The sequence below is a fragment of the Maniola jurtina genome, chromosome 7 (genome assembly GCF_905333055.1).
Source record: "Maniola jurtina chromosome 7, ilManJurt1.1, whole genome shotgun sequence".
In the NCBI taxonomy this organism is placed as follows: Eukaryota; Metazoa; Arthropoda; class Insecta; order Lepidoptera; family Nymphalidae; genus Maniola; species Maniola jurtina.
The window spans coordinates 10135416-10207504 of record NC_060035.1 but is presented as its reverse complement, the minus strand read 5'-3'; the positions used below and the strand labels follow the sequence as shown (position 1 = coordinate 10207504).

The 72089-nt window shown below is 35.6% G+C and overlaps 2 protein-coding genes across 2 annotated transcripts; one reads left to right on the top strand and one right to left on the bottom strand.

Annotated features, from left to right (window-relative positions):
• Positions 1-32923: 32923 nt before the first annotated feature.
• LOC123866783 lies at positions 32924-46433 on the bottom strand. The gene is made up of 6 exons (XM_045908473.1): positions 46235-46433; positions 39367-39572; positions 38542-38677; positions 37147-37280; positions 34712-34916; positions 32924-33327 (listed from the first exon to the last, which is right to left on the bottom strand). The coding sequence occupies exons 1-6, from the start codon at positions 46272-46274 to the stop codon at positions 33233-33235; spliced, it is 816 nt and encodes a 271-aa protein (XP_045764429.1). The 5' UTR covers positions 46275-46433; the 3' UTR covers positions 32924-33232.
• A 16708-nt stretch (positions 46434-63141) lies between these two features.
• On the top strand, positions 63142-63921 carry LOC123866758. Its single transcript, XM_045908436.1, has one exon. The coding sequence runs from the start codon at positions 63142-63144 to the stop codon at positions 63919-63921; it is 780 nt and encodes a 259-aa protein (XP_045764392.1).
• Positions 63922-72089: the final 8168 nt, after the last annotated feature.

Genomic DNA, 72089 nt, shown 5'->3' with positions numbered 1-72089 from the left:
TGTTATTCCTTCACGCAAAATCTACTGGACGGATTGGGCTGAAATTTAGAATGGAGATAGATTATACCCTGGATTAGCACATAGGCTACTTTTTATCCCGGAAAATCAAAGATTTCCCACGGGAATTTTAAAAAACCTACATCCACGCGAACGAAGTCGCGGGTATCAGCTAGTGCTAAATAAAGCAAAACCCAAGGAAATAAATTAATAAAATAAAGTCTTAAAGCAAAGCTGAGGTCAGTTCTGCTTTGGGAATTTATCATAAGGTCAGATCCTGATGGTGGTGATCGTACATTCGTACACGTACAGTAAGATTTTGCCTGGAGGTCGTGAAAGACGCAGTTTATGTAGTGTTAGGTGGTGTAAGATATAACACATACCTATTGTCTCTTTCAGGTGCCATGGAGGCACAGTTGCAGGCCCTTTATTATCTCTATGTTTCAATCTTGTATTCATAATATTAATTTAAGTTCATAAATGTATCTACATTTTCGACTTATTTATAATTTAATAATGTTCATTAATTAAGAAGTGGAATATGGGTATAAGAGAAAGAAGCATCCTTATGTAGAGTAATCAACGGCTAATGACTTCACCACGTGTGTGGATTTATATGAAAGATGCGAGCTGCCTCTGTTGAAATTTTAATGGCTACGGGGAATGAATAAATTAAAAGTAGGAGTTCTCATACGTCGCACGTTTCGTATATTTGTATGTTCTAATATTATTAGAAAGACCGTATAGAATAGATTCACAACGTATTTTATTAAGAATAAACATTACAATCATACGTTCCTATATTATACAAACCAGAGTGATTATAATACAGTAAAAAAAAGTAAATTAAAATCGGTTCATTCGTTTAGGCGCTACGAGGTCACAGACAGATAACCAGATACACACGTCAAACTTATAACACCCCTCTTTTTGGGTCGGGGGTTAAAGAGAGAAAACGTTTTGCTTCTGTCTGGTGTCCCACGACTCCTAATTCATTTGTTTTAAAGTTTAAATCTGTCTGAGTAATTACGTGTTTTCATTTCTATTTAACAGTTAATAATGTCCCATTTCACACAATGCCATTTAGAATAGAATATAATAGATTTTTATTCAAATAAACTTTTACAAGTGCTTTTGAATCGTCAAATAATTTACCACTGGTTCGGAATGCCGTTCCTATCGAGAAGAACCAGCAAGAAACTCGGTGGGTGCTCTTTTCAATTGTAAAATGTATAAACTGTTCCCGGGTATTGGGCAAGAGCAAATAAATTGTGCATTACACAAGTGTAAATTAAAAATTTATAACACCCCCGACGATCCAAAGTATTTGAGTTTTCCAAAACATCATTTTCAAATAAATAATTATGTATTTAGGCAACGTCCATCTTGACAGCTTGACATTTGTCTATTGACATAATATTATGAACCTAACGGTTATCTAACCTTCTTTTCTACAAGAAAACTAGAAAAGAGCTGATAACTCTTAAACGGCTGAACCAATTTTTTTAGATTATAGCTAAGAACACTCTCGATCAAGCCACCTTTCAAACAAAAAAAACTAAATTAAAATCGGTTCATTCGTTTAGGCGCTACGATGCCACAGACAGATACACAGATACACAGATACACAGATACACAGATACACAGATACACAGACACACAGATACACAGATACACACGTCAAACTTATAACACCCCTCTTTTTGGGTCGGGGGTTAAAAAATGATGATGCGTGGAGGAACTGCTGAAGCCACGCTTCTGACGTGCTGCTATTGATAGTAAAAATTGGTCCAACGCACTCGGCGAATTTACTCGGCAAACGTGAACACATGGCATATCATATATATATATTTGCGGTCAGCGCTGGCCAGCTTGTCAACTTTTGCGGGTTTTTGTCACTGACTTCTTCTAATACGTTGGACCTGCGATTGCCGACCTATTTTGAAGCAACTGGATTTTTACCACTTTGTTGCTGATAGCAGCGGTGAGCACCTGTGAGCGTACTTGGAATTTAATTATTAGTGATGAGTACATTCAGCTGTCAATACACGAAGACCAGAGACAAAGTGTCTAATTTAATTCCCGGTACGCTCATTGAAGCTCCTTGAATTTGCACTAAAAATGACTCTCACTTTGTATAGCACACTCTTCCAGTGTACTTGTATATGCCATTTCAGTGGTTTGATCAAATATCAAAGAATCTTGGCAAAATTCGCTAACAGCGTTTACACATTATCTGGCACTACAGATCGTGTTAGGCCAATGTCGTATTTAAGATACGACGAAGTACGATTTTTCTCGTTTGTTTGTTGATATCATGTGGGAGATACAAGCACGAACTTTGAAGTAGGTTCTCTATGACAGACATAATGGCACTTACGCCGCTTGCGCCCAAGTGGTGCTCACGTCTGCCTCACTTTATACTCAGCCACGTATAATGCAGGCTTAAATAAACAAAATATGTTAAATTGTTTATTTATACTTAATACTTGTACAGCATTTATTTAAAAGACAGTCCAAACCCAATAAATAGTCGTCTGATTGCTTAAAATTATTAGAGTGAATTTAAATAACAGCGAAGTAAAGGCCCGTCGGTCGGTAGGTAAGTTTAACTTTCTAGATTTTCAGACTCAAGCAAAGAGGACAATGTACGAGTAAACAAGTCACTACAAACATCTTAGCGGGTTTATTGCATCTTTGTTTATGTTTTGTTTGCCTCAGTAACGATAAGGGTCGGCTCCTGGAAATATACGAGTTTTTCGTTATTACTCAGTAAGTACTGAGCATACTTGGATTGGAGGCGAAACTATATTATAATAAGTACAAACAAAAAATATAATTCATACAAAGTGGACACTGACGGTTAGTCTATGTACCTACTAAGATAAGCTGGGTAAGCACTTACCTATATATTAATCAATCAATTAATTTCATTTCAACAAAATTGTACATAGGTACAATTTGAACTCCTTAAAAATATTCTCTTTAAAAGTTTTGAATTTATAAGCGAATACACTGAAAAATGCGGAGTGTGAATTATATCAATTAAAGAATGTACGAATGCGGTGTCCACGTTCATATGCATTTTTCTTTTCTGGATTTATTGCTATTAAATGAATACAAGATTTGAATTTAAATTGTCTAACTGTATATTTAAAACTCAGATAAGCTCTACTATTAGTTATAGGGCTATCTGTTTTTACTGAATTTACTCAGAACTTTAAGTTCAGTTAGAAAATAGTCTTGTACGTTACAAAAGGTTTTGCATGTTGCAAATATTATCATCTCAACTAAAGAAACTAAGCGCCATGAAAAACTCAGTAAAAACCCCTAAATTTTGGTGAACCCTACTTCAATCGCTACAAACATTTTTCTTTTTACTTATTCATAAGTAAAATGGACTGGAGCTACTCGAAAAATACGTGACGGTTTTATCGTAAATATTTTATTCGGCTTACGCTGAAAGTAGTAAATAGGTAGATAGTGACAGGTGATGCAGGTTTTCTTTTCGCAAGCGATTGAGGTGTTTGAACCCAAAGCTCAGTAGCGTTTAGTCACTTACTTTGTGCAATCAATATCATTAATAAATATAATTACTCAGCACATCCTTGGTCTTCTTTATTTAGCATCATGATTGAGGAGTTGACAATTAACGATTTATTGTATTAGGAACTAAATCCGTATGTGAATCGGGTTATGATTCCATCGTAAGACTTGAAACTTTAGGTTTTTCTAAATTATTAAAGGTAAGTAAATAAATAAAACTGTTTCACATCTCGTTATCAAGCATATAAATTTTTTAAACAACGAAGATAAGCAAATAGATGAGGATTTCCATTGCACTATACCTAGAACATTTATAGACGATTGACCGCCACTGTCTTTGCTTCTCTCTATTTCCTACCTCGTGGGAGTTTTGAAAAATCTGGTCACATATCTGACCTAGAAACATTACAAGGGAAACCTCTGTGCAAAATTTCGATTTCTAAGGTCAAGGAGGTTTGGACGTTGATGAGTTAATCAGGGACTTTTTATTTAACTAGATTTACAGTCTACAGAAAACAGTACAGTGCGTACTTGAATGCGTTTGGTACTTCCCAAAAAGCCAGCCCATATCTGAACGTCTTTAGAAATGTATGAAATATTATAAGCGTATTAATTAGACGAGATCACAAAGCAGTCGCATACTAAGCACCATTTTAGAGGGTGGCTCAGATCCTAATGATCATGTGATCCCTATTCGCAGGAGATTTGCGGGCACGGCGAAATTACCCGACTTAATGGATGCTTGTTTTTGGGACAAAAGTTTTTAGGTGAAACGTTGGTTTCTCCTAACATAAAATTCGTATTGCAATAGCTAACCTTTCCTGGAGAGTAAGGGAGAAAAAGGATGAAAGACATTATTTTCATAATTTAACTGGTCTAATTCAGTTTTGGAAACAAAAACTTGAAACAGATCATTATCAACGCTCTACAAAAAACGAATTTGTAAAAAAAGATGGAACCTAAAAACAGTCATGTGACTGATCTTTTTTTTATTTGCAAAGACGTGTTGCTAAATTCAAATCCTATTAAATCAAAATAAGATTAGACTATAAAACCACTGAACCGAAAGCTAATCTGATTCCTAGTTACCATGGTACCAAAATAACACTTTTAATTTTAATAAATAATTAAAAATGTGTTATCTTATCTTTTCCATTCATGAATTCATCATTCTTTCTTTGAAGCTAAGATATAGGTAGATATTATAATGACCTCTGATTAGATAATATGATTGAATAAAATCTTCAACATAGTTAATATCTAAGGTATATAACATAGATAATATATTTTCGACTACAACTACATCGACTACAACTACATTCTCTTAAGTTATTGAAGTAAAGATAAGTAGTAAGCATAATCTTAGCACCTAACTACTGTTTCCACAGTGACATGTTGAAAATGAATATAAATTACACATAAAATAAAGCAAGCAATTTCATAATGTCACAACATCTAATGACATCTCTGACGCCCACAATCTCCACATGTGTAGATTTATACGAACGTTGAAACGTTTCCCGTTGAAATTTTAATGAGAACAGGAAAGGAAGAAAATATTTCAGTGAGGGTTTTACTCCTTGAATACATTATAAGTCCTTGGAATAATGTCACAATATGCAATTACATCTAATTGATATAAATTAAAAATTAATAATTATAAATAGAATTACTACTAGTTATAGTCGTCAAAAAGACCACCACAGGTTGCCCCTGGACCAAAAGTGCCCATCAAGCTGGCAGCATTGCCCCGCTGAATGGCGATGGCCAACCTTTGGACGAGGTAGGCCCCAGAGCGTGGATCGCAGCCTCTTTCTCTTTCTCTTAGTCCTTGGATGTGAATGTAAATAATGCAAGTAATCTTATGTGACTTGACGCAATCAACAACTAATGAGGTCACCACATTTTAATTGACTAGGTATAGGTACGTACCTGCTAACGGGAGATCCTTTCTTTGCTTAAACTTAAGAAGGTACTAGAAATTAAAAATACTTACAAATTGCTTTTCTACTAGTCTTCCTATAGCAGTACGTTCAGGAGTTTAGTTGCTTTATTTCTCTTTCAGCTTTTACTATGATGCAAGAAGATTTTACTGTGTAAAGTTGATTTCAAACTACGGAATATAATATAATACCTATATAAATATCGCTCACCCTACTTTTAAATGTCACTGTTCACACTTAGATGTAATATTATATTACATCTAAGTCATATTATATTATATTTCCGTAGTTTGAAGGCAACTTGATGCAAAAGACGCCAACTTCTTTTACTAACATTTATTATTAATTAACATTAATTTCATCACTGCAGTGATGAGTCAAAAACTTTCACTGGCTGTGGTAAAAACTGTCGCAAATAGAGAGATGAGAGAGTTAGAGCATGCAATATACCATTAATTAATTATTTCAACTTAGATGGCGTATAAGATGATACATCAGCATCAGTAAAGCTTTTTGTCATTTCATTAATATTTATGGTGCATTTTTACAGGGATTGAAATTAGAAATATGTTTATTTAAGTAATATATGTTAGGTTTAAACTATTGTAAGTGATATTCATTATTCATTATAAATATAAATGTATGATGGCTTAACTCACGTGTTTGTTGGAGTATGCCCGACTAGTTTCGAATCCGTCCGGGGCTTACTTCGATAAACACGTGAGTTAAGTCTTAACATAATATATATTTGCGGTCTGATTCGCACTTGACCGGGTTTTGTATTATATATAACAAGGCTTAATCCTCGGTCTATCAAATTCAATGCTAGTTATCATCAAACAATCTATTAGAATAACAATTCAACTTGATTCGTCCCATCACTAGTCACAGCCAAAATAACTGATAATTCCGTAGTGAACAAATGCTTAAATAATTTGTTAGCGAGCTGGTTTTGTCATGTCACACAAAACCAAGGTGTCATTGAAACGGACAGTTTGCCAACTAATGCTGTTGTTATCAGCTTTAACCAACACTTGTTTGGATTATTAATTTATTACTTTGATGAATTAATGAATTATAAAGCCAGTATAATTAGACAAGATTTTTTGTATAACACATACACAGATTTTTAATTTACCATGATACATGATTTCTACAAATAGCAATAATAGTGGGCTGTCAATGCCCACGTTTCATTTTCCGGAATGAAACAGTACCTAGCCTATAATAAGTGTATAACTCTCCAGGTCTTTACCTAAATCATTGCTCTGTTGCGGCGGTTGCGGCTTGATTGAAGAACAAACGAATGATAAATACTTTCACATTTCTAATAATATTTTGTGCGATAAGCATTGCTGAAATGAATTAGATTTACCTATTTATAAAAAACACACCTCCTAAAGCATTTTTTTACCACTGCCTGGCTTTTTAATTAAGCTAGGGAAGGTAGATACCTATAGAAAATGTATACCTACAACCAGAATTCTTGCAATGTTTTATAATATTATGTGATTTTGCTTCAAACAAATTGATATTTTCGCTAATTAATTATTATTATTTCTCATTTCTGCATGTAGGTAATTGAAAGGAAAGACAGATTCGTCGCTTGGTTTTGACTGAGCCTTGAGCCGTACCATAGTGTGAAAATAAAATATTATTCACCATTATTGTTAAAGAGCGATTCGTGTGAAAATAAGTGTCCTTCATGTCGTATCTCCTAAGGATTGTGATAAATGGGTAGTGGTCACGCAGAAGTGTTGCACGCGATGCCTCCACTAATTCTTTAGGCCACCTTCCGATAATTTGCTTTTCAGATTACGGACATAAAAATTCCGACCGAGCCTCTTCATTACCGACTAGTTAATTTAATGTAGTCGTTGTTTGCATTTTAACAAGAGATTCAGATATTGTTACGTGTTTTGTTTGCATTTGTTTTTAGTTAAAACATCTTTTGAATAAAAACATTTTGGGCTAATCTGTATTTCACGGTATAAATTTATTGTTATATTATGGGATGAAATAAGGTTTGCTAACTCACACTGAATCACTGGTGGTTCTTACAGTATCTTCTCTTCTGTTTTAGTATAATCATAAATATTTGTTTCTGAATAAACTAGGATAAATTTAACCGATTTCAATGTAAATATAACATATTATGTACCTGTTAAGTACCTATTACTAATGGTAGAAGTACCTACACACCGTTGAAAAAGTGTTTGCAAAATGGCAACGAGTGATTATGTACTCGTGTGATAAACTATACCAATCCAACGACCTATTCAAAAATCTTTAAATTGGGACTAACATAAAATCTTTAAATAAAATAGAATAAGTGAAATTGTTTCATCCAAGTAACAAGCGGACATCGATGTAACATAAATACGATTCCATATAATATACTGACGCACCGATCAAATTGAAAAAATAATTTATACATGTAGTTGGTTAAAAAAATAACCAGCTGCTTGTAAAAGTAGGTATGCCTCTGTTTTTGTATGATTAATAACAATACGAAGAGACTATTGAATATTGCTCTACTAGTACTATTTATACTCCAGTACTAACAATATAATTAGTACTTAATTGGCAATCAGTTGTGCATGTACTAATATATGCCACTTAGCTGGGTCAGTGTGAGCTGCTTTGTCTCTTAATTAACTCGATACTAACTCCATTGTAGGTTTGAAATAGTAAACTAATTTTATTATATCTTTAAATAGGAACAATGGTCTTCAATAAAGGAGAAAAGGGAAATATTGAAACTTGTATTACCGATTACACATCTTCTGGTACACAAAAACTTGACATCAAGCTGATGTGGCTGTGGGCAGGTTATGTCAGTCGCAGAACTGATGGCTGATGAGGCAGACGTATTCTGGAGTTAACCGCATTATGATCTCCAGATTTTCTGAGCTTGAGAAGCTGTAGGGAAGTAGTTGGATAAAAAATAGATGTTCCGACGCGCCCTTGGAATGCCTATGCCCATCTACAGTGGACTCTAAAAGACTGGTGTTTATGAAATTATGATGTTGATGACGATACAAAACTAAAGTGCTTTCGTTAAAGAAACTGTTGTACTTATTTATTTTTATTTCTTATTTAAAAATTGTCCTGTTCTAAATTTCTCGGATACGGCATACAGAAATGGGCAAAAGCTACTTTAAAATCTCATTCACATTAGCTTATGACCATGTAGCGCGCCAACCCGTGGAACCAAGCCAAAACGCCGCCGACCTAATGTTAAAAATTAAGGGAAAATTATGTAATAGCATACCGATAGAGAAGTGTTACTAGAAAATTCTGTATGGAAAAAAAAAATTTTTAGCCATACGTGTGGTTTACATTTATTTCTTAGTAAATTAGTGCTTGTAACAAGACAAAAGTCCGCCAAGGTTGCAATGCTTATTAAGCTGCTTGAAAATGTACTGAACAGTTTTTATTCAAGTTTTTATCAATAGGAAAGAAAATCCTTTAAACTAAATTCTAATATATTATATTATATTATATTATGATGTAGGCCAACCTATTATGATCATTATTTTTTTTTAACTATAATTAATTATACAAAAGTTTTTATTAAATAAACTTGCACGAATGCTTTCGAATTATCAGATGAATCTACCCCTAGTTCGAAATGGCCTTCCTAGCACGAAGAACCAACAAAAACTCAGCATGTCGAGACTTCAAAACCGATTCGGAAGGCAGATTCTACTGGGAAGAGCTTCCCTTTATATTATAATGATAAACTAGAGGATGCCTGACTGATTTACTTCGGTTCCTTTCATACAAATCGGTTAAGTGGATGTGTCTTTAGGAATCCGGCGGGAACTCTTTGATTTTCCGGGATAAAAGTAGTCCATAGGGTACTTTTTATCCCGGAAAATCACGTCCCCGGAAAATAAACTAACCCAGTACCAAATTTCGTCAGAATCGGTTACACTGTTGGGCCGTGAAAAGGTAGCAGACAGCAGACAGACAGACAAACTTTCCCATTTAAATATTATTAGTATTGCTGGAAAGGTTCACGACCTTACTCAGAAATTTTCCAGAAAGAGATTGAAGCTTACCACCTCTCACTTCTGTACTAGGGCTCCCAGATAAATTCATGATTGAAAATGTAGCTCTGAAGAGAAATTATGCGCCGCTCGTTAACCCGCCGAGGAATAGAGTAATGAGATTATTCTACGTATCTCAAATGCACGAGCTTCAGTACGATCGGGTTCAAGCCTGAAGGTGTAATTCGGAATGAAATAATATAAAAGTACAAGCTTATTTCTTACCTACTTAGGGGTTGAATTTTCAAAAAACCTGCCTTAGCAGCTGATGTCTATACGTCGTAGCTACCTGGATGTCAAATTTTAAACCGATCTATCCAGTTTCTTGATTTGTGCGTTGATAGATTAGTCAAGCAGTCACCTTTTCCTTTTACATAATACTAGGGCAAGCCCGCGACTTCGTCTGCGCGGACTACACAAATTTTGAATCCCTATTTTACAGCCTTTTAGGGGTTTAATTTTCAAAAATCCTTTTGAGCGGATGTCTACATCATAATAGATAGCTATCTATATGCCAAATTTCAGCCCGATCCGTCCAGCAGTGATAGATCAGTCAGTCAGTTTTCCTTTTATATATTTGGATCTAAATGATATTATACCCGCAATATAATTTCAGTGAAATTTGTCTAAGAAATATCACAAAGGATGCGTAAGTCTGAAATGTTGCTGACAAAGAGAAGATTTCAGCGATTTGTATAAGATGGCCAGGATAAAAATTTGCTTTGTGTTCGTTAGAAAGTTTCGTCTTTCACCTCAACAATTTTCCTGATGAAAAACTTGATATCAACTTGAAACGTAATACTAATCAGAATGTCTAGAACTTGCAAGAAACTTCGAAGAAAAGTGATATTTTATTGTCATTGATATTAAAATGTCGTCAAATAAGTAATAAGTGTTAGCTGCGATTTTGTCCGCGTAGATTTATGTTTCTTAAAAATCCCGTGAGAATTCTTTGATTTTCTGGGACAAAAAGTAGGTAGACTATGTCATCCCTAGAATTATGTTATTTCTACCAACGTGAAAAGCCAGCAGGCACATAAACAGACAAAGAGAAAGACAGAAAAACAGAAAAGATAGAAAAACACTTTCGTATCTATAATATTAGTATGGATTGGGTAAAGCTGAAGCCTGTGACCTTGTGTAGATTTAGGTTTTTGAAACCTTTTTAAATATTACGTAGTGCGTGTGGTAATAGTGCATAGTAATAATACCTATATAATTAGTATAATTAGTAATAGTAGAGAATATCAACTTAAAAACTGTCAAGTGCGAGTTGGACTCGCACACAAAGGGTTCCGTACCATCATAATATAAGAAATAACACTTTATATCATATTTTTTAAATTTTCATGGCAGCCATTTTGTTTATTATTTGCAATAGTGAACCTATTACGGTTTATCAGATACACCCTACTGACAGACAGACGGCCTGATAGCGGAGGCTTAGTAATATGGTCCCGTTGGCACCTTTCGGGTACGGAACTCTAAAAGTGGTCGCTTTGAAGAAATAGATCTAATTTCATACTAATAATAGTGAGCTTCATTTTGTGGACAAAATATCACAAAGGATTCGTAAGCAACTGCAAGATTGCTGACAAAAGAACTAAATAGAAGATTTCCAGCGATATGTACGAGATGGTCAGGATAGAAATGTGCTTTGTGAACGTTAAAGGGATTTCCCCTTTTAACTCAACGACTTCCCAAGTAAAAGGACTTAAGACATTAAATTGAATTTGAAAATAGATATATTTTATGAGGGGAATGCTTTTGAGAAGATTGGATTATGGTAGTGCTACGGAAGTCAAATTCCTTATACTTACTTACTATTCCTTCATAATTATTTTAGAAAAGGGTTTGGTGATAGGTTTGTACAAAGTATTTTTTTTCTTTTTTATTCAGATACGAATTATTACGAACTCTCTTGGTGGTAAGTGATGATGTAGTCTAAGATGAAAGCGGGCTAAATTGGAGGGGGTATAGCAGTTTTGTAATGCACATCACCCCTTTTCGGCTTCTACACGACATCGTACTGGTACGCTAAAACGATTGGCGGCATGACTTTGCTGGTAGGATGGAAACTAGCCCCCGCATACGGCCCTAGTCTCCCACCAGACCAGACCAGAGACACTTTAGAAGTTAAAAATTTCGAAATTGCCTGTGCTAGGAATTGAATCCGGGACCTACACTTAAATAATCTAGACTATAGAACATAAGACTGACTCTGCTCTGCTCACTACTACGCCAGAGTCATCAAAATATGAAGAAAATTAACTGTAAATTAACTAAAGCACTCGTAACATTAATTTTAAAGGAATGTAAATAGCCATCATTAAAAAGTGTAAAACTTAATAATATTACTTACTAGCCGATGCCCGCGACTTCGCCCGCGTGGATTTAGGTTTTTTGAAATCCCATGGGAACTCTTTGATTTTCCGGGATAAAAAGTAGCCTATGTGCTAATCCAGGATATTATCTATCTCCATTCCAAATTTCAGCCAAATCTGTCCAGTAGTTTTTGCGTGAAGGAGTAACAAACATACACACACACACACACACACACACACAGACAAACTTTCGCCTTTATAATATTAGTGTGATGTGATACTTTTTTATAGAAAATTAATTCTTCCTTTGATTTTGATAAAATTCGGTACTGGAGTAACTTGCATCTTGGGGATGACATGCGCTAATTTACGTCCTGGAAAATCAAAAAGTTTCCCGCGGGATTTTTAAAAACCTAAACCCACAACGAAAAAGCCGCAGGCATCATCTATTTGGTACAGAGATCTTGGAAACTGATATATTATGGTATTTTTATTTCGGAAAATCAAAGTTCCCACGGAATTTAAAAAAAAGTGAAAGAAGTCAGGGCATCAGTTAGATATAATAATAATAATAATAAGGCCCGATCTTCGGCGCCCGCCGCTGGTGGTGTACGCCGCATGCGCTGGACTTCTCTCATGAACGAGAATGTCATGCGTGCGTACTACAGGGCGACAGGAGGGGAAACCGGACGGACTGGCTACCGAGCGGCAATGTACCGCGAGTTCCTGCTGCTCGAGCCGAACTTAACTGTCACGGAACAAAACCTGGCAGACCGGGCTCGGTATATTCAGCGTTCTAACATATTCAACGCTACCGAGCTCGAACGATTACGACGTGAGGCTGTTCCGGAAGTCTCAGCACCTACCGCAGAGCAAATCGTCTCCCAGGCGGCGCCTGTCCGCGAGGAGACAATTACCACGTCACAAGATTTGCCTGTGGAGGAAGACACTGAGGGAACAGTCTCCCTTGATATAGAGCGGATGAGAGGGATTCTAGAAGAGGCGATTTCTGAAATCCGGAGTGCTCCTCTAGAGAATCGTCCGCGGCTCTCCCGACTTACAAGACACTGACATCCGTTCTGAGCCTCAAGATCTCCCGTCACATAGACGAGAATAACATCATGTCTGGGGCTCAGAACGGATGTCGGGGCGGTGGTCGTGGTACTAAGGAGCTCCTTCTCATCGACTCCGTTGCGGGCCAACTGGTCAAACGCAACCGTCGGAATTTCTCCGCCGCCTGGATCGACTACAAAAAGGCATTCGACTCGGTGCCCCATTCATGGCTCTTAAGGGTCCTTGAGCTGTACAAAGTTGACAGTGCAGTTCGAGACTTCCTTGAGGCATGCATGGGGCAATGGAGCACGATCCTGTGTCTCCATGGTGAGCGGTTGGCGGCTGCCGATGACCGGATAAGGATAGGACGGGGTATCTTCCAGGGTGATTGTCTGAGCCCGCTATGGTTTTGCCTGTCTCTGAACCCACTTAGCACCCTGCTGGAGGGCTCGGGGACAGGCTTTCAGTTTCGGAGAGGAGGTACAAAAGTACCTCACCTTCTGTACATGGATGACCTCAAACTGCTGGCACCCAATGCCACCCGCCTGAGGGAGCTGCTGAACATCACCACTGAGTTCAGCAATTCCATCAGGATGGAGCTTGGACTGGACAAGTGTGCGGTCATACATGTGGAGAGGGGACAGGTTACTCATTCGGCCGAGATTAGTCTCGAGCCATCCAACATTAAGACCCTCTCCGAAGCTGAGTCATACCGGTATCTGGGCATGTCACAATCTCTGGGTGTAAAAGAGGCGGACATGAAACAGTCTGTTTGCGAGGCCTTTTTTGGCCGTCTGACAAAAATCTGTAAAAGTTATTTGTCAGGCGCCAATAAGGTCCGAGCTTATAACGGCTGGGTTATGCCCGTCCTCATGTACACCTTTGGCGTGCTCAGTTGGACTCAGACCGAACTTGACGCCCTGGACAGAAAAGTCCGCACGACTATGACTCTCTATCGCATGCACCATCCAAAATCGTCTGTGATGAGATTGTATATCCCCCGGAAGTGTGGAGGTCGAGGCGTATTAAGCGTCAAGACCATGCATAACCGGGAGATATCCAGTCTCAGAACCTACTTTGAGACGATGAGGGGGTCCCCCATGCATAGAGAGGTCATAGAATGTGATAAAGGACTCACTCCACTATCCTTAGCCAAAACCGAGTGGCAGAAACCGGTGGTACTTAGCACCTCTGACCGGGAGACCGTATGGAAGGAGAGGGAGTTGCACGGACGCTTTTTTAAAGCTCTTAATGAGCCACACGTAGATAAAAAAGCGTCCGTGCAATGGCTGCGCTTTGGTGACCTCTTCGGGGAAACCGAAGGGTTTGTCTGTGCGATACAAGATCAGGTGGTCAAGACGCGGAACTACCGAAAGTACATTCTGAAGGATGGCACTCACGACATCTGTCGAGCTTGTCGCCATCCCGGCGAGTCACTCAGACATGTGCTTTCGGGATGTTCGGCGCTTGCCAACACTGAGTATCTGCACAGACACAACCAAGCAGCCAAAATCCTTCACCAAGAGCTTGCTCTGAAGTACGGTCTCCTGGATGAGAGGTTGCCGTATTACAGGTACACACCGGTGCCGGTACTCGAGCGCGACGGAGTCCGGCTCTATTGGGACCGGTCCATCATCACGGACAGGACTATTCTAGCGAATAAGCCTGACATTGTGGTGGTGGACCGGGCACAGTCGAGGGTGTTTTTGGTGGACATCACCATTCCATATGACGAGAACCTCGTGAGAGCTGAGACGGAGAAAAAACGCAAGTATCTTGATCTGGCTCACGAGGTTTCCGACATGTGGCACGTGGAGTCCACCGAAATCATCCCAATCGTCATATCTGCAAACGGGTTGATCCCAGTCAGCCTCGCTCACCATCTGAGGCGACTGGGGTTCCGTGGCAGTTCGCTCGCAGCCAGGATGCAAAAAGCGGTCTTGCTAGACTCGGCTAGGATAGTCCGCCGCTTTCTCAACCTGTCGCCCTGACCCCCGGCCGTTTGGTCTCCCCTGCCGGGGCGTAATCCTCCGCCCGGTACAAATATGTATTTATGTAAATGTGTATGTAGGTTTATTTATTTTTATATATGTAAGTATATTATATTATCTTTGGCTTTTATATATATCTATTTTGTAACCGGGCGTGAGAGTAAGTTATATCTATAATAATAATAATAATTTTAACAGTGTTATTACGTAACTCATACTTATGCCTCTACATTGTTTAATCGATTCAGAGTAATGTTCTCTTGATTTTTAACATTAAATAGACATCTGGCAGGTTTCCAAGAATGGAGGTTTAATGGATGAAAGCATATTATGATACCTACAGACTGTGATACTATAACCGGAAATGGACGTAATTACATGGATATATGGCCAATTATTGTCTTGTTAAACATGCTGTATCAGTTCACTTGTACTTTATTGTTACACCATAAAGTAACCGATAATTAAATTAATTAAAGCTCAAGAAAATTTATATGTGGCTACAAAAGCGCGAACTTTAGTAAATCTTTAGGTTTTCTGGATTAACAGGTCTTAATGAAAACTGTTCTGTGATATTTTTCGTTATTTATGGACTTTTACTAATATTATTTACTCAGAAAATTTTACCTTACCAGACACACGGTAAAGTCAGAATACGGTAGGTACTAAACCAGAAAGAAATCTAAGATACCGAAACATAATATGTATAAATATAACTTATGTATTCCTTTATTATTCAGTTCAATTCAATTCAATTCAAAATATTTTTATTCAATTAGACTTTTACAAGTTCTTTTGAATCGTCAAAACCATCTACCACTGGTTCGGAATGCCTTTCCTACCGAGAAGAACCAGCAAGAAACTCGGTGGTTGCTCTTTTCAAAGATTTAATATACAATATTATGCCATGTATAAAAGCAATTGAAGTCCCGCGCATTGCTGGAGCGAATTGCAGGTCAAATCCACGCTCTTTTATCATTTACATAATCTTCGATAGTATAATATGCTTTTCTCAGGAGCATATTTTTAATAATTTTTTTTGAACTATTATAAAAGGTAAGATTTATTTTCATCTTGTGTAGACTGTTATAGCGAGTGGTAGTGGTAAGCTAGATATTCATGCAAGGTTGTACTTCACAGGTTTACGTGCATGGTTAAACTGTGCCGTTTAAATAGACCGTCAACAGTGCAGGTTTCTGCAAAATACACGAACCGTTTTCACCTAACAATTTTATTACACACTAGTGACCTGCCCCATCTTCGCACGGGTAGTTTGACAGAAACTATTCCACAATACATAGTTTTAGTGTAACCTTAACCTTAACCTTTATTCATGCAGCGCACGCCACGGAGGCTCTCAATTGCGATGATTTTTTCGGACTTAATTAACATTATTACAATTTTCATAGGGATCTCTATATTTTTTGAATAAAATAGAGCCTATGTCACTCAGAAATAATGCAGCTTTCTACTGGTGAAAGAATTTTCAAAATTGGTTTAGTAGTTCAACTTTATCTCTTTATAATATTATACATAGTGTAGATTCATATCCTTGCATTGGTGGCAAGCTTGCAATCTGACTTTTAAGAATATGCCTTCAAATCCAGTTGAAGAAACGAGTCCTGGTATGACTAAACCGAAGCACCCTCCAAGCCTGAATGAAACTCGTACAACGCATGAAGGCAGCGCGGTGCGATGGCACACATGACGCGCGCGTAAGCGTGTACGAGTGATTACAATATAAGGATCTAAGTGAAGTATGTTAAACCATTAGACGTAGATGTCGTGTTATTGCAAGAGCGGGGTTCCAACGTTCGCCACTTCAAAATGTGAATGTACTTATAGGCAAAAAGTTCAAGTATCCATATTCTACAGATCTCGCCTTGGAGTATTATAGGTCTATGGCCTTATACTCGTAGTCAAAGAAAAAGTTAGGTACGATTCCTTTATTACCCTGGTTCTTTGGTACGGTACAATTTTTAGGAGCCACGACGAGTACGACGCCGTCGCACATCCTATACGGCCATAATTATAATGTGACGTAGATATTTACCATAGTTATAAAACTATACACAGTTGAAAATGTTATTTTTTGTGAATGTGCCATATGCTATGAATTGCTTTCTTTTGTGAGCGGTTTGCGAGCTTCATAATGTTGTATTTCAATCTAAAAGCAATACTTACGTAGGTATCTCTTTAGAACGTTATATTCTAGAAATATCGCCTATTTGTTCGATATTTCAAATTGGTTTTTCCTTGGCTTCTTCGCTCTAAATAAAAGTTGGAAAGTTTTTGTAAGAAAGTTGTAGCTTTTACTTCACTGGGGTTAAGCCTTAAGGTTTATTAATAGTACACGTACTAATACAAAATCCTGAGTTCCCAGTTAAATTTTTGCCCTGTAAAAATAAAATTCATGTATTCGCCCTCAAATTTTTTATGGTAAGTAATTAAAATTTGTAGTGGATATTAATAATATATAATAAAGTTTTTTATTAAAGGCAAAAGAACCCAGTATACATACAATTGCAAAAAAATATAATATAAGTAGAATATATTGTCTGTCTGTATTGTAGTCTGGTTTTCTTATCGTACATCGTCGCGTATTTAGTCAGTACTGACCTACAGCGTTATTCAAGAACATCACAGTAATGCATAAAGCGTGTACAGCCACGCAAAGCTCGGTTCTGTCATTCGTCAGCGTTTATTATCTCCATCCACGGAAAGAAGTTAGTGTTACCTGAACAAATGACAGAGCCTAAAATCTCAGAGGGCATTAACCATTTTCAGTCACCAACTAATCACAAATAAGTTTTCAAAAAATATAGACAAAATTTAAAAAAAAAAGATTTGAAATTTGAAAACATAGTTTAGTTTATTTCGGTTGTTTCTTTCCAGGGATAGAGTCAATATTACTTAGGAACGCTTCATAGTAATGCACACACATTGATCTATGAAAGTCGACGATCAGCATGTAAACAACTTCTACTGGCTATTTCTGTCACGAACCGATGCGATCACAACCAAACTGTTGTGTGACATGTTTCATACAATTCCTTGTTATACATGTTGTCATACATTGTCATAAATCCCTAGTAATTCGCCGTGCAGCTGCCATCACGCGTCACCGTCTTCGATCTTTTGTGCGACAATGGCTTTACAAAGATTTTTAAGCATAACCCTACTTTTATTTGCCTACTTATGCCGTTAAAACAGAAAATAGCTTTTATCTTCAGAGTTACGATGGTATTGCGTGACAAGTGACAAACAAGACTGGAATCGCTTGTAATCAAATTATCTAGTAGTTTGGCAACCGAAGTTATCTCTTATCGTGGAACTGTAGGCAGTAAACTTCTCTATCAACTTTTATGGGGTACCGGCTTGCTCATTTTATTGGGTGTTAAAAAGTACGGTGAAACTTTAGGATATAGGATATATTAGTTGAAGTTTTCTAGTATAGAGTTTTAGATTTCGATTTTAATATCCACGAAATTAGCTTATACTACGCTCCTGGCTTCACTTCCGCAGGAATTTCGAAAAATATGCTCTTATTCCTTGTATGCATACATTATAAAAGAAACCTTTGTCCAAAATTTCAGGATCTAGATCCAAGGGTTTGGACTGGCCGTTGATAAGTCAGTCAGTGAGTGAGTTGTACTTCTAAATTAAATTTTGCATTAATTTTATTTGTTTATTTAATTTTTTTACTTAAAACTAAAAATTACGAATCGTAAAACGGTCTCATGTTACTATTTAACGTTTTTAGTTTATTTTATTTGGTCGAATCGGAAAATTTGCAATTTCAGCAACATTTTTTTTGTGTGAAAATCGTTTCGCGGTTAAACTGAAGGAGCTCTTACACAATTATGAACAAAATTTGTTCAACAAATTACAAAGGCCGTAAAACAAGTATGAAAAACTGATTGTTATTAATTGGGCTCAATTCAAATATTACAAAGAAAAGATTGCCCACAAAAGAATAAGAGATAGAGCATAAATAATGAGTAGTAGCGGTCAAGGTGAAAAGCGTACTTAGTTAAGCTGAGAAGGATTTCTTTTTAATTCACTTAACTTTTTTGAGATATTTCAAAGGAAAAATTTGGAAATTATTTGTGAATAGCAGTTTAACATTTTCATTTTTAACATCACTCAAACAATCAATCAGCATGTTTGCATGCATTTCTGGACATGGGTCTACCCGAAAGTGTGTCTCTATACAATGTCCTTCACCTTCCTCGTCCACCCACTATCATTATTGTTATAGCTAGGTTTAACGTTTTTGTTGGTTGGAGGTCTATATTGTAGAAGCATCGGTGGGACAACTGGACATAGGCCTTTCCAAGAGCGCGCCACCAAACACGGTCCTCCGCCTTCCTCATCCACCCGCTCCCCGCCACCTTCTTCAGGTCATCGGTCCAGCGGGCAGGAGGTCGTCCCACACTGCGCTTACCGGTACGCGGTCTCCACTCCAGAATACGTCTGCCATCGGCCGTCGGTTCTACGACAGACATGACCTTAAAAACCCAAAAGATTATCAAGCGAAATTAACAGCAGGCAAGTTATTGAAAGTGATTGGAGCAGAGGTCCTCTGGAGTAGAGCCAGGTAGATCGGATACCGGCAAGTGTAAGGTACCTCCTCTCCGTTAGATCACAAAGAACCATATTGTGTAGTGGCAGCACTTAGTAAGACCTAGGAATGTTCAGCAAAAGCTCCATACAGGCTGACGGTAACCGAAATTGTAAAATCATACTTGGTAGAGTTAAACCGTATCTTCCTTACCATCTATTCAGATTGAAATAAAAATAGAAAAAAGAAAGATTTTTTTTTTCGTAACGTAAGTAACGTAAAATAAACTTTTACGTTACTTAGTGCTTTTGAATCGTAAAGTAAATCTTTTATATTTACGTAAGACGGTATTTAGTATTATATTTATTTATTAAGTATTATATTCAGTATTTAGAAAGTAGGGTTCATAAAAAGTATAGTACTCTATAATAAGTACTAAACAAATATAATAATTTGTATTAGATAAAGAGTTCTCAAAATAAAAACTAATGGCATCAAACCTCGTTGCCTTTTTAAGCCTTTTATTTTCTTTCAAGATAAAAATATCCACAAGGATTAGACAATTCAACGAAAAATTCTTGCCCTTAAATAATATAGTAGGTTCACGTTCTTAAAGTTGAAGGTCAAGTAGTCTGATAACTGACTATGATTAATGTATTTTAACTTCGTCCACAATTTTCAAGTTGGATCGCATTGTAGCCAGTTTCAATAAACCTTATCTGTGTATTTAGACCTTAATTACGCTTGCTTTGTTGCTATCCAACTTTTGTCTTAGATTAATAATAATATTATAATATTGTGTACACCTAAATGCTTTTAAAGAGCGATTATTCAATCACCAAAATAATGAAGGACAGGTTTTGCCGTCGAAATATCAGGTAACGTAAAAGTGACCAATAGTAATATTATTTTGTTTTCATTATGTATATAATCCACCTTTACATTTTCATTAGTTTTCAAATTCAAATGAGTATTTTTGTTCGATGTTGGATGACTTGTGGCTTTTACGACAACTGAAACGGCTCAGCAAGAAACTCAGCAGACTGTTTGACCATAAGGTGGCCATATTCCATACTAATAGATAGGCTATAAGTTCTCACGAATCACTACTCATCATCATCATCATCATCATAATAATAAAATAAATGCGAAAGTGTGTTTCTTTGTTAGTTTGTCCTTCAATCACGCCGCAGCGGAGCTACAGATTGGCGTAGTTTTTGCATGGATATAGTTAAAGATCTGGAGAGTAACATAGGCTAGTTTTTAACCAGGAAAATCAAAGAGTTCCCAAGTGATTTTAAAAACCTAAATCCACGTGGATGAAGTCGCGGGCATCAGATAGTATTTAAATGAAATTAGAAATTTTAATTAAATTATAATCAAAATTGATCCTATTAAGTTTTCGTCTAGTTGAAATAGTAACCTTTTGTGATGTCTAAAAAAATAAAAATTCAACTATCAAAGTTTTGCTACTAAAACTATTTAACTTTTGGTTTTAGTGCATTATTTAAGTCCCATATACTTTCATTATAATATAAGTATTTTCCTTATGAAAGAAAGAATCGACGCTTTTGAATGAAAAATCTTTCACGTAAAACGGGTGCTAAAATATTTATTAAATACATAGCAAAGACCAATGTAATCTGACCTCTTGTAATGTTTGTGACTATTATTTCGCAAGGGAAACCAGCGTACGAACAGAAAGAGGCTAGTTCAAATCTGAATGGTTGTTTTGCAGCGTGCATTGCGTGTTAAGAGGAAAACCTATGCGAATGACATTGACGATTTCCCCTTCAAACTAGCAATTTTGACATGTCATGACCCTCTATTGACAATTAATCAAGCAGACATTTCAATCTGCGAAATTTACGCGGACTTTTAGTATTTTGACGTAGGAGGGTAAAAGATCCAGTAAATGAACGAATAAGGACTACCCTGACTTTGACCTAAAATTAAGATTTATGAGAATCGTTCTATATATAATTTTTATATTTTTTTTTATCTGTGTCTATACACAGTAGGTATACACTCTTAAATTATTTAAATATCAAAAACGCAAAAAAAATGCGTGGTATTAATTATTATAAATTATTTTATTTAACAAAAGGATAAATTGCCAGTAAATGAACTGGGAATTTCAGTGAATGAACGAACTCTATCTAGTGCATAAACTCTCGATTCCTATTAATAAATTCTTAAGTATATTTTTGGCTTGGAATTTTAAAAAAAATGTCAGATTTTCAGTTTTTGACTTATTGTATATTTTTTTCTACATTTTGCGCGATAAATCAAAAACTATTTTACATAATAATAATAAATAAAACCTGTTTTAGAATGTATAATACAGCCCTTTCATATGATATTATCCCCTTTGGTATAGTTATCTTAGTTTGAAAGTCACCTAAATTTTCTGGAAAACAGTCCAAATGACTACAGAGAAAATGAAACTTAACGCCCTTGTTGCATCCAAGTCGCTGGAAGTGCAACATCAGCTACTGAATGTGTTAAGAGTAGAATGGTAGATTAGAGGTACTGGGTTGGGGCTGAGGTACAGATTTATCACCAGAAGTCAGAATCGTTCAAATTGCAGACTGCAAGTTACAATAGAGCCGCTTGGAACAATTTTTTTTGCTGTTTCTTCTGGTAATATTCACAACGCAGAAATAATAATCATCATGGTGTTTAGATGGTTTGCGCCAAATTATAAATTTTTTTTAGTAGTTAACTATTCTTATTTGCTCATAAACGCAACGAGGAAATACAGCTTCCACATATAAAAATTGGAGTCCAGGCCTTGCTGTTAGCTGCTAATGGGTTCTCAAAGTAGCCCGAGTATGCTTGTTTTACTGGGCACAAAAGGAAAGAATGAAAGGAGCTTACCCAGTACATCTTAAAAGATCCGTTATAGATACATGCATCCTGCCATGCCTTACCTATGCCAGCCAAACATGGGTCCAGACAAAGAATATAAAAAGAAATAGTGACTTGCTAAAGGGCGATGGCAAGGTGCATAAATTAAGCAAAAAATATTCAAAGTGAGAATTGAAGACATAAGAAAAAAGACAAAGCCTACAGACACCTTGAGACATGCCCTAAAACTGAAATGCAAATGGTCATATTGTATCGATTTTTACAGATGAAAGAAGGACAGGTAGGTAGACCGAAGACGCGTTGGTCTAATGCTATTGTGCAAATCGCGAGAGAAAATTAGCTTGATAGTACCAAAGACAGAGAGAAATGGGGATACCCAAGAGGGATCCATATACAAGAAAGAAGAATACCAGAATAAATATAAAAAAAAATCAAAAGAAAAATAAAACCGACTTCAAAATCACAAACACTAAAAAGTAAAAAATAATTTAAGTTATTGTGGTTTTTGAAGTCGGTTTTATTTTTATTTTGAAAATTTTTTATTTCAAAATTTTTAGTGGCCCCACTGTACTATAATAATATGCCATGCCCAGCTAAAACCCTACTGTTTACTAAGCAATTACACTGATCGCGAGCAATTTGCTCTTATCCATTGAGGAGTTCTGTTCTCCATCTCAGAAGATATTCATCAGAACTTCATCAAATTTATATGGGACCACCTGCAAAGTATACCTAGCTTTTCAAAAAAAAAAAATATTCCAAATCGGTCCAGGCGTCTTTGAGCAATCGGTGAACATACATTAAAAAAAAATTGAATTTGCTCTTATCCATTGAGGAGTTCTGTTCTCCATCTTCAAAGATATTCATCAGATCTTTACCAAATTTATATGGGACCACTTGCAAAGTATACCCTATCAAACAAAAAAAAAATCCAAATCGGTCCAGGCGTCTTTGAGTAATCGGGGAACATACATAAAAAAAAAGATACCAACGAATTCAGAACCTCTTCCTTTTTTTAAAGTCGGTTAAAAATATACTAAGATTTACTAACATGGTGTTATACCATAGAGTAGCAAACAGAGGCAAAGCTTCTAAGAAGCGAGCAAAATTTATAACTATTTTGGTAGGGCTGGCACTGGAGGATACAATTTAATTAACAATAGTTATTTGTTCAACAAGATGGTAAAGTTTGTTTTTGTTGTGATTGCCTAGTTTAAATATCGATCTTTAAATATCGATCGATAGATCTAAATATCGATTTTGAACGAAATCAGTCAATTTAGAAAGAATTATAAATGGTGCCAACTTTTTTAAATTTTGGTTACAGGTTCCTATTTTGTGATCCCAGGGAGCTCTAAATATCGATTTTGAACAAAATCGGTCAATTAACAAAGAATTTCAAAATGGCGTCAACTTTTTTAAATTTTGGTAACAGTTTCTTATTTTGTGATCCCAGGGAGCTCTAAATATCGATTTTGAACGAAATCGGTCAATTAACAAAGAATTTCAAAATGGCGTTGACTTTTTTAAATTTTGGTTACAGGTTCCTATTTTGTGATCCCAGGGAGCTCTAAATATCGATTTTGAACAAAATCGGTCAATTAACAAAGAATTTCAAAATGGCGTCAACTTTTTTAAATTTTGGTAACAGTTTCTTATTTTGTGATCCCAGGGAGCTCTAAATATCGATTTTGAACAAAATCGGTCAATTAACAAAGAATTTCAAAATGGCGTCGACTTTTTAAAATTTTGGTAACAGTTTCTTATTTTGTGATCGCAGGGAGCTCTAAATATCGATTTTGAACGAAATCGGTCAATTAACAAAGAATTTCAAAATGGCGTCGACTTTTTAAAATTTTGGTAACAGTTTCTTATTTTGTGATCGCAGGGAGCTCTAAATATCGATTTTGAACGAAATCGGTCAATTAACAAAGAATTTCAAAATGGCGTCGACTTTTTTAAATTTTGGTAACAGTTTCTTATTTTGTGATCCCAGGGAGCTCTAAATATCGATTTTGAACGAAATCGGTCCATTAACAAAGAATTTCAAAATGGCGTTGACTTTTTTAAATTTTGGTAACAGTTTCTTATTTCGTGATCGCAGGGAGCTCTAAATATCGATTTTGAACGAAATCGGTCAATTAACAAAGAATTTCAAAATGGCGTCGACTTTTTTAAATTTTGGTAACAGTTTCTTATTTTGTGATCGCAGGGAGCTCTAAATATCGATTTTGAACGAAATCGGTCAATTAACAAAGAATTTCAAAATGGCGTCGACTTTTTTAAATTTTGGTAACAGTTTCTTATTTTGTGATCCCAGGGAGCTCTAAATATCGATTTTGAACGAAATCGGTCAATTAACAAAGAATTTCAAAATGGCGTCGACTTTTTAAAATTTTGGTAACAGTTTCTTATTTTGTGATCGCAGGGAGCTCTAAATATCGATTTTGAACGAAATCGGTCAATTAACAAAGAATTTCAAAATGGCGTCGACTTTTTAAAATTTTGGTAACAGTTTCTTATTTTGTGATCGCAGGGAGCTCTAAATATCGATTTTGAACGAAATCGGTCAATTAACAAAGAATTTCAAAATGGCGTCGACTTTTTTAAATTTTGGTAACAGTTTCTTATTTTGTGATCCCAGGGAGCTCTAAATATCGATTTTGAACGAAATCGGTCCATTAACAAAGAATTTCAAAATGGCGTTGACTTTTTTAAATTTTGGTAACAGTTTCTTATTTCGTGATCGCAGGGAGCTCTAAATATCGATTTTGAACGAAATCGCTCAATTAACAAAGAATTTCAAAATGGCGTCGACTTTTTTAAATTTTGGTAACAGTTTCTTATTTTGTGATCGCAGGGAGCTCTAAATATCGATTTTGAACGAAATCGGTCAATTAACAAAGAATTTCAAAATGGCGTCGATTTTTTTAAATTTGGTAACAATATCCTGTTTTGTGATCCTAGGGATCCTCAAATATTGATTTTGAACAAAATCTATGACAGTTCAAGAAAATAGATTTTAAACACTATTTAAATTATTATCATTAACATTAAATTAAATGAAAACACGACGCGCGACGTGTACTGCAGCCCCTGAGCTTGAGCACAGGCCGAGCCGGTATAAACCGATTTCTCTCCGTACGCGACGTAGCGCCTGTGCTCACGCACACACGCGCCTCAAGCTTGTAGTAGTGTACCTATCGTAGCGCGCTTGTATGAAGCTTTGACTCTGTTCGCTACTCATGTGGTTATACAACGCAATACCACACTAACAAACACTCGTACAAACATACAGACAAGTATATACTCACACACACTCACACACACACATGGACGCACGCACACACACTTTTGAACGGTTTGAACGGAACACGGTTTTGAAATTGAAATTGAAAAAAGTGTAAGAATTTGTAAGAAAATATTTAAAAAAGGTTTATCAGCCGGTTTTTTATTCCAGCTCTTAATACATGTAAAAACGTCCAATCTGTTCATTTACTTGAGCCTTTACCCTAGTACCTAATTATATCGACCGCCCCATATCAAAACAAAGTAAATGTCATTTTTCCGAAAATCGTTTTATGTCATAAGCCTAACTTTCATAGTATGTCCCGTTGTATTGTAAGGACACCCACATTAAAGTAAAATTAAAAGCTAGTAAGTCGCTTTGACCATTTTAAAACATAGTAAGTCTATGAACTGGCTAGGTTTTTTATAGATTAATGCGCCTTACTAAGTTTTTCAAAGGAATTAGATTAAATAAAATAAATATCACCCATTATCTAAATACCATGTCAAAACAGTAAATACTTAATGATGCATTAAAACTTAAAAGTAAGATAGGAAAAGTCAATGACCTCTACATGTCAACTGTTAAATATGGCTTGCAAGGGAAATACTTTGCATACTTACATAATGTTTTTAGGGTTCCATATCTCAAAAGGAAACACGGGACCCTTATAGGATCACTTTGTTGTCTGTCTTTCTGTCCGTCTGTCCGTCTGTCGTGTCTGTCAAGAAAACCGATAGGGTATTTCCCGTTAACCTAGAATTATGGGCAGGTAGATAGGTCTCAACTCTCATAGCCCAAGTAAAGGAATAAATCCGAGAACAAATTTCGTGATTCTAGATCAACGGGAAGTACTGTATAGGTTTTCTTGACGGACGGACGGACAAATGGACAGACAACAAAGTGATCCTTTAAGAGCTCCGTTTTTCATTTTGAGGTACGGAACCCTAAAAAAGAAAGTGATGCACATCTAATGAATAAATGTGTAGGCCAGTCTTTACACTAAAATATTTAAACCCCTTTAATTTAAAAACTGTCATAGCCTAGTGGTTAGAACGTCCGCCTCCTAATCGAAAGTCGGGGGTTCGATCCTGGAATCACGCACTACTAACTTTTCAGTTATGTGCGTTTTAAGCAATTTAATATTGTACATCAAATCTTTGAAAAGAGCAACCGCCGAGTTTCTTGTTGAAGACTACGGCCTAAACTTCTCTTGAATTTAAACCACTTACTAGGTTTTGATCTGAGAAAGAAATTTGACATTAATTGACAAAATTGAGAGACCTAAGCTTGTATAAGAACACAGAAGTGTCATAATTCGTGTTCACTTTGCCTAACGTCTCTCAGAGAGAGATTTAAACTGTTTCTTATAATCACTGGCCATATTTCAAATGCGAAAGTGTGTTTGTTGGTTTAATATTCAATCACGCTGCAACGGAGCAACCAGTCGACGTGGTTTTTTGCATGGATACATTTAAAGACCTTGAGAGTGACATCTCTCTCCGCATCGTATTCTTTATTGCTGAGGGTTGTGACCTCTTTCCATTATTCCTACATCTAATGGTAGGTTTTCTTGGGATAATAATGCGGTGGGTTCAAAGAGCCTACGGAACTCGACTAGAAAAACGAGATTTTGACTCTTAGTTTTAACGGTTATGAATTAGTTATTATTATCAGTGATAAAATTGATTAGGGCTGCCAGGTAAAATTACATTTATCTCGGAAAATCAAAGAGTTTCCACGAGATTTTTTCCAAGTTTGCGCTACTAAGTACATATATTATGAAGAGGAAAGGTTTGTTTGTTTGTTATCGATAAACTCTGAAACTACTGAACTACTTGCACTAAAGACATAATCATCAACATCAACCGACAGACGTCCACAGTGAACATAGGTCTTTAATAGGGTCTTCCACATGCTACGGGTTTGCGCCGCCTGAATCTTTGCGCTTGCGCTTGACGACAATCATGCTTTAAAGAAAGCAATGATGAGGTCCAAGTTGGAGCACGCTTACCTGGAAGATGCCTATTCACTCTTGGCTTGCAGGTATCTATGGTATATATGGCAGGAAACACGGCCGCCGAAATGGCGTTCCAACCTTTAGGCTCTCCCCATTGCCCGCAGCATGAATCTGAGCTTCCTTATGATGGTTATATTATGTACATATAATATCTCATAAGAAATCTCTAACACACAATCCAGCTAAGTAGGTCCAATTTCAAAAAAAGCTAGCTAGCCGACAAATCTAACTCAGTTAGGCAGCCTTCGGGAACCTTCGAGATGTCTCTCGTCCAAAATTCCTCAATGCTTGAAGACCAGTCTTTGAATAGTGCATGATGTCAGTGATGAAAAATGGATCCGAAATATAGGTCTTTTTTTGTACACAGGAAATGCCTGACGCATACCCCTCCGTCATGTGGGGCTTGCACCAAACTTGCACTACTACGAAATCCATTTCGGAACACGGCGCCCGAAACGAGGCGCGCTATCTCCTAAAAAACATAGGTATAATACCTATTTAGAACACTTACTATCTGTCATCATAATCTATGACAACCTCCGAGTATTTACCTGGTAAAACCGTAACTTTCGAATAAATTTTAGTATATAAGCAGGCTTCATTTAGAAATGAAAAAATCCCTATTTTATTTTTCAACGATTATAAACACAACTTTCATTCAAAAATAATAAGCTTAAATTCATTTTAAATAATATTTTGCGACGAAATGACGCGCACAGTCCTTCCGCCATGACAGTCCAGTGGACACTGAATTCCATAGAGCGCCTGCAAGAAAATAAATAGCACAGGAAGTTTTTTGGTTAGTTTTAGATTATTTAAGAAATGAAAAACATTTAGTATAAAACTAACAGTTCAAATTGATTGCTAAACCTAAACATATCATTTTCTGGAGGTTGGCTTCAAAGTATCAAGATGTTAAAGAAAACTTTTACAGAACAAGTTGCGAACAGCAATGTTTTCAACTTGTTTTTTTTTATTATTGGGATAATGTATACTAAATTAAAAAAGGCCCTTATAATCTTCACAAACTGAAGTTTTTAATTGCATGTATTTAATAGATGTTAATGCTTTAGAAAAATAAACAATTTACTTCAAAGTACAGCATTTTTGCGATTTGTCAAATAGCAATTACCTTAATTGTCGGGGTCACGCAAAAGGCCGTAGACGTCCCCTACGTGTCAAATGCCCGAACAATGCGCAAATAATAGCTTTATGATTTTGTCAAAATATCAGTTTGGTTCTTTTACCGTGCATTTACATATTCGCCATCGGAATCCGTGATTTCGCACATAATCTCGCCATTGCACGATTGAAGACGAAAGCGGAGATGAATGAGTGAGTCACATCCTAACCTTTTCTTGCCAATGTATGAATGCATCTTTACCGTGTATTTACATTTTCGCCAATGCCACTCGCCGTCACGCCTTTAGTACGCCGACTTAGCAAAAATTTTACGTGTAGACGTTGCACTAATGAGTACGGAATGCGTCGGTATTCTAATGGCGTTAATGTTTGCTTGCAAAGAAAAAGCATCTTTTAGATTAAACGCTAAAATATAAGTTAAAGTATGAAATATTATATAGCTAATCCGACGACTTCCTCCTCGTGTAAATTTCGTTTTTAGAATTCTTGTAAATCCTTTCCAAGACAGTTTCTTCGTTTAAATGCACAATAGATAGGTATGTAAGTCAAGTTGTTTGAAAAAAAAAACCTGCCAAGTTCGAGTCAGACTCGCGCACCGAGGGTTCCGTACTCGAGTATTTTTTCAACATTTTGTACGATAAAAAAAATCTATTATAGCATTAAAATAAATAAAATTCTGTTTTTCTGATATATATAGGATCACTTTGTTGTCTGTCTGTCTGTCCGACAAGGGTTCCGTTTTTCCTTTTGAGGTACGGAACCCTAAAAATTAAATTGTTGTGTAAAATTAAAATGTAACACTAGCCAGAAACATCACCTAAAAGGCACATAATTGTTCACTAAACCTGTTATTTATTGTGCTCAACAGTCCTACCCTATAATATTTTACTGCTTTTTCAAAGTGTCATACGTATAATTGGACAGAAAATAACAGTTCACACTTCAAAGCATATGTTGTCGTGGGGGTTATTTGAACAATTTACCAACCATTAATCTTTTTTTATTCAAACAATTGTGTAGATCATAATCTACAATTTGACAAATTACTGTTATTATAAACTTAAATGCTGAGTTCAGTATAAAGTACTGAAACGAACCTACTACGCGTATTTCTAAAAAAATATATTACTATGTTCAAGAAAGAAACTTTAACAGGACTCTCTCCGTCACTCGTTTCATACAATCGTAGTTCCAATTTCATTTGAATATTAAGCAACCAAAGTCCATGAAATTTTGCAGACATATTCTAGAAACTAATATCTATGTCTGTGGTGTTTTAGATTTTTCAAAAAATATGTAGTTTTAAAATTACAGGGGCTCAAAGATTTGTATGAAAATTTTTAAGACCGCGTAACTTTGAAACCGAATATTTTAATAGAAATCTGGAAAATCACAGACATAGATATTAGTTTCTAGAATATGTCTGCAAAATTTCATGGACTTTGTTGCTTAATATTCAAATGAAATTGGAACTACGATTGTATGAAACGAGTGACGGAGAGAGCCCTCTCATCTATCGGTTATCCGAACTCTGCGCCCTGCACATTGTCAGGAAAAACTAGGTAAACTTAGTTATTATTTATCAAAATCAAAAGATATTTTATAAAGCGTAAGCCTCGCGTAAAACATAATAAAGATGTAGATTAATATCAAGTTATTTTTCCTAGCCGTCGCGTGACTTAAGGCACTTTAATGATGTTTAAGTTCAATGTAGCCCATTTCATACAATAATATTTTAGTGCACGTAATCTACTGAATGGATTATCCAGCAATAACTTAAAATGGTTTTTGACCTTTTAGAAACGCTTTTTACAATTTTACTACAACTTCGTAGTTTATTATTTTCAACTAGGTTTTGCTCACGACTTTGTCTGCGTGGACTACACAAATCGAGCCCCTATTTTACTCTCTTAAACGTAGAATTTTTCTTAGAGGATGTCTACGTCATAATAACTATCTGCATGCCCAGCCCGATACGTCTAGCAGTTTGAGCTGTGAGTTGGTGGATCAGTCAATCACCTTTTCCTTTTTTATATTTAGACTAGAGGATGCCCGCGACTTCGTCCGCGTGGATTTAGGTTTTTAAAGATCTCGTGGGAACTGTTTGATTTTCCGGGATAAAAAGTTGCCAATGTCAATGACAGGGACGCAAGCTACCTCGGTACCTTTACCCGCTCAGGGGTTGAATTTTCAAAAAAATTTTTAAAGCAGATGTCTAACGCATGCCAAAATTCAGCCCGATGCGTCTATTAGTTTGAGCTGCGCGTTGATAGGTCAGTCAATCAGTCAGATTTTCATTTCATATAATATTTATAAAGATTATTGTATATATCAAAACACTATAAAAATAGAATTTTTAGTTCAAACCTTATTCTTTGACGTAACTTCTCGTATGTAAGTTTGTATAACATAAATAGGTACCTGGTACAGCCTATAAATACAAGGGATATTAAAATTGATTAGTTGAATAAAATACCATTTGTCCTTCAATTTCATCAAATTTAATAAAATAATAAAGATGAATCATGACTTGGTAACATTTCCAATAAGTATAATATAATTACAAATTTTCGTTTAATAACGCCTAATACATAATTATTATGCAATATAATTTAAACTAGATACGAAATGTTCTAATATTTACAACACTGTTAATTGTATTATCTAAGAAGGCGTCACTAAAATCGTATTTACAAATCACAAAATTTTTGAATACATAAAGTCAAAATTATAAAAATGGGTACTTTAACAAAACTATAAATAATTATAAGCACGCTTAAATAGAGATATGTATTTGATATGATGATTTTACTAAACTGATGACATTCTGAACTAAGCTTTCGTCTTACTAACTGATCATAGATTTAAGCGACTATAAGAAAAAATAATTTTATTTTACATATCTTACGATCGTCCAGAACATTCACGTGGAAAATCTTTTTTTGCAGAAAAAAAATTACAATATTTTATTGTCTCTGTCAAACTTTGCTTTGTTATTTGACAGCATTATTAGCGGAAACTGATTGATATGTTTTGTTGGCGTGATTAATGCACAGTTCCTGATCTAACTTAAGTTAAGGACAAATACTCTGAAATTTGCCCTTCTTCCTTCTACTCAGATCGTCTATATAGACAAATATATAACTAAGATCCGATTTTACAACTCAATAGAAACTCTGAGTATTGTGAGAAACCGTAAATACTAACTTACTATACATTATACACTAACTATACACTAAAGGGCCTCGTTTATTGTGTAGTGCTAAAATATTGTTTTATATTGTATGTAAGTATAAAATAGCAAGTGTAAATTAAAAATTTATAACACCCCCGACAAGTGAAGGTTACAGTAACTAGAAATGAGCTGATAACTTTCAAACGGCTTAACCGATTTTCTTGGATTATAGCTAAGAACACTTTCGATCAAGCCACCTTTCAAAAAAAAAACTAAATTACAATCGGTTCATTAGTTTAGATACACAGATACAGAGATAAAGTGCCATAATTCAGATAAATCAATATAATTAGAAAAAAATATTACAAAAAAAAACCTTAACAGATTTCTAATACAAAAATTATTGTAACGTTGAAAATTATTCTGTTAAATGCTAGTTTATACGTGGTACAAATAAATATGTAATACCATGCATAAGTCGGGTTTAAAACAAAAATTTGTTGTAACTCATTTATTTTTTAACCCCCGACCCAAAACGAGGGGTGTTATAAGTTTGACGTGTGTATCTGTGTATCTGTGTGTCTGTGTATCTGTGTATCTGTGTATCTGTGTATCTGTCTGTGGCTTCGTAGCGCCTAAACGAATGAACCGATTTTAATTTAGTTTTTTTTGTTTGAAAGGTGGCTTGATCGAGAGTGTTCTTAGCTATAATCTAAAAAAATTGGTTCAGCCGTTTAAGAGTTATCAGCTCTTTTCTAGTTTTCTTGTAGAAAAGAAGGTTAGATAACCGTTAGGTTCATAATAAATTATGTCAATAGACAAATGTCAAGCTGTCAAGATGGACGTTGCCTAAATACATAATTATTTATTTGAAAATGATGTTTTGGAAAACTCAGATACTTTGGATCGTCGGGGGTGTTATAAATTTTTAATTTACACTTGTTGCTTATAACTTGATGTCCAGTAAGATCATACTAATTATTTTGACAACTTCATAGAAAACGAGTTAAAAATAGCCCTTCTATTGAAAGTAATTCAGTTCAGGTTAAAAATTATATAGCGTTTGCGGATGAGCCCCAAAACTATAGTTTAATGAACATAATATATAAAATACTAGTAGTATTATTAATTCGAATTCAACACGACATACTAAAGAAGGCCCTAAAGTAACACGACTATAAATTTACCAAAACGATCGCCTTTCGAGCGAAGGTTAGTCCAGAGTAACGTTGCCTTTTAAAAGGAGACCAGAGACAATTTATCACGTTTCCGACTCCAACAAAGAACTGAGAACTCGAAGAACAGAAAGTGTTAACAAAATTACACTTAATGTAGACACCGAGCTCGAGCTTCGCACTGAAACAAATAAGGTTCTTATTATTTCAGCTAATGCTTGTAATTTTTGACCCTGGGGTGTTGTAAGTTTGACGTGTGTATCTGTGAATATGTGTAGCTGTGTATCTGTGTATCTGTGAATCTGTGTAGCTGTGTATCTGTGTATCTGTCAGTGGCATCGTAGCTCCTAAACTAATGAACCGATTTTAATTTAGTTTTTTTGTTTGAAAGGTGGCTTGATCGAGAGTATTCTTAGCTATAATTCAAGAAAATCGGTTCAGCCGTTTGAAAGTTATCAGCTCTTTTCTAGTTACTGTAACCTTCACTTGTCGGGCGTGTTACAAATTTTTAATTTACACTTGTGACGGTTAAATGAGACAAGCTGTTTAAAAAACTTTGTCGTGTCACCTGTCTCTTTATTTAAATAAGTTTTGACGTTAACAGCGGGCTTAAATAAATAAATATTCTAGTTCCAAAGTTTTTAGTGTGTTTCAAGGATTTAAGTATGAGGGTATATTTTGAGCTATGAATAAATAAGTACTTAATCACGGATTTTTAGGGCTTGTTGAATGTTAAAGTATTGTGAATTGTTATTGATGATACCTAAGTGTACATACTACCAGACCAGGACCAAAACGCCTTTTTACAAATATATGGACCTGTGTCACAACTTTCGAATAAACTAACGAATTTTGACGATATGACAGTTTTTGTTTTGGAAATTTATCCGTTAGATATATCTGGTGGTTGTGAAACAGACCCTTAATATGTTAGACTCGCGATAATTTTTTTTTACAGACATTGAATTTTGTATTGCACAGGGGTTGTTTGCTGAGGTCAAAAGTATTTTAAATTCCAGAAAGGCAAAGCTCATAAATTGTATTTTAAAAAGTTGTGGCAAATTTATTGCTATTGTACGTAACACACATGCGCGTAGTGATGTTTACGCACCTTTGGGTAAAGCAATACCTCGAGCATGCTCTCTAAAGCATGGTGGCCCATAACTGGTCTTAAAGAATTTTATTTATCTTTGCCATAATAGTTAAATATTGTTTATTATTATTATATTATATGTATCCCTGTTATATTATATACAAGTAACTATGTTTATTAATATAATAATAAATATAGGTACCTATATATAAGTCATTTCGAAATTCTTTGCGACTTGGTACTATCCAACACTAGCGTCTCCTTTCAGCAAAGGTTGCCTGGTAGAGATTGATCTAAGCAATAAGGCCACCTTTGCACACAATTGTTTTTTCTATTTTATTCTTTCTGTGTTGTGTTCCTTTACATGTGTTTTTGTGTGCAATAAAGTGTTCTATCTATCTATCTGGTCTATGGCTGAAGCACACAACAATCACTTACCGTCGTCGTTCGTTGGTTGAAACACACAACTTACCTAATAACATGGCCTCTTTACTGTCCGCAAGTTGGCCACTGCCGACGACAGCTTCCCTGCCTTCCCGCCAGGCGGGCGCGACGCGAGCGGTGCATCGCACTTGCATCGTGCGACCAGCAGGGACTCTCAAACCCAGAGCTGATGATAGCAGGCCGTGTGCGTGCTGCACTGTTGGGTATTCCACCAATAGCAGTGGGTCTGTGACCTAAGGAACAAATAGATACATTATAATAATTGAATGAATGAATGAAATATTCTTTGATCCAGTAATTGCTTTTTTTCAGGCCTGAATTCTAATATACTATTGTGAGCGGAATTCCGTACTTTATCCATCGCTGGATTTTCATCTGGCCTAATATTAGCCCAAAGTAAAGATGGATCGACGCGTATTCATTTGAGTAGCCTCCAGTTACCCTCGACTTCAGGCTACTCATCCTGAAGCTGCTCAAATAGATACGTAGCTAAAGACGCCATAGTTCAAGATTATGTTAGTACTTAAGGATGATTTAAAACTGGAAGTTCAGCTAAAATATCGCAATAGGTGTATAAATCCTGCGGTATTAAGAGGATCGATTGGCCCGGTTATAACCCTCTGCAACTAGGTACAGGCAGAGTTGAGTTAGCGGGAAAGAAATTGATATTGGCTTATATTTCGAGCCTCGATGCAAAAAAGAGTAAGATATTAATTATAAACGTAGGAAAGTAATTTAACCCTTACATAAAATCCTTAAAACTTTGCACTTTTGTCATCCTCAATGTAAAATATTTTACGCATTTACGTAACAAAAGAATTTATTAAACTTCGAAATTAATAAGTACCAAAAGGTCGTAAGGGTTCAGCAAACAATACAACTTCGGTAAGATTATAGCTATTATCAGATTGTTAATCAGAAAAGTATTCAAAACTTTTTAAAAGTGTAAGTCAAGAAAAATTCTAAATTAGCTTCTCTACTTCGAGATATCCGAGTTTTTACTTTATAATTTTAAGGCTGCTCGTTGAGAAATTGTATCGAACTCGATTTTATATCGAAAGACGAAAGTTTCTAGTGGTTTTCACTACAAAATGTATCTATTATTATAATATTTTAACTATCAAAACTAGCAAAAATTTTCTTTGCCTTTTATCTTCTTCCTTCATCTGTGAATCTTGTCAAAGTCAAAGTCAAAATCATTTATTCAAAGTAGGTACAATTGTACTCTTTTTGATGGTCGAAATTGTTAATTGTTGTCTTGTTATATGCTTATCTAATAATAACAAATTTCCGAAAGAATTCTTAGATTCACTGTTAAACAACATTATTGATACGGTTATTATATACCTAATTTGACCAATTTTTTGGTGACAAGGTTGCAAGAAACGGTAGTCTTTGCATGCAAAAATTAGTGTAATATGCTTATACACATGTTCATGTTGCTTATGTAAAACTACATATTGTAACATTTTTATCAAAAAGAGCAACTGTTCAGTTTTTTGCCGGCTCTTTTCAGTAGAATCTGTTTTCGGAACTTTCCAAATCTTGACATCATATTATATTTATTCCCGGTAGATAAAATCACGTGCATCCATAGCACTAGTAGAGTTGTTGTCTACTAAGTAACAGATAATATATTTTGATATGGTCTACTACCAAAGCGTAAATAAATACAGTGAGACGATGCTCTTGATGTTTGCGGACGAATCAGCTTTTTGGTGATAGCTACTATATACTTAAACGACTGATGCATAGGAAATCAGAAAAATAATTTAATTTATTTCTGCCAATTTATGGCGGTTAGTATAATAATTCCTCCCCCGATTAGCCGCTGTGAACCCACAAAATTGCTAAGCCTAGACATCGACCAATTGTATAAAATATCTCTTTAGGCTGTGGTTGTAGTATGTTTTAATAATTTCGCTGTTGCTGGATTTACGATAGAAGCCTACCGTTGGAAATTTGTTAGAAGCTTACTCAGTTACGTCCATACACTGCCAATCTCAAGCTGGTTATCTCCCATTTGCATTTCAGTGTTTGGGCCCCTGTCGACCTCACTCAAACGAATAGGTATATACTTCACCGTTCCCAATTTTTCGATACGAAAATATCCCATTTTCTGCTCCAGAATATATCATGCTTCTTCCTACTGTATTAAGTGAAAAAGTCTTCGTAGTAGAGTACATATAATTTCTTCTGAATCAATGTTTTTAAAGTTTTTTTTTATAAATTTTGTTACACCATGTGTATTCTTTTTTTCGTTACACATTTGAACATTTGGATTTTACTATAGCCATATTATATTACACAAAGACAAAAAACCAAGTGAACGACGACAACACGGAGCAGCGTCTTGTTGTTAAAGATTTCGAATATTGAAACGACTTTTTTTTTAAGAACGCGAGGTAGTCTTTTTCATTGAAGTTGATGAAAAACATATTTTATTTAATTATAGGTCCATACCTTTTCACCATCAATATCCCAACTCAAGACCGCTGCAGGATAAGACCGGCTTGAGGTGCAGTTGAGGAACAAAGAATCTCCTCGTCTATTCTCTTGTTCATTGCCTGTTATTCGAGGGCCTTCGCGTGGTAAATCTGTATAAAACGAAATATGAATAAGAAACTATTACAGGAAACCTAAAGGTCCCCTCAGGAATGAGGGAGGTGTTGACAGTGACGAAATTGGTAAGTCGCCTTCACATTTCCATTGCGTTATATTTATAAAACCTTTTTCGCAAGTTTATACTGAGATGTTAATATTGTGTTCCAACCGTGTGTGTGTGTGTGTGTGTAAAAATCATGTGAACCCGAGTTAGAAAAACGCTAGCAAAAATAATGGATATTTTTTAATCTTAGTAAACTATTAGATGTAATTATCTATAAAATTAATTGCTTATCGGATATCAAAATAATTAAAACGAGTAGTTAAGTTCATTTATTATAGAAATAGGGCCGCTTATTTACCTCCACAGGGCGTGAAAAAGAAAATCTTTGAAATATAAACACTGAAGGATGTTTGGACGGGATGTGTAAAAATAGGTGGAATAATCAAGAATTTAATTATTTTGTATCACGTTGTATATTAAGTACTAAGCGTAATAAATTAATAAAATAATTAGTTCAAAGGTTGATGCATCCGTGATCAGTGATTTTGTGACAAGTACCGACACAACTTGTACAAAGTTTCAACATAATGGGATTATTGATACGCGAACGAATAGGTAACGAAAAAATGAAAGGTAAAGAATACGCAAAAACTAATTTGTATTGTATTGATAGAGAATATAGCATATTATCTAAACTATTATATTTTGAGAGGTTATTGTTCTATATTATATTAATACTAGAACATGCCCATGACTTCATCCGTGTGGACTTAGATTTTTTAAATCCCGTGGTAACTCTTTGAATTTCCATGATTAAACGTTGCCTATATCATTTCTCGGCATGCAAGCTACCTCTGTACCAAATTTCGTCAAAACTTCAAGAAGAGCCATTAAAAGTTGGCAGACGCAGTTTTGCATTTAGTATGGAATATAGATATGGATATGAATAGAATGGAATTCGAATATATCACGTGTAAGTTTTTTTTAAATCTTTAATTCAAGGTTTTTTTTCCCTTTCGGAACATGCCACTTCGTAAGGCACCTACGAGTACATTTATTAAATACTTACTTCCGTAAGGCCTTTTGTACAACCGTAACAGAGCCCTAGGCTCATCCGACAGAGGTTGGGATAGGGCGCCGTTACAGCCGCCAATCTGACGAAGCATGGGAATTCGTGTAGATACCTCCCATTTCTCCGCCTCGTTATGAACACATTTCAAATAAGTGGTGAATTTTAAGTAGTTACTCACAGATAACCTCCATTCTGCCCTCCCCGGCAGCTGAAGCGAAGCTTGGCGCTTCCGCGGAAACTTCGCATCGGTACAAACCTGTTGATTTGAGTGTCACCTGGTGTAAGGCGACTTTTCTGTCGTCTGACTTCGATATCTATTGACAAATACACCAAAAACTTTAAATATTAATAGGAATTGATAATTACGATTGGTCGGTTAAGGCGCAATACACACCTAATCAACATCTGAGTCGGGTGGAGCAGAAGCTTTTAAAAAAGAGGTTATATATTCTAACGGTATGTAATGTATGTATGACTACGATTATCTCAAAGACCAACTAACCGATTTTGATAGACATCAAACGAAATGCAGGGAGCCGCTGAATTCAGGCGGTGCAAGATTGTGGTGAGTGGAAGTCCCTACAAGAGACTATGTCCAGCAGTAGACGTCTATCGGTTGATATTTAATGATGATGATGACGATGACACCCAGGTATCATTGTTATTTTAACTCAAATTCAGATTTATTTACTTTGGCATAGTAGCAGCATCTCCTCTGAGACTCAAAACTAAAGACTTCGAATTTATTTCGATTAGGCAAGACAATATGGAGATAATGTACGAGTAATAATATTCCCAATAAACAGCACAATCACTAAATTTCATTTTTGAAGGGGCCCCTTCAAGAAATCAGGCTTCCAATTCCCTTGTAACAATGCATGGATTTTCAGTTCATTAATCAGGAAATCGGCCTCACAAAGCATACTCATCGGTGAAAATTCTATTGACCTTCTTAATTGGCAAAATATTCTTTAGTAAAATGTTTCAAAGGAACGGTACTTACATCCACTTTGACTCCATCGAGTTTGTAAGCGTGTTTCGGAGGGTCGTATTTCGGCATAAATCGATAGAACTCTTCATTATCTCTGTACCATTTCACTGAGTAGAGAGTGTCGTCTCCTAGTTCGTAATTACACTCCAGTTGGGCGGGCTGACCTCTCACCCGGTACGAGGGGACCGTTACATGAACTATTCTCAGAAGAAGGGACTCTGTAACAAGAAAATTAATCTCTTTAAGGGTTGTTCACTATAATAAGGTTACATCTTACATATTAATAAAAGAAGTATCTGACTGACTGATCTATCAGGGTGAAGAAATTTGACATTTTGAATGTATTCTCTATAACGTAGACCCCCACTAAGAAACGTTACATTTGATATATTTTGAAAATTTTAATCGGAGAGAACATTACTATCGTTATAGAGCCCAAAACATTTTTGTTTTAATTTTTGTCTGTCTGTCTATCTGGCTGTGCCCGCATCACGCAAAAACTACTGAACTCTGCCTACGTTTTATAGTGAGGTTCACCTCAAATTCTACATAAGATGCTACGTGGCTACAAGCGCTACGGCGTAGATGACGATGAGCTACTCTGATTCATTCTATACTTGTGTTGTGTGTGTTTGTCTAACTGTTAGACTAAAACAATAAAAAAAACTAGGTGTTAGACTCTAACACCTAGTTTTTTTTATTGTTCTAGATATTTGACCATACTAGGCGACATAATAAAATTGAGGGCGAAATTCGTCCTATGATCATGAATTCGGTGATCAGTTGATGTCGGTTATGAACGTCAATTGCACGTACCCAGAGCATACCCACTCTGTGCTAGTATAGTAACTAAGCAACGCTGACCATAGAACTAGGAATCTACTTTACAAAATATTATCTATTATTTAACAATGCTGACAGTGTTGCAATAGGAGTAATAGTACATGACCGCCATCAACTGAAGAATTGAGCCCTAAAAACATTCAGTAAAAACGGTCCTACAAGCGTGGATATAACTTCTGACTTTTAAAATTGCATTAAGTTTCGTAGATAAGCGGCCAAATTATCGGAAAAACTGGCGTTGGGGACAAATCTACATGAAAGTGCAAAACTGGCAAACTTTTTGTAAGATAAGCCGAACCGAACTTCAAGGGGAATAGTTGGGATGGTGATTGCATAACTTTGTGATAATTAGCACAGCTGACGTAGCCAGTTAGGTACGAGTAACTTCATCGATTTCCAAACTCGTATTCCGTGCAAGTTTGAGTTCATTAACTTGTATGAATACCGCGGCTCCTATAGTATTTCGTGAAAAGTTATATCTAGTTTAAAGCTTGACTGGGCAATTCTTGAAACATTAAGAGGAATAATAAGATAACTTCCCTTTAAGAAGAGATTCAATAATTTGGGTCGTCAGATTCACCCTTGCCTTATCTTTATTAGAACGTCACGTGCGGCCACGCTGTACTTTAACAACTCTCTTAGATCTACTTAAAAACAGTGAAGTTTTTCCTGACAACTGAAATTATTTTGTATGCAAAGAAACACCTGATTCGATGGATGGATTCTAGAGCCCAAACACAATGCGATACGACGAATAATATCATGTACCATAGGCTACGTTAATATGAGTTATATGGTGTTTAAAACTCGTGTTACTATCTCACTCATTTTGGAGATGAGAAGATAAAACGCATGGGAGTAGAGTTAAAGTCCTTTACTTCTTTTTTACATGTATGTAAATTGAATACGACACAAAATGCTCTGCTTTGTTGATGTAAATCAGCAAGAGAGATATTCTGCATTGATCGCACTTGGACTATTGTCCATAGAGTACTGCAAGGCATCAGGTCATAAAGTTATAATATCTATGTTTTTGCCCTAACACTCACAAATTCACTACGTAGTAGCTGTGTTCCTAAGTGCCTAGTAAATAAAACAATATTTTATTCTACTATGCTTCCATATGTAAGGAAAAGTACCCGATAAATAAATAACAAGGATAAGGAAATATTAAGACTCCGTATCCATGAAAAATAAGCTCCATTCCAAGGTATTTGACATAATGGCTTGTTGGTAAATATTTATATTCTCTGTTATTTCCCCTGAGATAATTTTAAACCAAACAGTTTTTGATAAACTTTAATAGCTATTACCTAGACTGGAGACATGTTGAATTAATTTTGTACTCCTAAATCTCGTAATAATTTGGTAGTTAGTTTGAGTAATGTATATGTAATACGTAAATTTTTAAAAGAATTATTTTATAAGGTATAAAATAATTCTTCTAAAAAGTGGCGTTTAAAGTCTGATTTAAAAGAATCTTTTATCCTTAGCTTTTGAGTGAATTTGTGATATCAGTTAACAAAGATGAGAGCTGTAATCAGCTCCGCATTAAGCTACTAACAAGTATCATTAAAACGTTTTTAAAACGTATTTATAATCTAACTTTTTGAAATAAAAAACTATGTCACCATTAAGTTTTTTCACAGCTTCTATTTAGCAAATCAATAGTATATTTTTTTAACGATTGAGTTTGATAATATAGACATAACGTTCAAAAGAACCTGTAAAGTTCTTTTTGTTGCACTTGTTGTTTTGTTCAAATGTTATTTTATATTTCCATAGTAGGTATTACATCAAAATTGGGTAAATTAGGTATATTCAAATCAGACAACATTACGCAAAATTAAAGCCCTTTTACCAAAAATAGTTTTCACATTTTAATTTACGTAACAATTCTCCAAAAAAGTTAATTGATGATAATATTATTTTTGAAAATGCCAATAAAACAGGTACAAATACAGTAATTTAATTTCGTCATATTGCCTCTGAACATTAACAAAACATACGAAAATAAATAGGAGAACATGGCGATAATAATAAAACACAAATAACCATGACAAATGAGGCCAGTTTCTAAGCTTATGACAGGACGATCTGCTGGTAAATATTTCCATTCTACGTTATTTCCCCCGAGGTACAACTGGGACGGACCCAACAGTCATTTAAAGTGAGTAAACACAGGCAAGAAAGCCGAGCAACTCATAATAAATTTAATCTTTGAGGCGAAAACTTGAAGACATCAACTTAGACGCATAGCCATTATGGTAGTTGGAAATGTCTTAAGTAATTATAACAAATGAATGTAGGTAGTTTGAGGTAGGCGCTCACCCGCACGTCACCCGCGCTCACCCGCACGTCACCCGCGTTCACCCGCACGTCACCCGCGCTCACCCGTATCGGGTTAGTGCCGTTATTGGGTCGGATTGCCATTTCAACCTGTCTCGTACTGGTTTGTAAGGTTATTTTTAAAAATTGATTTGAGTTGTCAAAAATAATATAAAATTATTAATATATCTAATGCAGGTAGTTTGATAAAATCGATATTTGGCTCATTCGATGTCATACAATCTGTTGCTAGGCGGCCAACAAGATTGAACTTGCATAAATACGGGTGTTTCGAAGGTTTTAGTTCAGTCTCCTTCTGAGATTCGGAGCGATATCGCATATTTTCGGTATTTGGATTGTGAACTGAATAATTAGATGTTGTGATAGCAATCACGCTCTAATTAAATTATTTATTTTGGCATTAGTTTGTTTAGATTAAAACTCTCGGATAACCTTGCACATTAAACTTGTGTTTTTTTTGTGTTGGTTTTGGAGAGGACATTCCAATAATTCGATAAAAATATTTAAATAATACCTGCTTTTCTGAGTGACGCCAATAGGTTGATACATAAATAGAAATTTTAGATTTTATTCGCGGTTTTTTTTGTCGCTATTTCAGTATTTGCGGATGCAAAAATTGGACAAATTTTTGTGTTGGTGGCTGAAAATATAAGATTATTATATGTTACGATATTGTAATTTTAATCTGAAATCTGAGTGAAGGATAATAGAAGTAAAAGCAATAGTTAATGAACTTTGTAAATATTGATATCATAAGGTACCAAAAATATCACAATTATTAAAATAATTCTGGAAGTAATAAAATAATTATTCAAGTATTATTGAATAATTACTTTATTACTTCCAGAATTATTTTAATATTATAATTATGATCCAATTACGTATTACACGTAATACGCCTGACTTGCCAGGTAATTGCATGATGCCATCAATGAAATAAATGGCTTAATTACCTAATATTAACCTGAATATCATGATATTAATTTTAAAGAATGTAACTAGTAATGAATGAGTACCTTTTAGGTTGAACCACTTAAAAATTTTAAGTCTGAAAAATATTCATTAACTGTAACACGTATTTAGATGTATTTACACTTTCGCGAAAAAAAAACGCGCCGAGTGGAGAACCGGGACGCAAATTGAATTTCACTATATTATAATACCGGGTTGTAATGTTGTACTGAAATTCATTACGCCTTAAGGGATGTAATGTAATTTGAATTTAGAACAACCCGCACCCAAAGCAAATTCTGTTCCTAAGTTTCCTTTCGAAGGAGTTTTTAGTTCATCAACAATTGCTGCCTCGCTTTGACGTATGATGGCGTCCCTTTCACTTGCCAGAAATACGAACCATTATAGGGTAAAGACTAAAGATTATTGACGATTCCCTCCAAAACTTTCGTTACGTTATATTGCGGTGTTATTGAAATTAATTATTTATTTAATTTGAAATTAAAATGTCGAGTGGCGACGATGATGGTAGCAGTAATTTAACTCCGGAATCTATTAATGCTCAAAGTGTAATAAGCGATTTGCTCCCAGAAACTTGTAAAGACCGATAGGTACCTATTTAAACATACGAAGATTTTGATTTCATTGTCTCGCGAGGTGTGAAAAGTAGAGTATTGCATTTGGGTGTAATACTTTTTTGTCTTGGGTGACCCTAAACCTCGCGCTTCACTCAGGAGTCTAGATGCAACACACTCGCGACGCTCGGAAGTTAGTCTGGAGTCCCTCGTTACGCTTGAGATTTATCCCAGCGCCCGTAACGTAAGACATTACATTATCCCAATGTTGAATAATCTACTATTATGTGTTCGTAGTTAATAAGCATTGCTCCCAAGCTTTCCTACCAAGAAGTGAGCCTGGACCATTAGACTTTGATGTGGAACTTACTAAAGACAGCCATTATAACTAAGCATCTAAAGCTTCCATGATAATTGAAACTTTCCGCATGAACTGGGTACTATTAATATTCAAAATGGAAGCTTCGATTTCTTATGTAAGCTCCTCGCCTACTTCTTGAGTCACGATACTTCGCCGTAACCACGGTTTTATGATGTCTGCCGAGTATTTTTATCCGTAGTTTAGCGAGTAAATCTTTGTTACAGAATGACCCAGATAAGACCTGCAGGTAGATACCTAGCCTGTTGCTTTAGTACCTATATTATACTTTTGTATAATAAACAGAGATATCATTTGCGTTCCACAAGAGTTCGACATTGAAACGTAATAATTTACATAAGGTACTAAGTAGGAAATCTTGAATAAAGGCTAATTAAGCTTTAATTTGTTCAGCAAACGTCTGACTAGTTTGTCATGTGTACAGTTTTTTACACAATCAGTAAATTGTAAAAATGGTTTTAAAAGTAATGATCAGATGCCAAATATTATGTATCATTTTGGAGCTGTGTCAGCGATTAATGCCAGCCTGAAATAGAATTACATGGTAGTCCAGCCCAAATCTGATATCATAAAAAGCTTGTAGATATAAAGAGAAGTATATCAACTTTTATATATGAAAGCTCTAAAGTGTCAAAAGACGTACTCAACTTTATGATTTATTGATAAAATTTCTAATAAGTCTCAAAAGTACTATAAACAGGCAGAATTTAATTAAGAATATCCTTGGCTTCTCATTTGAAAGGTTATCAAATTCGATAATGTTGTTATAAATGAGGTGTTAAATTTAAGCCAATTACAAGTTGCCAGACAACATATAGTTGAAGTATAATCTTTATCATGAATATAATTCTTATATTATCCTATTAATGTCTTAGCTTCCATATTAAAATATTGAGGTTGATATTAAGGTCTTCTTTGACATCGAATATTTACGATATTTCAGTGCTGTATTATATTTCAAAGCTGATTTTCTTTTCGAACATTTCAAACGACATTCAGAGTCTTTGAAATTAATGTCGATATTTTAACCCCTTCAATGTGATCGCAAAACCGCAAAAGGACGGGGCAGCAAGTCAAGTCACTATGGCATTATTTGTATGAAATGTATGAATCAAGTGCAAGTAGTACAAGTACTCATAAAGTTAATGATAATGTCAGTTATAGTTGTTTCAGAGAAGTATGACGAAGTATGAAGTTTATATTATGTCAAATAAGTGCAGAACATAAGAATCCAGTGGATATCATTAATCGCTTTGATAAGATGGTGCGGAATATGGCGGAAATAATTTTTGGAGTCATCATTTCTTAATTGACTTTTTGTTATCTGTGGTTATGGTGGAATCTGTTGCCACAACTAATGCCTTCATAGATAAAAATATGTATTAACAAAGAATATGCACAACAGACGGAAACGTTTAAGTGCGGAAACCAGCCCAGAGAGAAGAACAAAGAATATGACATGACTCTTTCTCCACAATATCTTGGTGTAATGCCAAGTCTTTTGGCAATACCAGTGTGGCAATACGATACGCGATGTACTAAGTTGATTAGTTTATTTCAAAATTATACCAAATTATATACTTATATGTTACTTTGCTGGTATTATTAAAAATGTAAACTTGAAAGGTATTATGTACAACCATTTACCTATGGCGCCCAACGTGGGTATCAAAACAAGGTAAAAGTAAACATTCAATTTAATATAACAAAAGTTAATATTTCAGGGAACAAAATATTATGTACCTAAACAAATTGCGATTCAAATTAGTTACTAAAACAATACCTTTTATAAGTAAACAGAGAACTGCCAGTAAAACAAACATGCTCTTCAATGTAATCCAAAACGTCTCATCACATATCACTTTTGTTGTCAGTTATTGCTTTTGTTTTCCACTAATCACCCATTTAATAAATTATTTAACAGACACGTCAATACGTAACATGGATTTCAAGAAACAGTGCCGTGCGTGTGTTCACATTGACGGTTGTTTCTTCACTGAGTCGGCGGTCAATTCGGTCATGCTAGGCAGAATCCGCGATCGCTCGCCCCGCACCCAGTGGGGGTCACAAAATAAACCCTGTTTACATTTTCATGATCTTACAGGTTAAGTTGATACAGTTTACTGTTTGACCAAATGGTGGGTCTGTATCTACACTAGACTGTTTACTTTCCCTTTTATTGTAAGTCTTGTTAGAAATACGGTGTCTCTACAATACCAGCAGATGACTAGACAAACACTAGTTAATTATTACGACATTTATAGAAATTATACTTACCTAGGATTTTTAGTAATATTATACTATGCACTTAATTCAAGTCAATCTGAAATGTGGGTATCTCGAGTTCTAGTCAACTGATTTTATTAAAGTTGGTGTACCTACTGTTTTGGTCTGATTATAAATATAGGTATGATAATATTATGTTATCGAAAAGATTATGTTTTGTTCCAATAATTCCCCAGATCCAGAGAATAATAATGGTAGAGCTATTAAACAATTGAGGTCTTTAAAAAGTGTTTTTCCAAACTTGCTATCCATGAAAACCAAAATGTATGGTTAGAAAAAGATTTCCACTTTGAAGCGAAGTCTCTAATAAATTAGACTTCGAAATGCCAATATTATTTTATTACATTGCATGAAAATGTTCTATCAGCTACATTTTGATACATAAAATAAATACTATTAAAGTAACTAATCCCATTTACGTTATATACCTATTGAGAAGAAATTTATCCGTCTTGACAAATAAAATAGAAATCACTACTCAGTAAATTAATTTATCTTACAAATAATTATTGTATTTACTCTTACAAAATAAACATCCCAGTACTTTTCTATATTAATAAATAATATTATGACCTATGAATTGGAGTCTAATGAGAATCGTCTTCATATTGGTAGCATTAATTTAATTAGGGGATCATAATACCATGTGACGCACATATTATGCTCAATACACACGAGTATAAGATATGGAATATAATATTATCATCTTTCATTTTGCCAAATTATTAAGATGAGACATCATCGTGCGTCCTTATTATCCGAGAACCTGTGGCAAGTTTTGAGGAGGTGCTTAAAATCTGAATGAAATAAACAATTATTCATAATTTTTGTTCAACTACAAAAAAAAAACTTTTTAAAAATAAAATTACATGAGAAAAATAATTTAGAGATTAGTAAAATATACCTACGTGCTCCGTATAAGGTCACCATTCCAGCACCGTGAAACCCCCAACGTCTAGCATTCTTTGAACTACGTGTCCCGCCCATCGGCAGTTCAGCTTCATAACCCTTTGGGTATGTAGATCATAATGGTTCTTCTACGGATTTCCACATTCTGAGAAGAGAATTCGTATGTCATCACTGACTACGCGTACACAATATACTACAGATACATTACAACACAGTAATGTATCTGTAGCTTAAGTAATTTTATCAAGCACCATCAGTAAATTTCCTACAAGCTCTCTGGCCATTAAAGTAAATGTTGTAGCTTCTATATAATATCCTTTATAACTGAAACGTGTGTTCGTGTGACAATTTCTCTTTTTCCCTTTACTTCGGGAAAGTCGTAACACTTTATCGTTACGATACCATATTCGGGAATTGGGGAGTATCATAAAATCATAAACAGCATTTTATCCCTTACAAATTTCCTCTGTTCACCCTCAATGGCCGATAATGAATATCGTACTTGGTACGTGATCATTCTGTTTATGGCAGAAGTAAGATAGTTCAGTTATTTTGTTTCATTAATATTTGAGAGGAAAATATTAGTCTAAATTAAGTATATATTATATATCTATAAGTGTAAATTAAAAATTTATTACACCCCCGACAAGTGAAGGTTACAGTAACTAGAAAAGAGCTGATAACTTTCAAACGGCTGAACCGATTTTCTTAGATTATAGCCAAGAACACTCGATCAAGCCACCTTTCAAACAAAAAAACTAAATTAAAATCGGTTCATTAGTTTAGGAGCTACGATGCCACAGACAGATACACACGTCAAACTTATAACACCCGTCTTTTTGGGTCGGGGGTTAAAAACAACGAGAAGCTTCTACACTGTGACTGCCTTATTATTCAAAACTCTTCAATTACCTTATAAGTATACTAACGTTAACTTTATAAGTATACTAATATTTTCATAGTAAACTGGTTGATACCTACGACTTCGTCCGCTTGAATTTGGCTTTTGTAAAAATATTTTGATTTTGTTTTTTAAAAATTAGCCTAAATCCGTCCCTCGGGTTGTCAAAGTTCTCTTCTATACCAGATTTCGTCAAAATTGGTTAAACTAAGATAAAATATAATGGACAGACAGACGGACAGAAACACTTTTGAATTTATAGGCAAAAATAGTGTGGGTACGACATACTGCGATTTTATTATTTTTAGAATACAATAAATTTTAATTCAAATAAACTTTTACAAAAATGCTTTTGAATCGTCAGAATAATTTACCACTGGTTTGGAATGCCGAAGAACCAGCAAGAAATTCACCTTTCTATTGGTATAAAGGGATTTCAAATAAATGATTTTAGAATTTGAATTCAATAATCATTGTCTTGCACAAATACGTAGGTACTTTTATTTATTGTGTGCTAATAGGTCACCGCTCTCGTGGGGTCTCCGCGCATTACATGGCGACAGGGCGCAGACGGCGTACTCCCATCGCTTTATCACTTAATTTGAATCGTGCTCTGAATTTCCAATGCCCTGTATTGCCTAGAATCCATTACGGTGCACGAAAACGAAATCATCACTGGATGATTAATTTCCCTGGCTCACGATGAATACAAAATAACCCCCGAAAATATAATTCGGTCCTGAAAATGTTACGCAAGTATCGTTCACGGCAACGATAATTTTATAGGTTCCTTCATGAAGGGTTGTCCTACTTTGATGCCAGAATAAGGTACATTGGAGGCTTATATTAGACCTATATTGAAGTAATTAACTGTAGGTACCACTGTTATTTGTATCTAGTTGAAATATAGTTCCAAACATTTGTTGGACAAAAAATTGATTGTTATCAATGATACCTAATAATTATCTTAAATGCAATAATTACTTGTACATAAAGCTTACAATATTATATACAGATAAAGTTTATTGTTTACTACTTTACTTAACTTTCGCCTTTATAATATTAGTGTGATAGTTAATAATTGGACTTTGAATGAAACCAATTATTTATGAATCTATTTTCTTATACAATAATAATATATTCTTTCATAAAAATCGATCAGATCGAAATTATTGGCGTACTGTACCAAATAGGTAAAGAGAGCGAGAATATTCCAATTATTTTTATTATATGGGATATATTACAAGTGCGATATCTTTTGATCAAAAGAGCGTTTACAAAATGTAGGTATATTACGTTTATAAAGAGCTTCATTTTTATCATAATAAGTATATCTTTTGAAGTGAGATATTAATTTACTTCATGTAAAATATTATAATGTAAAGTACAATAATTGACTATGAAATAAAAGGAAAATAAATGAAAGCCCTTTTTTGTTAAATGGATACGCATTGTATGTACGAACGACCTCCGTAAAACTAAACTAGGTAATTAAATGTAATAATTAAATAGAATGATATTACAACTAAATTAAGTAACTTTTTTTAATGCTGCGAAATGCTTTTACGCCTGGGCGATCTACTCGGCTTCTGAAGCGAGCCTGGATGGCTGGAGTGAAAATTTCGTCGGGGAAGGGCAACGCATATACCACAGACGGAAACGTTTAAGTGCGGAAACCAGCCCAGAGAGAAGAAAAGAAAATGCGTTTACGCATTTATCCTGGAAACGGGGAGGGAATGTGGGACTCGCCGGACGAGAAGCGACCGGAATACCCACTAAAACCCAGCGGCGCTTCCGCAGGTCGCCTTTCGATTGGGTCACGGGAACACCGAAGTAATCAACCGTGACCTAACCAGCGACGTCCGCTGAGGTAGACCTCTACCGCGGACCCACTCCCCACTCCTTGTTTTGTCCACTGTGCCCTCTGCTAGTCAGAAGAAACACCGGCCCGAATACTGTCCTTCTCTCGGGGCTCGGACATATCCAAAAGGGACCAGCAACATTCGGACACACTGGGAGATCCAATGGGACATCTAAAAGTGTGTCTGTATCTACATAGGTACGGACACACTTTTAGATGTAAAAAAGAAATTAACATACATACATTGTATGTTTGTTTCTTTTTTATTTCTTGACAATTACTTCATTCAACACGATTTCAACGAAATAAAGTTAAAATATTTTGGAGGATCATTTTTAACTACACAGAATCTTTTATTTTCCCAAATAGGAAGGGAATACGAAGGGTTCCTGTGGGATTTTGAAACCTATATTCTCGCGGACACAACAATATTCGCGGGCCGAAAAAAATTGGTTACTTTTTTACGTTAAATTCGTTTCGTTACTTGATAAATAAAGGGTTTTTACTTTTTATATTCTTTCTCCAGTATTCTTTTCGCTGAATCAAAGTGTTTTACAAGATTTAACAACCCTTGGTGCCATGCATAAATCCACACCGTTCCCTTTACGCTATTATGTCAACCGAAGCGATTTATGATCGCATCTAAGAAATTTTCATGAGGGAAGATATCTTCGGGCAAATTGTACCTATTGGAGTTTACTTCAAGAATAATATTTCCCACATATGATATTCAAGATGCTATTATAGCGACTAAGCTCTTTCAATAAAGATTAAAATATTTTTTTAATATCATTCGATGTCAATTAAAAAAGTTTGTACTATGATTATTTTTATATAATTTACTTAAAAAATAAAACGCGTGAGTAAAGTATAACATAAGCGTCCTGCAAACATCCATTTTTGAATATAGGTATTTTACTCAGCATTAACAAAATCGTCCAGCTTCTAAATAAAGTTAGAAAAATAAAGAAGCTAATTCTGTTGGACATGATTTCTAAGCAAAACTAATTCTAACATGTCAAAATCTAGTGTTATCCTTGTCCGGAGGGAATATAACGAATGAGATAGAATACATATTTTAGGCCTATCATTTTAGTATAGATATTGCGTACAACAGAAAGCTTGTGGCAAAGGCTGGTAGATATGACATATTATAATATAATTATATGATCTATTATGTATGTATGATGAATAGCATATCAATTTTATTATGATATTGACTTTATTCCCGACCAACTTTGGCAATGGTTTTGTAAACCGCGATTGGTATAAGCTTACAAACTCGATTAATTATTTATTCATCAAGCTTTTTAATTAATTACCAAGCCAATGAACCCAGTTGGAATTGAAAACCAATTTTAATGATGATATGTGCCTACTTTAAAATGTAGCATAGGTGTAAATATGATGTAGGTAAATTAATAACAGTGATACAAACGGAAATATGGGAGTTATAACATATTTTTATTTATTAAGTAAAATACCTGAGTAAACTTCTAAGTTATCATATTATTATAATCATAGATTACAATCTAGTTTTCCTACTTTAGAAAATGTGTATGCGACAAGTAGGTACGCATGTGATTTTCTTACTATGATTTAGTGATAAAACCATAATAGATCCAAGTAAAAAATCAAAGTTGGAAGGGGATGATTAACATAAAGAGCATGTTATTAGGTATAAGTAATCTATGATTTTCTAATATCTTTACAATTAAAGAATAAGTACTACTGCATTAAATTACCTTGCTTAATTCAAAACAGTATTATTACGTAGAATAGATAGTTTGCTGAATGATTTTAAGCTTATTTCGTGGTTTAAGGACATATTATATTGTAGATAACGGGCGCATTTACATACCACAATTAATTTGATGGTTTTTATTTGTCGACTAGATGATGCCCGCAGCTTCGCCCGCGTGGCTTGGTCAGATTCCCTGAGGATTGAGGAGTTGGAATCCAAATTTTTGATGGAACAATGTCGCAAAGTTCCTCTATCGATTAAAAAAAATACGCAAATCGGTTCAGAAATCTCGGAGGTATCAGAGTAGGTACATAGGTAGAAAAACACATCTACTCCATTTTTTAAAGTTGGTTAAAAAAGTAGCCTATGTTACTCATTGGTTAATCCTCTACTTGTCCGTGAAAGTCCCGTCAAAATAGGTTCAGTCATTCCGAAGATTAGTCCGTTCAAACATACATACATACACTTCAATTTTATTTATAAGTATAGATATTTCAATTCAGTTCCATGAGTCGTGGTCACGACGGCACATATCGACAGATGAAAATCATCAAATTAACTGTGGTATGTCCCCGGTATAATATAAGTTTGCTGAATGTTCATAATATTCAAGAATAGACACCAGGGGTAGATATATTATAATGTCGGTGATTTATTCTACGATATTACGCACCCTGGCTTGGCTTGAATGGCATTACCTAGACAGCTTATGAGCTCCTTTATTTACGTTTGATTTATGTAGATAGAGCTACCTATGTGACCTTTTAGTGGGGACCATGTTTCCTGCCTCAGCCAATAAAATGTTGAAACCGTAATTCGAAGTCTTATATAATAAATTAAAAGTAAAAACAGCTTTTTAAAACTTTTACATGACTGTCCAAAAAAAAGGAGTTTGCTTTCACAGGCCATGTAATGTATGTATGTGAGTTAGTTTTTTCTCCCATAACTTCTAAATACCTTAACAGATTTGGATTTATGAGTTACTGTTAATATCCTTACATCTGGAAATAAATCGTCACATTGCAGCTATCATTGCGACCCTCTGGTGTATTTTTGTAACTGAACCAATGTGTAAAAGTTTTTTTTAAAGAATGTTAGCCATGCTAATCATGCTAATACTCCCCTTTCCCCTGCAATTAAGCGTAAAACCTGTGCCAGGAGTGGGTACGACAATAGTGCAACGGGTGGGGTTTGAACCGCTGACCTTTCGGAATTCAGTCCACTCCTTAACCGTTGAGCAATCGAGGCTTTTAAAAACAGCGGCTCAAGCATAATCAATGCGACAACACTTTCTCGGGGCTTTGGCAAAATCTTGTTTATGACAAAAACTGCGAGGAAGCTTTGTCGCACTAATTATGCAAAGACTGCTAGTCGGCTGTTTCAATTCAGTTACTGTCTGTATCGTCGAGTAATCGACTGTAAAATTTGAACCTAAACTGCAACTTTGTAAGCCAAATATAGTCTACAATTTGCATAGAACCTTAGTTTATACAAGTTGAGCTGAAAGGGATTTTCAGTGTTCAGTTTTTAGGGTTCCGTACATCCAAAAAAAAAATTAACCCTTACCTATGGCGGATGAAGGATAACTTCGTAGTCTATCTATCGGTCAGGACCCTTTTATTCAGAAACGCGTGAAGGAATTAAGTTGAAATTAATCGAAGTACTTATGTGTGCAATCTTTTGGAGCTGTGAGAAAATCATAATCCTAAGTCACCGCAATCAAAAGATACCCCGTACTACCCCCGTTTATGTTATTTTGAAACTCGGAAGGAAATCAAAACCTATATACATAGTACTTCCTGTTGATCTAGAATCATAAAATTTGGCAAGAAGCCAGATCCTATAGCACAAATAAAGGGGAAATCCGAAAATTATAAATTTGTAGTTATATCACATTAAAATTTGCGATTACAAACTCATATTTTGTAGTTGGTTATAATTTAAGCAACAAAATAATTGCACATATCCTTCCAAGGTAGGAACCATAGGTACGAAGCTAACTCACACTTGGCCGGTTTTTAAATATATAATATACAGCATATTATATTATGGCTTGTGTAAAACACGTCAAGGCGCGCGTCGAGGGAGTATTATTTCAAAGACTCGTTGAACAGGGTCGTAAACCACTAACGACTGTGCGACCGCGATAATGAATTCACTCTACACTCCAACCGACATTGCATTTGATTTTAACGAGGTGCGCAAAATATTTGAATACACGTATCGCGATTTTTGAAAGAGCTTCATTAGAAGATTTTTATAATATTTATGATAGTGTTTTACCTACGCTTCAAGGAAACTAAGTAATTTTTTAAATCAAATCGAAAATTGTGGAAGCGGCAGGATTCAAACCTGCGTCTTCTGGGTTATTAGGGCCCGACGCTTTGACCGCTAAGCCACGGTTCGCTTGCTGCCAGTGCCGAATTTTGTTCATTATTATTTATTCACTAGGACTAGAGGATGCCCGCGACTTCGTCCGTGTGGATTTCGGTTTTTAAAGATCCCATGGGAACTATTGATTTTCCGGGATAAAAGTTGCCTATGTTAATTGCAGGGACGCAAGCTACCTCGGTTCCAAATTTCTTGCAAATCGGTTAAGCGGATGGGTATTTAGGAATCTTGTGAGAACTCTTTGATTTTCCGGGATAAAAAAGTAGCCTATATCCATCCTCGGGATATAAGCTAACTCTGTACCAAATTTCGTCAAAATCGGTTAGACGTTTTGGGTTGAACAGACAGACAGACACACTTTCGCACTTATAATATTAGTATGGATTAGAATATTTTTATTTTATCTGTAAAAAAAAGACTGACTAAGTAGGTAGGTACTATTGTTCTTGTTATAAAAGTTCATGTTTATTAAGTTACTACATACTTAGGTGATGTCTGCGACTTCGTTCACGTGGATGTTTTCTATTCTTCCCAGCTTTTGCCTCAGCCTACGCCTGGGTCCACTTTTCTGCTAAGTTGCTTCCAATTTGCATGATCTATACTTAATTAGTCTATGGCACCCACTTGTGCCATAATCCACCGTTTTTTCGACCGATTTCCGGTGATATTATTTGCTTCAAAATATGTATATAATATGCTAAAGTCAGGGGGTTTCATGGTCCAATTATTTTTTTAATATTAACAGTTTTGTTCCGGACTCTGGAAGTTTCCAAAAGCCCTCGAGTGCCCTCAACCTACGTCAAACGTGATTATTCGTGGAAAAGTCAAGTGAATTTAAACAGTAGCTTTTTGGGATTTCCTTGTTTGTGACGGCAAGAGAAATGTAGGAATTTTTTCTTTAACACTTTTGTAAAATATAAGTTATTAGGTTATTATGCCCATGAGTGTGTTGGCGTGGATTTAGTATTTCGAAAATCCTGTGAGTATTTTTGATTTTCCGGGATAAAAGTAGCTTATGTTACTTATCAGATATTTGTCGATGCGTTGGTCCGTGAATCGTTGCAACATGACTGAAGATTAACCAACAAACCAACCGACAAATACACTTTCATATAATATTCCTATATACATAAACTAATAAAATATTGAATTGTAAAATGCATATTGCTCAACGAATTTGTGTCCCAAAATCTAAATTCAAAAATAAAGTAAACAGTTAATATCAGTAATGTATTTAAGCAAATAGAGAGAGAGGGCGCTGCAGAGCGTGCGAACGTATAGGATCCGTATTTAAAATTAGTAATTAAAATGAAAACCGCAAATTTACAGTTGTTTTTGTGAAAAAAGTGTAAAACTATATACAAATCGCAAGTGAAAACGTTATCAAGACGTATAAACATAAGAAAACTGTGGAAAAGGCTTATGAATATACTTTCTACCAAGCGTTCAAGTGTTGTAAACAAACGTGCTAAAATACAAAGGCAAAAACAATTAAATCTGGCTAAAGTAATTAAAAACTATTTTGCTATTGATATTATTGCAAATAAATAGTGCAGTAAGTATACAAAGTGAATTACATAAATAGACGCGTTTTACCTACCAATAAAACGCTTATTAATTTACTTACCTTACTCGATGCTTCATAATATGAGATAGGCGCCATTTGTCCCGCCTTAACGCATCTATCTCGCTCTATCATATAGCGCTGTCCCTCTCTCTCTACCACCGCCAGCAGTACGGAGCTGGCCAAAAGGTGGCCGCGTTTGTTTTATTCATTGCGTTGAATATCACCAGGCAGAATTCAAAGTTAAGCATCGAGTAAGGTAAGTAAATTAATAAGCGTTTTATTGGTAGGTAAAACGCGTCTATTAATTTGACTGTACCTTACTCGATGCTTCATAATATGAGACGTGTTTGTTATCGCCTGGTGGTGGTGGTGATCTGCGCTATACAAAGATTTAACATCTTTGACGCCAATGTGACATATATATAAGACAACTGATATGTTGGGCAAATAATGCCATTTTCTTGCTAAGAAAAGAGAAAAGAAAAATTACGGGGTGTAAATCCTCATTAACAAACTATTCACATGATTGCGAGTTAAGAATGAGTTTGCAAGTCGACATACAAAATAACAGAAAAGATATACGCGTGTATGTATTACATCAGGCAAACCATTATAAGCTAGGCAATAAATTTAGCAATTAAAATTATATGCGTGCCTGTATGTGTAATACTCAGTCAATAGGTAAGGCTGACCTCACAAACACTTGTAAATACATTCTTTACATATAAAGTCCACCTATTAATTAGACAGCATCAATATTAGGATAGTGATAAGTCATGAAAACAATTGCCATTGCAAGATTGATTAAATATTTTAGACTCACTCAATGAGTCAATAACATAATATATGGGTACCACCAAAAACAATATAACTGGGTCAAAATACAGCTATTTCAACAACAATAGACAATTGACCCAATCGTTTCGAAATCATACTGAAATTATTACCGTCCTGCATGAAATCCTCGGACATCTGATATCTTAGATATCTACTAAGAACAATTTAATCACAATGAACAATCCTGGGTAAAAATAAGTAACTTAGTACATGCGCAAAACATGCCCTGGAGCGAATTTAAAATGGAAAGGTTCCTTTGTTTAAAATAACTATTTTCACTATGACCAGGAAAAATCTTCCCAGAACAGTCTAGTTTCTTTAGTTCCATGTCCTTTTCTTGGCTCATAGCTTTGCTATTTAGAAAAGTTCGTACAGTTCTCACCAGAACAGAAGAAAACTAATTTGAAACTCATAAATAAACAATTCATCATTGTTTAGGTATTTCCTTCTTACTCTTTGTTTTATCATTCTACAGAATTGGGATGATGCCACTGTCAAAAATAAATTATAGCAAATTAAGCTTTTGGTTCCTTGCATATCATGGACTTCCGCAAAATAACGCTTGCTTCTTATAATACATGATAAAAAGTCGCTGATTTGACTAGCAGCCATTCTTCCTATTATTAGAATTAGAAGTTTATTTTAAACTAAGCATGAAAAAGCTATAAAGGAACACTCTACAACCTGCGTTGAGCGGCTGTAGCTAGGACACTTTGAACCAGACCAGGACTTGTAATGACTTATTGTTAGCCGAAATGTTGACTTCATTAATTAATGATGAAGGGATTAATGAGTTAATGCCCAGCTATGGTGATAAAACGTAGTTATTAAAAACTGTCTTCTGGCACAATGCTTAATCATTCCAAGATCTATCTTGGCGCGCTCAATATTATAATGTTTTAAAGATTTTAATTTCGAAGCAATAACGGAACAAAAACCTTTTGGAGACGTTTTTCAACAAGCTTAAAGTTTCATAAAACGAAACTTATTGGAAATCCTATCACAATGTAAAGGATTATTTAAATGATAAGAAAGCTTAAGAATGAGTTTCTTAACAACTTCGATAGCTTGTAAACACTACATTATGTGAAGTCAATAAAGATTTGTTATTATTAAATATTAATAATTTTGTGAAGTGGTGATAATTTAAAGAACAGGTAACTACCCAGCTGAGCCTTGTGAGCCTTTCCCATGCCTGGGCGCATTTCGAACCCTCGTAGCTTTAGTTTTTAAGTTTACGTAATTAAGTATCACCATTACATCATCATAAGAACCCAAAAATTGACCATCGAAAAGTGACAAAGACAAGGTAGGTAAGTACTACTTTGAATAATTCATGACAACAATGTTTAACTATGCTAACTTGAAGACAGTCAGCAATGCTCGTACAATTCACAAAAGATATGAAAAGAAATCGACCAAGTTCAATCATAAAAGTGGATATTTTACTGGTAAAAACAAGGGATATTCTCACAGTTTCAATTTATTGAAAGTTTTATGGTAATGTTACCCAAATAGCCCGTGTCGAGGATCAGAATATAGTCAGGGGCACGGTAAGCTGATTCGGTACGAAAATTCATTCCTTGCACAATAGTATCCGAACGAACTGTACAATAAAACTATCTTAACCTGTTCATTTGACATCTTGGATTGGACTGATATCGTTCCAGCGTCGGACATACCTTGCTCCTGGAACTTTTACGATCCAAACCTACACATGACTATTAAATCCAACGACATCATAGAAGATGTCGTAGATTTTAGGATTACAGCCCACTTATAACATATACAAGGTAAGGTATTGTGTTAATGCTTCTTGTAGCATCCTTGCACACAGATCTAATTCACTCAGAATTAATAACCATATCACAATTACGAATAACTATGAAATTAAATCACACCCCCTAAACAGATCTTAAGTTCTGATACATCAGGCTGGATCAAAGTTATTATTCGAATATAGAAATTCGTTAGATTTGAAAATTTTTGTCCACTGAATCAGTTTCTGAACCAAAAATTTTGAAAAATAAAGGGGTTGTTTTATTTTAAAAGTATAACCATGAATCTTCTGCCACGAGCAGAGCATATGAAATTTTTTGTCATGTGACTTTGAACTGGAAAACGATTTTAACAGTTAACATTAAATTTTCCATGTAAGAAGGCTATCTTGTTTAAGATTATAGAATGAGATAGCAGCACAATTTAAAAAAGCTTTGCTACACCGGGCACGGCTAGGTGCGAATAAATCTAGCATTTCATTCTAAAGTCTTTCTCCGCCATACGAGTATGCGGTTAGCAAATGCTAATTCCGAGGAATGCCAAGTCTAGAAACATAGTCGGCATGACCGTTGTTTTGTTGCAAAACTGAAAATGTATTAGACTATGATCCAGGATTGAAACGTACAAAATACTAAATAACTATTAAATGTCCCAACTTTGAAAGCATGTTTCTGAGAAGGAGCAATCATAGATTTAGGGGACATGATATGAAGCTACATGTCAATTATCATTGTCAAATCCATTAAAACACTTTCTGACCCACAGAGTCGGTCACATTTGGAATAAATTGCCCAAGGATGTGGTTATGACAAGCTCTGATAACCAGTTCAAGAAAACATTAAACAAACATTCGGAAAAACTCGAAGTACCTCTGATATAGACGAATCAGCGAAAGCTGCTTAGTCTATTATAAATAATAAATAATGATAATAGTAATCTGGTAGCCACGATGCCAGTTCCAAGAGAGGAGCAGATTGCGTCCTCTTCTGTCATAAGTCCATGCCAGACGAAAAAGCTGACCATGACCTTGGAAATGAGGTGATACTTTTAAATAAACTCTAACATCCTTGTTGACTTTTCCATTAAATGCATTGCACTTAGCATACATGCATTTACATCAAAAATATATTGATTGATTGAAATTTACAATAACCGGAAATTTCTCCTGGAATGCATCGGTTTGGTCCAAGGCTCGACAAAGAGAAGTCTGCCCAATCAAGCACGACACGCGATGTCCATGCAACGTTGTTTGTGAGAGAATAAACTGCAAAAGGCATGTAGATGGAAGAAAGGAGATTCTGATACCATCATCTCAAATCCTTCGCTTCATGCAGATCAATAATATGAGGGAAGGTGCAAAAACCTGCTATTCTTCAGAAAATACAGTTTCGAGAGCCGAAAGAGTGGGTCACGTGGACGCAAGCCGCCACTGCTGGCGCAAACATGCACTCGCACTCGCGTACTGCAGCGGGCGCCACTCACGCACGAGGTTCGCACGCTCATGTCAGTCACTGAACAAATCTACCTGATCAGTTGATCACTGGGCATGCTCATGTAGACCACAACGATATATGACGAGTATAGAGTCATTAGGTTAGTTGTAAATGGTAAAAAATATTATTGTATAATTCAAACTATTTAACCCTTCTCATTTAGTGAAGACAGCCGTGCTCTGTAGTGAGCTGGTGATGCGTTTATCATGATAATGAATTTAGGTTAACGTATCCATTGAATTAGCGTGTAATGATAGAATTAAGTTTTCCACATAAAAATAATAAATTGCTATGTTGGCTTTCTTTTCATGTTATTTATAGGCACCTTTACTTGGTCAGAAGTATGGCTCCTTTAGCTTGAGAGATGTGAATAACACATTGTTATAAACTTAATACTTGCTGTAATTAGCCAGCAGCAAGAGAGCGACAGCCAATTAAAAATGATTGCATTGCCCACTATACACACTGTAGATGTCAATCTATGGCAATAGGACTGCGATATTTGGATGACTCCCATTAAAAATATCGGGAGCTTGTAAAAAGCGGTATGCGATACGCTTTATGAGATATAAGAATATATTTATATTATGTGTAATTTCGGAGCTTTTACTTTTCCCAATTTGTTTGTAACGCGACGCAAGTGGCCTCTGAAATTTATATCAATATATTTGCATTCGGTATCGCTTTGAACCCATACTTTCCTTAATAAGGTTATGCAAAAGACCATAAAATTATTTACTTCGTGACTGAAACGAGAGCAGCTGTGCTCCTAGCAACGACTACCCTGCAAGGGCAAGTAGGCATGGACCATTACAAACATAAATGCATGAGGTGTGCTGACCAGCCTGCGTAGTTCAACTGTGCCTGCGAGGCGTAGCTAGATTTTTAATCAGCCAAAACATTAGGTCCGGAGCGTAAACCTTAGCATAAATATCAGTGGCGCCCAAGAGCGACTGATTGATATTCCACTGAGAGTTGAGACCATAACAATGTCATGCACACTCCCGCGAGGAGTTGCTTACTTGGCTTTTACACTGCGCCCGCGAGGCGTAGTTAGCTTATTAAATGGCCCATGCACTCCCGCGAGGAGGCATTTAATTTCTAAGTTGCACCTGCGAGGTGGATCTAGGTTCTTAAATGGTCCATGCACTCCCGCGAGGAGGCATTTAATTTCTAAGCTTCACCTGCGAAGTGGATCTAAGTTTTTAAATGGTCCATGCACTCCCGCGAGGAGGCATTTAATTTTTAAGCTGCGCCTGCGAGGCGGAGCTAGATTCTTAAATGACCAAAACCACTGCCATGTAAACTCCCACGAAGAGCCATTCTGTTTTCAAACATACGCCTGCGCGGCGAAGGTAGTTTTTTTTTTTTTTTTTTTTTTAAACTTTTTAACATTTCTTCGAGCCTTACACTTTCGCTTCTCTTAGGTAACTCTAATACCGTTGTTCTGAATCTGACCATGAATCCAATTCAAATTCAAAATGTTTTTATTCAATTCGACTTATACCAGTTCTGTTAACTCGTAAAAGGCATCTACCACGGGTTTAGTTCATGAAAGCCGGTCAAATTATCAACATAACGTGAGAGATAATATATTTATCGTGGTAGGTGGATAGGCATGAAAGTTTTACATCATTTGATAAGCTATAAATTTGTTCACTTTCAATAGGCTCGATTAATCTGAAAACTGGTATCTGAACCTTTTCTTTTCAATGTAATCAATTATGTACTTCTACTCTGCAAGAATCTAAAAGTAAATGAAACGGAAGCACCGGTACTACCGGGATACCTTTTATATTAAATTATAAATAGCATTAGCTTTTTAAACAATAAATATTTCAACATTTCTTTCCATAGAAAATAATAGCATTTAAAAATATGAATGACGTGAATGTTCACGACGTTGCACGTCGCGCTGCACATTGTCCTTACCTACCCACAAGATTAAGTACTATGTACCTACATTACCAATTTGGCATTATGCTGGTATAATTATTTATATTGTATAGCTATAATTAATTAACTCAGTGCCAGGTAAAACCAACTGTGGTTTTTGTGGCGCTGAATGTAACAAAAACTGCAAATGTTTTAAAAACTACCTACATTATGGAGTAGTTTTTCGTTCACAATGAATTGTTGGAAATTATATAGGATTCATTGACGGTAGCTTAATAAAATCGATATTTGACTCATTCGATGTCAAACTATCTGTTGAATCATGTATTTAAATTAACAAACTACCTCTAAGATGACATTTTCATAAATAGCCAATGAATTTAGCTATGCAGTAAAATTTTGCTTAAGAAATAAAAGCATTTCTATACTCAAACATTTATAAGAATTAAATAAATTGAAAAACTCACGTGATCTGGTTTACCGTCTTTATGAAATATTGTTTAGTAATTATACTCTTGCACGAGTATTATAATACTTTATCCAATGCAGGTAATTTTTTCTCCATAGTGCTGCTTTAAGCAAGCACAACCGTTCTCGGCGGGAAACAAAACGCCAATGAATAAAACAAACGCGGCCACCTTTTGGCCAGCTCCGTACTGCTGGCGGTGGTAGAGAGAGAGGGACAGCGCTATATGATAGAGCGAGATAGATGCGTTAAGGCGGGACAAATGGCGCCTATCTCATATTATGAAGCATCGAGTAAGGTACAGTCAAATTAATCATTTTTTAACCAAAATAATAAAAACCAAATAGTGAACTATTGAGGGTTGATTGAAAAATAGTTAGACAAGCATACATCGCGGGTCCGCAGATAACGCTCACGTATTTCAACGCTGGAATCGAACGATAGGTTGGCTCAGTGCGAACATCGTTGGTCTGTTGCAACATTATCGAGATCGATCCTCGGCACCTAAGAGTTAACTTTTCACTTTTTTTTGATATTTAAAAAATATTTTTAAAACAAAGATGGAAGATATTGTACAACTATTGAAAAAGATACAAGAAGACATTAAAGAAACAAAAGATAGTGTCAAAAACAGTGAAATAAATTTACTTAACAAAATCAACGAAAAATTTGACGATATCCAAAGTAAACTGCAAAATCTAGAGGTCACAGTTAGGTCACAAGAACAACGACTAGACCTTCTCGAAAAGCAAGCCAGGGAGAGAAATATCGTTATTTTTGGTGTGGAGGAAAAAGAACAGAATTACGAGGATTTACAGAATAATTTCCTGAAGATATTCAGTGATATTACGAAAATAGATTGTACTAGTTTTGAAATACAAGGTATAAAAAGAATTGGTAAAAAATGCGATAAACCTAGACCCGTTATTGTTACATTTTCTACATTTAGGAGAAAATTCGAAATTTTACGCAACAAAAAATCACTTGAACAATTAAATTACTATATAAAAGAAGATTACCCACCAAAAATTTTACAAAAAAGAAAAGAACTTCAAGAAATTGCGAAGGAAGAGCGGGAAAAAGGCAAAAAAGTGATAATCAAATATGATAAGTTAATTGTCATTCCACAAAAAGAGACAAGTGAAAACACAAAACGAGGAAGTAAACGCAATCTTTCTGAAACTCCTCCTGACAAGAATGGTAAATTTACAAGGAAACCCAAAAAGACGACCCAAACCCAGAAAAGTAACATCCTAACATCTTACTGGACCGACAAAGGCACCCAAAAATATAACCAAAACGAAAAACACTTGAATCCAGAGTCTACAGCAACACCTTAACAAACGGAGATATTTACTTAGTTATTATAATACTTACAACATAAGGTGCCTCCCTCCTCCTCCTCCAAGACGGCTGGTCACCGTGGAGGAGTATGACCACAACCCCCCCGGTTTGAATATACATATTTAACTACTCAAAATACAATATTCATTATAATATTTTTTATAATAAACGCATAATAGGATAAAAACAGGATTTATTTACATAATTGAACAAAATGGAATGTACTTGCCTGTGAGGCTATGATAATTACTTAAACATAAAAGGAAAATTCTGGGATACTAATTACTAACATGAGGAATCTAAAGAAGAAGTAGGAATATGAAAAGAATTTATATAATTATTATGGATTTTTCAAGCGCTTGCATTAATGAAAAATGCAACAAAATTAAAGACAAAACCGGGGGGAGGCCTTATACCCAAATATGGGATCCTTATCTAGATTTAATAGTGATTACCTACGCAAACAAATAATTACTCAATAATAATATATGTATATAGCAATAGATATAAATGTAGGTATATACTAAGTAGTTTTAAACATTTGTAAACTAACGATTTTATTAACTAACACTGTACAAAACATAACATATGAACACACACACATACAAAACACAATTGTACTTACTAACAAAACTAACATAAAATAAAGGTAAAAATTGTAGAATAAATAGCTATATAGTTGTAAGAAAACCTATTGTACTTAAAGATAAGGAGTAAATAAAGGCTTAATAATAATAATAATAATAATTTAAGCAAATTCCTTTTCCTATAAATATTTGATAAATCTAAAAACCGGAAGATCAATTCCACGCGATCCTCTTAAAGAATTTCATTAATTCATGAGCTTGTAAGTAGAGAAAAGAGATCTCAGTGCAAATGGAATCATTAATCATAAAATAACAACCCGCTTTCCAGGAATGTACTACGTAGACCGCTAAAATACCTAATATTTTATAGATCTAGTGAACGTAGAGGCGCTAAGCGTTTGTAAAGAAAGTTTTTATCAGGCACCTACTTGAGTGTTCTGTCATTATTCATCCTAATCCTGATACTAAATATTATAAATGTAAAAGTTTGGATGTTTAGATGTTCGTTACTCGCCACAATGACTGAAACTATTTTGTTGAACTTTGGAATGGGCATAGTTTATATCCCTTTTTTTATTATCGTGAGGAAAATCCGTCATGGATAGCACAGTGGTTATGCTGGACTCCTACCGACTAAAAACCTCACGAAGTTCCATCCCACCGCTGATGAGGAGCACAAGAGACCGACAACGCCTCGATACTCCGCCAGTGGATGTCCACCGCAGCAGACCTACCACTAGGACACTACGTGCCACCAAACAACGTTAGAGGCATGCCGGAACCACAGCACGCCAACCAACCCGAGAAACACACTGTGAACGACGGACCACACCGTGTCCATGATACACAGGTCCTCGCGAGGGCTAGAGTTCGTGGAAAGGGCAATTTCCTCGCCCGTCACTAAACTGGACAGGCGAGAAACCGGTGGGGCAGCAAATGATTAGATGGGTGATGAAACACTCATCACCCAACACAGCCACACCCTCCGCTCCTGGGGCTATGCCCCAGTTTCACATTAAAGGTGCCCACGCACTCGAACTGAACTGCAGCTGAACTGCGCGTCGCGGCAGCGCCCCGCACGATATTCTCTCCAGCCGCGACGCGCGTACCGCGTAGCTCGTCACTGCCGCGCGTCGTGGCTGGAGAGAATACCTATCGTGCGGGGCGCTGCCGCGACGCGCAGTTCAGTTGCAGTTGAATTCAAGTGCGTGGGCACCTTAAAGCAAATTAAAAAAAATTGTAATTTCTCCTGAAAACTTGAGATTTTCTACTTAGTGGAATCTGCATACACTCGTCGACATTCGGAATAATACGAAACCAATGACTAAATATGACACCTTATTTATTAACAGTTAAATATAGGAGATACATAATGCAATTATGGTAGAACTGTTAAACTAATAAGTAAATACTTACTCACAAACAGGTTGAAAAGCCTAGTACTAAAAGACATAGGTAATCCTCCCGTATTCGGATAACTAGTGGTCAAGCGTAAATTTATAGTCAGTAAAAAAGCTTTAAACCAAAAAAAAAAGTGAAACCACAGGGACCCTGTAATAAAGAAACTCCCAGACCTTATTTTATGTACGCACTAATAAAATACGAACGGCGTTGTTTAAATTCCAAAGGGCCGTAATGAATCAAAACACTTTTGGTGGCCGGTCGTTATGAAAAGTTCATGTACTTAAACAAATGCCTGCCTAAAACAGTGTTCCCGTAATCATACATTTAATGGGTTCCATAACGACCTCGTAAAGTGGTACCAGCCGAGTTTTGTTCATAAATACCAAACTTCCTTTTTTCACGGAAAATTAAATTTTTCCACCACCATTGAATTATGGTTTTGGTTGCGTCAGAAAGTTAATTAGAAAAACAAATCTGTATGTATAAAAGGAAAAGCTGACTAATTGACTGACTGACTGATCTATCAACGAACAGCTCAAACTACTAGACTGATCAGGCTGACTACATCTGCTAAGAAAGGATTTGTGAACATTAAATCCATAAAGCGGTAACAGGAGTTTGAAATTTGTGTAATCTACGCAGACGAAGTCGCGGGCATAAGTTAGTTTAAAATATGCTTTAAATTAGAAATCTCATACATTAAAAAGAAGTCACGACTTACTTATTGATTGACTCTTAAAATCATCAACGCCCCAGCCCAAGTAATTAGGCCAAGAAAGTTGGAATTTTGCACAGAGACACCCTCTATAAACAAGAAACAAGAACGAATTTTCCGAAATGAGAAGGATTTAGGCCATAGTCCATCACGCTGGCCAAGTGCGGACTTGCAGACTTCACACGCCTTTGAGTACTCAAGGAGAAATGTCAGGCATGCAGGTTTCCTCACGGTGTTTTCCTTCACCGTTAAAGCAAGTGTTAGGTATGCAATTGCTTAAAATGCACATAACTCCGAAAAGTTCCTCCGTCTTCCTCATCCACAGCCACCACCGCGTTTTACTAATACTTAATAATATTTGTACGTATCGATTTTACAGTAATTAGTAGTTTGTAGGAAGAACATGTAGTGTTTGTACAACCGACTTAATAATTAATGTAACCGCCAAACATCTTGTTAAGTTATATTGCTATTGGATTAGAAACCTTAAAGTTATACAATGTTTGCTTTCACCGTCTTGTTGATTACTTTGGAACTGGTGATAGTCGGGCTACGGAATTCGGAACGAACAAATAGGGTTACCACAAATCAAAAAAGTTTGACACAGAGGCTAGAGCTGAGCTAGAGCAGAGTTAGTTGAATTTTTTATTACTGTATTATTTTGTGACAGTAAAACAGATTTTTTTAAATATACTCATATTCATTGTTCACATTCATTGTTATTTGATTTTAAGTTTATTTTGTGTTCTAACGGCATATTATAATGTAAATAACGGGTATATGTCACGATTTTTACGGCCTCTCTGCAGTTGTAAGCGCTATGGTCTTATTAGTGACAGGTCCCGGGATCGATTTCCGGCAAGGGTTTGGAATTTTATAATTCCTAAACTTCTGGTCTGGTCTGATGGGTGGCTTCGACCGTGGCTAGTTACTAGCCTACTGCCAAAGCCGTGCCGCCAAGCGATTTAGCATTCCGGTGGGATGCCGTGTAGAAACCAAAGGAGTATGGGTTTAATGCAATCTGCCATACTCATTCCAGTTAGGTCTGTTGGGCCAGTTAGTGAGTCAAAATTTTCCTTATCCTGGTATATATATTTAAATCATGCAGTTTTTAGTACATCACAAATTATATTAAAATTTAAAACGCAGCGATAAATTTTAAACTTGCATAACTTACAAATTTTGAAGTTAATTAATGTAATTGCACGAGTTCCGAATAATATTTAAACACATCAATTCATTGTAACCTCAGAACGTGTCATTTTCATGATTTTCCAGTAATTAATGAGCAATGTGCATGAGAGCGATACAACCCTAATTGCAATAATACAGTCTACAGCTCGGAGGCTACAAAATTGAATATAAGGGCCCTAACAGACTATAGCACAATGTAAGGTAAGTATAAAAAATTAAAACATGACTCAGTGCCTTTGATGGTTGCGGAAAAGCCGGCATTACTTACACCGTACTATCACCGTTACCCCTAAGACTAATAAAAATAATAACGCAGTTGGGTCCAAGTTAAGCTGTGGTTAAGACGTTATGTTAACTTTTCGGAGTTATGTGCATTTTGAGAAATAAATATGCTTCATGTAGCGGTGAAGAAACACATCGTGAGGAAACCTGCATACCTGAGAGTTCTTCATAATGTTTTAATGTTCTCAAGGAAGTGTAAAGTCTAATAATGCGCACTTGACCAGGCGTGGCGGAGCTAAGCCCTTCTCATTTTGAGAGAAGACCCGATAACGGGCGGCGGTAGGTTGAAAAGATGCAGTTGGGGCAGTCCCTTTCGCATTGATAAGTGCCTCCATAGGTATAGGTAGAGTCTTCGTTCCGTTACTTGGTCTCAGATCGTGTTTGCAGCATCAGCAATCAACTCAGCATTGTGATTGGTTCAGTACTTTGGTCTTTGACAGATTCGAATGCTCAATATACCGAATTAACTCTTCACTTAGTACTAAGCAAGGCCGGGCATTTCTGGATGTATCATATTATGATATTGCATGATCGATTAAATGGAAAAAAAACATTATACACGATGACGCTAATGCTAAAAGTATCAGGTGGGCTAAGTAAGACTAAAAAAAATACGAAAACTTTAACCCGTTTATGATTGGTTGGATAATACAAAATTACCTCCCTACAAGATTTTGGTGGCACAGTCCTAATATTATATTGTAATACTTTAGAAACTAGTAGGTACGTGGGTAATAAAGTTTCTTTATTGTGGCGGCAGGTTTAACCTCTTGGGAAATTAGCAATAGATTGCAACGTCAGAAACTTGATCACATATTGTACTCGATCTCCTTCAACCAATGCTCGGACACTTAACGTAATGTGTGTGGTTCACCCAATCACTCAGCATTCCTGTACCTATATCATACGTAAAAATACTATGATACAATTTTATTACTGCATCTGAGTGAGATGACCTAGTTGCGATATGGCTTATACATCTGCGATTGCGCTGGCTAAGCAACGTTGGCTCAAGTCGGAAACACTAGATGGGTGGCCGACTTTTGAAATTTGGATTTTTCTATTGAATATTATGTACGTAGAGCATGAAGCTGTCGGTATTTTTTTTAAAGAATACTAGTCACGTTAATCATGACTAATATTCCCCTTTCCCTTTCAACTAAGTAAACGTAAAGTTTGTACTAGGCGTAGGTAGGTACGACAATAGTGCAACGGATGGGGTTTGAACCACCGACCTTTCGGAATAATTTTATTTAACAATAAAATCGCACTCTTAGTCGAGTCTCTTGCGAAATGATCTGAGGATTCCCTCAGAAAATCCCGATAAAACTCCTCCATTACGTTATAAATTGAAGGGGTCAGGATGCTTTACAATGAGAAATAAGGTGCAGAAAGAAAGTGAAATTCTTGAAAATAAATTTAAAAAGTTTTTGAAATTTATCAGTTATGTTTATTATTATTGTGCCCGTACAATTAAGAGCCTATATCTGCTCATCAGCTTTAACTTTGAAAAAGGTATTTAAATAGAAAGTGGTTTTAAGTGTCTCAATTTTCCTACCCTTTCAAAATGCCACGTAAAGCTAAATTGCGGTGAGCAAACCCAGACGAGTAATTTTTATCGATTTCTCGTGTTGCGCTAAAAGGGCTCATTTGGCCATATTGTATAAAATGGATGGGAGTGTAATTTGCATTGAATCGGTGGTCACGCACGCGTGGGGAGTTACCTTTTTTATTGTTCGACTTGCCTTAGCCGTTACTTTAATGTAGGGGGTGGTTCGGACCCCGCTTGACCGCTGTGGGTTATACGAGTAAATACGATAAAATACTTTTAGTTCTGCATATTTTTAAGGCCGGACTCCATTACAGCGTCGCGACAAAATATTCTCTATGCCGCGTCGCGCAGCAACGCGCTGAGCAGTGCCGCTCTAGTCCGACATGCACAATACGAAATGATTGAAGGACTTCGTCTGTTTGGCGTTTGCTGGCGCTCGTGCTGTGCCTTTTTGGAGTGTTTTTTTTTGTTAAGAGTGGCTGGTTTTTGTGTTAGTTGGTGTTTTTTGGTGGTGGAACAGACTGGGAAGCGCTGTAACGGGGCCGCGCCGCGCATATGTCGGCGGGCGCCGGCGCAGACGAAGTCCACACTTATATAGTTTCACTAACTTGAAAATAACTACAAACTTGACATTGGCTAATCTGAGTAAAGCCAGAAGAGAGAAAAAAAATGATTGAAGTATTATTTTGACGCTAAGTTTGTGCCGCGCGGTTCAGAAACGTTGTAAGGCGATCCAGCCCTTAGTTTTACTATCGGTCATGCAGTGGAATGTTTGTTTCGAAGATGCTTTTGCAGAACTGTTACAGTGGTAGGTAACTTTAAGAGATAGTAGATGCAGTAAACGCAAAAACCTAGGATTGGTTGTCAGGCATGAAGGCTACCAGTTCCTTTAAACCATCATGATAAACAGAAATAAAGACAAACGTCGATAGAAAAAGTAAATCCTGACATAGATGAACATTCGAGAACAGACTGGGTTAGCTACCCCATGTAAAACAATTTTTCCATTTGGCAAAAGATAGGAAAGTTTATTATAACGAGGTACCAGCCAACCTTCAATAATAGAGGAGAGACACAAGAAAAAGAGGAAGAGGTGTACGTGGTACCTAAAGTAAATTTATGGTTGGCACATACAGCCATGGCATGGTGAGTGGCTTGGCTTCAAAATATACCTACATTTAGTCTGAATTTCTGTCTTTTCTCTCTCAATCTTGTTGAGCTATCAAAGCTTCCTTCGGGCATAAAAATAAAGAAACTCCACAAAGTATATTTACGAAGTGTGTAATAAAATAGCAGCGGTGCTCTTTAATGTTTACGAATATCATAATGAAGCGAAATTACTCATGGATGCGGGTCGTTTACCAAAAGTTTATACACTTAAACAAATGCCCCTTCAGAACACTCCACTCCTTCTTGTTCCTAAATATAATTGATTGTTACTGTTACGACCCACAGGACTATTAATTGATTGTCACTATAATGGCTGTGTTAAGTGTAAAAGCCGTTAATCCCAACATAAATTGCCAACCATCCTTTATGCCTTTATCGAAATAATTTTTCAATTCTTGAGTAACTTAGGTAATTTGGAGTGTATGATGTGGGATTTGGAGTGAATGTGGGTAGTTTAGAGTGACGTATCCCAGAAAATCAGAGATCCCATGCAATTTTTTTGAAATCATAAATCCACACGCACGAAGTCGATGGTAATAATCAGCTCCTAAAAGACATAACATTAACATTTTTTATAAAAAAAACTATTCTTACATTGGTTGAGCTTTTAACGAGAGCAAGACGAACTATGTACTTTGAAATTACAAACTATTTAACCTGAAGTATCGATGAAATATAATTTTATAGATATTTGAGTATGAGTCATAATCTTGAACCCTTTCGTTTCCAACCATAAAAGTTGGGCAACATGCATGAATATTTAACCTTAGGTGCCCAGTACCCACCCTTTTATGATTACTCCAAATTAGGGTCATTCCTGTAAATATTATTTTTACGACTTCTGGCGCAGTGGGAATATCCTTGCATGTGAGTGGCTCTGGATTTAATTTACTGCAAAGTTATCTTTCGAAATTACTTTTACCAACATCCGTAAACACATACTTTGCTTTATGATAATTAGTGATTTTAATCTACTTAGTTTTTTAAGGGTTCGTACCCGAAGGATTTCAGCGGGATTCTATTACTAAGCCTCCGCTGTCCGTCCGCGTGTCTCTCTGTCTGTCTATCAGTCGGCCGTATCTTATAAACCGTAATAGGTAAAAGAGAGCTAAAATTATCATAGAACGCGTATTGCCGCTATAAAAACAAAAATATTAAAAAATCTACAATGGCTGCCATGTAAATTTAAATAAAATAAAATGCGTTATTTCTTATACAGAACCTTCGTGAGTGAATGCGACTTACACTTGACTGGTTTTT

Excerpts from the sequence above, each read along its gene's own strand:
- LOC123866783 (XM_045908473.1), bottom strand. The coding sequence starts at position 46,274 with ATGTTTGTTTTACTGGCAGTTCTCTGTTTACTTATAAAAG. Across the intron at positions 39,573-46,234 it reads TCTCTGTTTACTTATAAAAG|AGTCCCTTCTTCTGAGAATA; the intron begins GTATTGTTTTAG and ends TTCTTGTTACAG. Across the intron at positions 37,281-38,541 it reads GGGCAGAATGGAGGTTATCT|ATTTACCACGCGAAGGCCCT; the intron begins GTGAGTAACTAC and ends CGTTTTATACAG.
- LOC123866758 (XM_045908436.1), top strand. The coding sequence starts at position 63,142 with ATGGAAGATATTGTACAACTATTGAAAAAGATACAAGAAGACATTAAA.